Source organism: Hordeum vulgare, chromosome 3H, assembly GCF_904849725.1.
Source record: "Hordeum vulgare subsp. vulgare chromosome 3H, MorexV3_pseudomolecules_assembly, whole genome shotgun sequence".
NCBI classification, from domain to species: Eukaryota; Viridiplantae; Streptophyta; class Magnoliopsida; order Poales; family Poaceae; genus Hordeum; species Hordeum vulgare.
In genome coordinates, this window is record NC_058520.1 from 373275937 (window position 1) to 373348025 (window position 72089).

The window sequence follows — 72089 nt, forward strand, 5'->3', positions numbered from 1 at the left end:
GTGTATTTTGGTGTGAGTGGTTTCGGAAATGAGAATAGATTTATGATGTGTCGACCATCCCAACCTTACATGTGCGACCATGTTACCCCTTTATCATACGGGGCTTTGTTGATTACTCTGGTCGGTGCTAGCAAAGAGCCACATTACTAGTGGCGGGAGTGATGTGTGGTCACTCTCATGACGGGGTCGTGCCAGGTAGGGCGACTATGTCGTTTTTACGTGTTCCGGGCGCACCGTTGGTCCCCGCATGGAAGATACTGTCCAGAGTCGGTGCTCGTAAGACGTACATCATGTGGGTTGGGTAACAATCGAGTGGATCTCTTTGTCTAGTATCGTTAGGGGAAAGGCAAAGATCGGGTACTTACCTCGGGTATGATATACCGCATGTCTTGGTTGACACGGAAGTTTCCCGGATCCCGTGGGTACCGTGTACAACCTCTGCAGAGTGTAAAACTATTCGAGTAGTCGTGTCCACGGTCAAGGACAGTTGGGTGGTGCTTCTTAAACTACGTCTAGTCGTTTCCGCATAAACCAAGTGTGTGTGTGTGTGTGTGTGTGTGTGTTCAAGGAGTTATCTGAGTAAGAGATGATATGACCAAGTTTGTTTACTTGGCATATCAGGTGAACTGGAGTGTTCAACCCTTAACAGATATGTTGATATTTGTAACCTATTCTTCTAAATACCATCTAGCTTATGTTGCACATTCATCTATGATCATGTTTATTTACCATTAAGCTGCGATACATCGATAATGCATATTACTTGTTACCATACCAACTGCATTATCCATATCATGGGCTATTTGCGAGTACATTCAAAGTACTCATTGGCTTGCCACTGGTTATTTCATTGACCAGGTATGAAAAAACAGGATGTGGTGAAGAGTAACTTGGTGACGTTCCTGCAAGCTAGGATGCTTCCCAGTCAAAATGCATGTACGTGAAGGATGATGGCATGGGTTCATGCTTTCGACCAATATTTAAGCTATTGGTCCAGTTCGGAGTGTTGGCCCTCAAGGCCCTATATATGTAAGACTTGACCACAAGGGTCATTTATTGTATCAAACGACATGTATGGATGTAAGACTCTTGTTATTCAGTTTCTGTGTGTTCGGTGAGCATTGATCTCTAGGATCACTGAGCACGTTCATTCGGCGATCTCGACTCGTAAGTCGGGGTCCCCACACAGCTAGTATCAGAGTCATCCTGACTGTAGGAAGCCCTTATTTCGCACGGACGTTAGTAGGACAAAACTGTTTTCTAGACCCTTCAAAAGTACTTGCAAAACCGGTATATTTCTCACCTCTCCTAAATCTTCAAAGAAAGTGAAGGTTATACCTTAGCCTTCCGCCCTTATTCTCTAACACTCCTTGTCTACTTTTTGGAAACTTGCAAACTGTCGCTAGCACGCTATGCCCTCTAACCACAAGATTACTACAAATCCTCATGGGTAACTCAGAAGGAAGCAACCTTTCCAAGCGACCACCCATGTACTGAAGTACAAGAATGACAACGCTATGACCAGATAACATCGACTGAAATACATCCATGAAGAACAAGGACATCGAGGCCCAGAAGATCGGGACACCCTCGACACTGTTCCGGAGTAATGCCACCTTCACCGACGATGATCAGGACATAGTATGTGCAAGACCATGATTTGCATCGCTAATAGAGCAACCCTGTCAACATCAAGGTTGTGTCGATTACCACCGGTGGATGAGGACCTCGCCATTTGGTCCGCCTCACCTTAGTGAGCAGGAAAACGGTTCTATTCATCCCCCACTCTAGGTGTCGATATTGTGATCAACATGACTGATGGGTCAGAACTCTATCATGCCTTGCAAATGTCATTGCATAAAGTTGTCCACTTGGAACTCTCTAAGCCTTAGAAGACAATGACGAGATTATGAAGACAACAGAAGACCCTATCAACGACGGCCATGAAGAACCACCCTCGTCGGCATCTCACCAACTAGGAAGTCATCAAGAATTCTTTGAACTCAACCCGAGGCATTTCGGCGAGCAACAACAAGAGACATAGCAACACCATGAGAAGGTCCAGAAGACTTAGGGACTCCTCTCCGGAACACGGATCAAGCACGACTGTTGAGTCCGAGAACCCTAGGGTAGGATGAGTCGTAAATCCCTTATGCGAAGTCAAGTCCGTGAAATGGTTCGGATAGAACCATGTTGTGTGTTGCTTGTTTTTGTTGTTTGTGCTTTGATATAAGTCGCACTTTATCTCTAGGCAACAAGCATGCATTTATATCACCTGCCTCATCTTGATGTTTGAGTTGACTTTTCCAATACTTGTTTGATTGCGCTTGCACCATAGCACCCCATGGGCACTCCCCTCTGTGTTACTACTCTCTACTCTCTCTCTCTCTCACCCCTCTCGACAACTGAAGACCAGGAAGACAAGATGCACCAAGGGTCCACTTTGTCAGACACCGACACTGATGACACTAACTATACCATGCTTAACCACACGCAACCGTAGGAGTTATGCTTCCCTCAAGATTGGAAACCCTCCCTAGCCTAGACTAGCCTCCACCAGCCTTTACGGCTCAAATTTCTGGTCACGTGTCTAATACACGGATTTGCCAGAACACCCGTCGAGCCCCGATAAAACCCTTGAGTGGCACCGGGTCCTTTATGGAACAAGTGAATCATGGTGAACGACTATCCTTCATTCTTAAGCCAGCACCAAAACCATGATGCCATAAGAAGGACCATTCTTGGATATGAGAGTATTAGACTAAGGTTGTTGTGATGATGATAGGTGTCTTGAGGATGTAGCTAGACTATGTTGGTGGACCATAAGACCCTTATAAAGGTAGGTAAATTTGGTGGAACAAGTTGATATAGTAGCATAACCTATATATTCCTGGAGTACGTTTGGATTCAGTAGGACGATTATGATCGCGAGCAATAATTCTTGGTGGTATAATTGACTTATTCGAGTAGCAGCATGGATTGATGATTTTTACCATAATGACTTGGAATATCGAGTGAGAGTTCTTATTGTACTTGAGTTTTCGGATTTAAATAGACAGTCTCAATAGAGTATCGATGATGTCAGATACCACATGATTCGGAGTAAATTGGATTTAGCCCGATGATCTCGATCATGATACCATGTTTCTCGATGGATAATGAGCACGAATACTTGAAGTTATCACATTGAATTACGAACCTATATAAGCATGGCCTTGGAGATTAGATGGACATGATATTGGAAGTTGATGGATTTATTGTGACGTAATCCTTGCAATAATATTTGAATTATGAGGACTCTAAGCGATTATGTAGAACCCCATAAATATTGGAATTGTAGGAATGATGGGTCCAGTGATGATCGACCGGATTGATAGACCACTTGATCGTATTCGTAGAAAGGAAGCAAGAGCTTGGATTGGTATACTATGTGCTTCCTTAATATAGAAATGCAATACCCTGTCCATTGAATGATCTGGTTGAGTATTGGATTTGTAGCATCCCAATTCAAGCTTAGCAGCTTGTATGCCTCCCCGAGGATCTTGCATAGGAATGCATGCGCATCGTAGCTACACCATACTTGTGGTGTTTGGGTTTAGTTCTTCCCTCAACCCTCGTGTTGACTAGGATGAGCGGTGTGGAGTTGACTTATGTGAGATGGTATTTCCTATGATATAGGGTGATTTTGTCCAGAGTAGGAGGTCAGACTATTGGCATTTAAGGGATGTGCTTAGAGATAAGATGATAACTGTTTACTTATGATGAGATGATGTATATACTTCTCGACCTCGTTGGTTACCCCAAGTGGAAGGTTGAGATGTAGTCAGCAGCAAGGTTTCCCTTACACGGAGACTGTAAGGTTTATCGAACCAAGAGAACTATTAGGATCAACAAGTAGGTGTCTCCTGTCCTGGTCAGCAGAAGACGTGGACATGCACACACAACAATTAACTTTGCTCCCAACGAGTACAGAGAGGTTGTCAATATCTCCGGCCTTGTAGTTTGCAAAGGATCAAAACACAAGCAGGAAAAGTTATACCGATTGCAGCGGGAAAGTAAATTAAAGTGGAGAATGATGGAGGTGTAAACAATGATGATAATATGGACCGGAGTCACATCATGTTAACTAGTGATGTCTATCTCCCAAAAGATGATAAAGAACTATTCTTGGGTAAACAAATCACAGTTGGGCAATTGACAAAATTCTGAACGCACCGCAATGCTAATTATGCTACTTGATAGTTAGAGGTTCAATAGTAATGGGCATTACGCCAAAACAAGTAGACCGTTTATTCATCAGCACCTACTTATTAATCATCCACATTGATATATCTAGCCAGAACATCTCTCTGGTATTAAGTTGTGAGCCCTACCCAAAGTGTAAACTCAAAGCAACGGACAACTACATTAACGAACTATGCGTAAGGTAAACAATCCTTGCAACCGTGGTCACAAGCACCGTTGTTTTCTCCCTAGTGGCAACAACACATCCCCTAGTCTCATGTTTTTGTCACTCAAGCTAGACATCGAGGGGCATGAACCCACAATCATGCATAACGCTCCCTCTTGGAGTTACAATCTACTACTGGCCAAAGAAATAAATAGCAATGGAGAACATGCATGAATCACTAAGGCACATAATATAAAAGGATAATCAAATATATAACTCATAACCATCTGAACATAATCTCATAATCCATTGGATCCCAACAAACCGAGCATAGCAATAGCAAGAGAATTACATAGATGACTTGATCATGTAGGGCAGCTCACAAGGACTAACCATTGAAGCACAAGATTGGAGAGAATACATCACATAGCTACTGGTCATGGACCCATGGTCCAAGGAGGACAACTCACGGCACGTTCGGGAAGCGTCCATGGCAGTGGAGAAGCTCCCGGTGGTCAATCCTCACACCGGGAGGGTGCCGGGAAGAGGTCTCCAGATGCTCCCGATCTCGGAAGCACTGCGGCGGCGGAACGATGGAGAAATTCGTGATTCTAGAAGTTGTGGAAGGGTTTCCTCTCGGAGGACTAAATATAGGCCAAAGGAGGGCAGCGAAGGAGGTGGGGCCCACCCAGGCGGCCTCCTAGCGCGGCCTAGGGCCTGGCCGCGCCATCAGGTCGCCTTGGTAGCCCCTGGCCTCCCTCTGTTCCATCTTCGGTGATCTGGAAGCTTCTGTTTCGCTGATTTTTTATATATTTTTCCTGGAATTTTTCGGGCTTCGGACTATTGGGTAAAAGCCCCTGCAAAATAGACATCAGCAGAGAGAAACTGGCACTGGGTGCACTGAGTTAATAGGTTAGTCCACATATGTGTAAAATTACATAAAAGTATAGCAAAACATATAACAATGTCACCCAAAAGATCATGGAACAAGCAGAAATTATAGATATGTTTGGGACGTATCAACATCCCCAAGCTTAATTTCTGCTCGTCCTCGAGTAGATAAATGATAACACAATAATTTCAGTGGTGACATGCTAACACATACATAAGAACTTCAAAGTAAAGCAAGTAATATATGCAATTCAAATCAAGACAATAACAAGCAAGAGTTTATATCTAGTACTGAGTTTAGCAAAGTAAGAACATAAAGTTGCAAGAGCTCTCGCTGTCTGTGACTCAAATGTCTCCAAATGGTGTTTGCGTGCAAGAAGTGGGAGATGGGTTGAGATCACAAAATATATTTTTTTAATTGAGAACTCAATCTACTAAAATTTCATACTTGGTCTCCTTCGGAATCCTATTTTGACTCATCCCCAGACCACTAGTCAGGCACAAGTCAAAATGATCCTCTCCCTTTCGACTTTGAGCACTCATGCAATGGATGAGCGTAAGTAAGATATGTGGCTACTTAGGATGGCAAATAGAATACTGATGGGAAAGGAAGACAAAAAGGTGTGAAAGGCTCACATCAATGAGGACAATCATAGGCGAGATAAAGCCAAATGATAGATATGATGTGAGGAGTAGGGATTGCCATGTAACAGATGCACATATGAGCTAAGGTAAGCTCTCCAATGGAACTAGTGGGGGTGCATCCAACTTGTTTGCTCATGAAGACCTAGAGCTCATTTGAGGAGGCTCATCATTGGAATATGCAAACCAAGTTCTATAGTGTAAGGATCCCCGCGTAGTTATGCATGAATGATAATCTCTATGAAGTATATAGCAATGGAGTACGAGTGTGGATCTTTCAAAAGGAATAGTAGTGTTGCCCCTTCTCTTTTTTTTCTTTTGCTCTTTTATTTTTATTTTTTGTGGCCTCTTGGGCTCTTTCTTTTTATCTCTCATTTGTCCTCTTTGGGATCTTCTCCTCACTTAAGGGCAACACTCTATGTTTTACATGAATAAAAAGAAGATCATCACACTTTATAAGAAGTACTCAACATAAAGACAAGTGAAAACTATCATGATGTATGCAAATGTATGCCTCTGCCAGTGTAGAAGGATATGCAATGATACTAGCGTTTCATGTAGTAATGATTGGGGCAAGGCCCAACTATCATGCGGCTCTAGGATCAAGTAAAAGCATGTATGACATGAAGATCAAGTCATGAGATGGTGGATGTTGCATGGCAATGTATCTCGGAAAGGCTATGGAAATGCATTAATAGGTTGGTATGGTGACTGTTTGGAGGAAAGATATAATGAGGCTTATGTATCACAGAGTGTATCATGTCATGGGTTTGCATGCACCGGCGGAGTTTGCACCAACTCTCAATGTGAGAAAGGGCGATGCACGGTACCGAAGAGGCTAGCAAAATATGGATGGTGGAAGTGCCAACAATCGAATACTCGCATTAGTCCGAAGAACTCATACACTTATTATCGGGAACTATCTATCTAGTTAGGAAATTCACAAAGAGACAGGTACCCCGAGGAGGAGTGTTTGGGGGTTTGGTTATCCTTGCGCATCCTCGACTCATGGTAAGGTGAGGGTACTCTATATATTCCAACCCCTCCAGAGGTTAGCGATCAATTTAGTAGCTAGAGTTCTTAACTAATTTTTAGTTTTTGAAAAACACACGGATTTCCCAAAATACGACACCTATCACTAATAGGCTCAAGCTCTTGGCACCAATAGTTCAAACATTACTCAAATCAATACCTCAAAACTATTGCAAGTTACTACTATATTTAAATAGCAATCTCAATTACCTACTCATGCAGGAAACACAACTCAGTGCAACGAGCCAACTCTCTAAACAAGATAAGCATGATAAATCAAGACAGTACCAAAATCAACCTAAATAAAAGCTCTTAAAAAGATAAGCATGAAAACTAAGAGCTAAGCATGATAGTAGCTACGGAAAGATAGAGAACACACATAAAAGATAAGCATGAAAACCTATGTTGTGTTCTAGAGTGGAATGGAGCTGGTGTCTCTCCCAAACAAGGTAGGATAGGTTCCGACTTGTTATGAACAGAAAGCAAAACTAAAACAAACTAAAAAGTAAATAGCGGGATGCTCCAAGCATAGCACATAACATATGAAGTGATAAAAATATAGCATGGAGATGGACGCACTGATGATTGTTGATAGAGAAGGGGATGCATGGGGGCATCCCTAAGCTTAGACGCTTGAGTATCCTTGAATATTTCTTGGGGTGTATGGGGGCATCCCCAAGCTTGAGCGCTTGACACTCTTATATATTCTTTCATCATCTCCCATCGCATACTTGAAAACTCCCTTCATACGAAACTCATCATAAGCTGATTAGAGTGGTTGGTATCCTTAATAAAATTATTCATTACCTGCTGGAAATAATGATTTTCATGAAGAGCTACCGCTTCTCATGATTTCCAAAAGGTTTATGCAAAAAAACATAATCTTGGGATTTGTACAATAATGAAAACGCAAAACATGGAAGAATCTGTGAAAAACAGAACAAGAGGTAGTAAATAATGTATTCAGGGCAGTTCTGCAACTCAAATCAAAAACCTCAGAACATATGACAGAAATACAGTTATATATAGTATGCTGTCAAAAACATTCATATCAAAAAGATGATCTGGTTATTTTTGGTGAATTTTCTGTCAAGCAGACAGAATCTGTTTCTGGACAACATGTCACAATTTTTGAACTTTCTTGCAATCGCAGGCTATAACTTGGCACAAAGCTTAAAAATAAAGATACAATGATGTTGCTAAAGTAGTAACAAGCATCAAAACCACTAAAACTGAAAGTAAAAAACAAATTGGGTTGCCTCCCAACAAGCGCTTTCTTTTATGCCTTTGAGCAAGGCATAATGCAAGAAGATCAAGTATTATGAACTCCAAAAGAGTAACTTGCCCGAGTAACGGACTCATAAGGTAACCTAATCTTATTTCTAGGGAAGTGTTACATTCCCTTTTTAAGGTGGAATTGGAATTTAATGATAGCACCAACGGTGCAGAGAAAAGGACGTCCCAAAATAATTGGACATGAAGGATCACATTCAATGTCCATAATAAGAAAATCAATGGGCACATAATTATCATTGACAACAATAAGAACATCATCAATTCTACATAAAGGTATCTTTATGGAAGAACCAACAATACGAACACAAAAAAACATGGATCATAAGGTTTCCAATCAAGCATATCGTACATTCTTTTGGGCATAACGGAGGCACTAGCTCCAACATCACACAAAGAAAAGCAAGAGATATTATTCAATTTAATCTTGACCATAGGATCCGAAGCATCTTCTAGTTTTCTAGGAATAGAAGTCTCTAGCTTGAGCTTCTCCTACCTAGCTTTGATAAGAGCGTTGGTAATATGCTCGGTGAAGGCAATATTGAGTGTACTAGTGTGGGGGTCTTTAGCCATTCTTTGCAAAAAGGTGATAACTTCGGAAAGACTACAATTGGCAAAATCAAGGTTACTACCATTAATTAAAGTTGTATTAATGTCATCTAACCTCATTCTTTTGGTAGTCTCTAAATTCAAAGGACTTTCTTGTCCTATAGTTGAGGTATTAGCATCACCATTAATAGGTCCATTGGGACTAGGACTGTGATGGGTGCTAAAAGTTTTGAGATCCTCAACAAGTTGTATAGTAGCAATGGTAGTGTGTGTAGGAAGACTCTTAATTCTCTATTCCTCTTCTTTTTCGCTTGCCCATCTGTCCTTAAGTTTGGCTAGCATTATTATGTTCTCATTAATTTGTACTTGGATAGAATTCATGGGTGTGGTGTTCGTTTCCTCAAGGGGGAAGTTGTAATTTTAAGCATCTCTACATCATAATCTATGTTGTTCACCTTCAAAGAGAGACTATCTAATTTTTGTAGTTTCTCTTCTACACTCTTGTTGAAGGCTTTTTGAGAAGTGATAAAATCTTTAAGCAAGCTCTCTAATTCAGAAGTGGAGTTTTTGGTGCTAGGATAATTGTTGTTGTTCCAATAGTTGTTGGATGGGAACGGTCTAGGATTACTACCAAAATTACTCCTATAAGCATTGTTATTAAAGTTGTTCCTAGAGATAAAGTTAACATCAACTTGCTCTCTTTCTTGAGCAACCAAAGAATTTAAAGGAACATCATGAGGATCAATAGGAGATTGCTTAGTAAGTAGAGTCATTATCATGACAACCTTATCATTAAGGGAGGAGATCTCCTCAACAAAGTTTACCTTCCTACCTGTTAGAGCTCTCTCGGTGTTCCATTGAGATTAATTTGTCATCATCTCATCCAATAGCTTTGTGGTAGCACCAAGTGTAGTTGACATAAATGTTCCTCCCACGACCGAGTCTAACAGATTCCGCGAGGTAAAGTTCAATCCTGCATAGAAAGTTTGGATAACCATCCAAGTAGTCAAACCATGTGTAGGGCAATTATTAACAAGAGATTTCATACGTTCCCAAGCTTGAGCAACACGTTCATTATCCAATTCTCTAAAATTCATAATGTTACTCCTCAACTGGATAATCTTAGCAGGCGGGTAATACTTCCCAATAAAAGCATCTTTGCACTTATCCCAAGAATCTATGATATTCCTACGCAAAGATTGAAGCCACACTTTGGATCCTCCTGTCAAGGACAAAGGAAAAAAAGCTTAAGTTTAACAATATCACCATCTACTTCTTTATATTTTTGCACATCATACAGCTCAACAAAATTTTTCAAGTGCAAAGCAGCATCATCTCCATCACCGGAGAATTGATCCTTCATAACTAGGTTCAGTAAAGCAGGTTTAATCTCATAGGACGTGGCTCCAGTGGCGGGAGCAGCAATAGGAGTGAAGATAAAGTCATTGTTGTTGTGACTAGTGAAGTCACACAACTTGGTGTTCTCAGTGGAACCCATAGCAACGGCAACAAGCAAGAACAAAGCAACTGATTTTTTTGTGGTTTTTGGTATAAGACTCTAAAGAAAAAAATAAAAGCAAACTAACAAGACTAAAAAGCAAAGGTAAAGGATAGCGTGCAACTCCCCTATCTTGAAGACTGGAGTCCCCGGCAACGGCACCAGAAAACTTTGCTTGATGACGAGATGATGTATGTACTTCTCGCACCTCGTTGGTTACCCCAAGTGGAAGGTTGACATGCAGTCAGCAACAAGTTTTCCCTTACACGGAGACTCTAAGGTTTATCGAACCAAGAGGACTCCTAGGATCAACAAGTAGGTGTCTCATGTCCTGGTCAGCAGAAGACGTGGACGTGCACACACAACAAATAACTTTGCTCCAACGAGTACAGAGAGGTTGTCAATCTCTCCGGCCTTGTAGTTTGCAATGGATCAAAACACAAGCGGGAAAAGTGATACTGATTGGAACGGGAAAGTAAATGAAAGCGGTAAATGATGGAGGTGTAAACAATGATGATCATATGTACCGGACTCACATGATGCTCACTAGTGATGTGTCTCTCCCAAAAGACGATAAACATCTATGCTTGGGTAAAAAAAATCATAGTTGGGCAACTGACTGAATTATGAACGCACCGCAATGCTAATTATGCTACTTGATAGTTAGAGGTTCAATAGTAATGGGCAGTATGCCAAGACAAGTAGACCGTTTATTCATCAACATCTACTTACTAATGATCCTCCTTGAGATATCTATCCAGAACATGTCTCCAGTATTAAGTTGCGAGCCCCACCCAAAGTTTAAACTCAAAGCAACGGACAACTGCATTAAGGAACTATGTGTAAGGTAAACAATCCATGCAACCGTGGTCACAAGCATCGATGGCAACAGCACATCCTCTAGTCTCATGTTTCTTCACTCAAGCTACACATCGAGGGGCATGAACCCACAATCATGCATAACGCTCCCTCTTGGAGTTACAATCTACTACTCCGCCAAAGCAATAAGTTGCAACGGAGAACATGCATAAATCACTAAGGAACTTAATATAAAAGGAAAATCAAATATATAACTCATAAAAATCTGAACATAATCTCATAATCCATCGGATCCCGACAAACCGAGCATAGCAATAGCAAGAGAATTACATAGATGCCTTGATCCTGTAGGGCAGCTCACAAGGACTAACCATTGAAGCACAAGATTGGAGAGAAGACATCACATAGCTACTGGTCATGGACCCATGGTCCAAGGAGGACTACTCACGGCACATCCGGGAAGCGTCCATGGCGGTGGAGAAGCTCCTGGAAGTCAATCCTCCCTCCAGCAGGGTGCCGGGAAGAGGTCTCCTGACGCTCCCGATCTCGGAAGCGCTGTGGCGGCGGAATGATGGAGAAATTTGCGATTCTGGAAGTCGTCGAAGGGTTTCCTCTCGGAGGACTAAATATAGGCCAAACAAGGGCACCGGAGGAGGTGGGGCCTACCCAGGTGCACCAATTATTTTATTTAAAACCCATTATCAAAATGACTTCCCAAAACCACAATATTATTATTTTAAAAGTTATTTTAGTATTTTATTTAAATGCCTTCCTGTGAGGCCAGAAATGGTCTCTTATGAAGGAAAGTTATTTTTATTGCCTTCAAAATATTTAAGAAAATTTAGGGAAACTGAGTGGACATATAGATTGCACATATATGAGTTTCAACACATGGTCATGTTCAAAATATTGGGCAAACCTCTTCAAAACCTTTCCTACCTATTTCAAGCTTTTGGAATATTTAATTCCTGTAAAATTCTAGCATGTCACATATGATATATTTAATGATCTTGCCAAGTTTCATGTCAATCCAAGTTGATTTGATTCCCCAAATTATTCTAAAACCCTATCTGTCCATATCCAAATTTGAGCAACTCTACATTGTCAAGTATCTCGAATTGTGCTCAAATTTGGTAGACATGTTTTGATACTCCAGTAATGCATCCATGCCAAGTGGTGCATCAACAAGAATAGAAGAACTTGTCCCAAGCTCCTCAAAACCCTTTCTATTGATTTATGACTTTGGGAAACTTTACATTATAAAGTTTCTCCATTTGATCCCAAAAGTTTTGTGCATCCCTTAATGCTCAAATAATGCCCCCACACCAAATATTGGATTTCTGGGAATTGATTTGCATAGCTTTCTAAGCACAAGGCCATTTCTGCCCATTTCATGGGTTTTGCAAGTCTACATTGGTAACCTTCTCCACCAAATCCCAAATTTGGTGTCCAAGCTTATTTTCATCTATTATTTGATCATGTTAAGTTTCATAACAATTGAAGTCCATCCGTTAGCTCTGACACTCATCAAGCACCTTGTGTGCACTCACTTTAATGTCTACTTTGGCCCCTTGCACTTTTACCCTTGAGCTCAACTTTCTACCACAGGTTCATATAGTTACATTTTACCTCGAGTAGCATTTCCATGACCTTCGGTAAATTATTGGAGAGAGGCTCCATGTAACTACCTCTCACTTTTACCCATCGATCACCATTTTACCCCTCATGTCCCACTTCCGCTTAAGCCAAAGCCCCCACCTATTTCCAGAGGGTCCCTAGCATCGCAAGGCATCATTTCAAACCAAGATATGGCATTCTCATGTGGGGAAAATGAGCAGCACATCTACAAGTTGTTTTCTGGCTGAGAAGTAGCTTGTACGGCAAGTACTAGCTACCCTCCTCTTCTTGAGCTCAAACTTGGCAGTGTTGTAGTCCTTGCATAGATAACATTGCGAGACATTGTTTTTCGCCAAGACTCTCCATTTGAGATTCACTTTTATTAGCTCTAAGTTTGTTGTTACAAAATTGACCTCAGTCAAGGACCATTCAAACTGACTCCACTAGGGACCAAACTCCTCACTCACCCTCCAGATAGCATGCCCCACATGCGAGACACCTTTGACTGGTGAAGATGCTAGTGTAGGCAGAGGTGGCGATGGTGACCACCACCCTGGCATGCAAAACTGGTGCTCTGCACCTTAACCTCGCCCCACAGCTCGAATCAGGCAGCCACTCCATGTCTCAGCATCTACTTTTAACCGTTCCAAGCCTTCCCCGACGATGGCTAGCCTCCAAAGTGCACAGGGACGCGTGTCTTCCCCTTGTAAGAAAGCTTTGAGGTGCTCCCGAGCTCTCTCTCTCCCTCTCCCTCTCCCTCTCTTATCTCCTCTCCCCAAGCCTCTCTGGCTCCCACCCAGCTTCACCTCCCTCCCAGCAACCTCCTCAGCACCTCCCCTTCTCTCCCAAGCTCTGCTCCTCCTCCTACCCCTCCCATGGCCGAAGCCCATCGGCGACATCCGCTCGAGCCGTACCAACCAGGGGCTCCCCCTCGCCTCTAGCCTCCTTGGTGACCCTCCTAACCAACGCTAGCCCCTCCCCTCTCTCCATTTCTCCTCTGGTGGCCAGGGGCTTGAGCCCTGACCACCAACGCCGGAGCTGCAGAAGCTGCGGGGGAACTCGATCTGGTGCCTCCCAGCAAGGAAGGGCAGCCCAGATCGGAGCGGCACCCCCCCTGAGCCTGCTGGTGGTCGAGGCACTGCCTAGGGTGGCTGTAGCCGCTGGAGGAAGCGCCAGCTCCGGCCGGCTCCTCCCTCCCGTGCTCCCTCTCCGTTCGAGTGGGAGGAGGAAGAAGACCCTGCAGGCGGGGCCCCTTGTCAGTGAGCCAGGGTCGGGCCCAAATGTCTCACGTGGTCGCACCCCCCGTGGGAGTGCGCCACCATATGGCGGAGACGCCCTTGAGGAAATCCGCCTTCAGCGTGGCCCTCTACTGGCGCCTGAGAGATGTTGGGCCGGCCCACCTCCTTCTCCAGCGCCACGGGCGCAGGATAGTCCGTGGAGTTGAACCCCTTTATTCATTTTTCTTTTGGTCAAAACTTCAAAAATCCTTTATAAACCCATCTGAGCTCCAAAATTAATGATTCAAATTTCTGCAGGTCCCTAAATTAATGATTCAAATTTCCGCACGTCTGCAAAATCCATATATGTGCATTGCACATTTTTCCAGAAGTCTTTCTATGGGATTTTATATTCAAATGCACATTTGAATATTTTAAACCCCACTTTGTAAATTCCTACATCTTTCAAATCAACTCAAAATGGAGTGATTCCAAATTCTAGAACCTTCTAATATCATACCCTATTTTGAAGCCTTGGTCAACATTTTTGTATGACATATTTCTGCTGCAATAAATAAATAGCTCCCTTTTTCTATTTGTCCAATGTTAGAAAATCCCTAGTATATTCATATCAACTCCAAATCGAGTGAAACAACTTCGTAAATATTTCTAAAATTATACTCTGTTAAATGAGTGCCTCCACTCATTTTTATCATAATATTTTTTGTAGGCTTCTTTTATGATCACCTATTCCTCCTCTCATCCATTCAAAATTCCATGATGATCCAAATCTCCTATGGCAAGCTTCAGGTATTTTTCTTATGACTAGAGAGGTCCAAGAAAAATAAAACTCCTATTTATTTAGCACTTTTATTTGTGCTTGCTGTTGGCTTATTGTGTTTGTTTCGGACGATAGTTAACGGAGTAGAGGGAATACTCGGAGTTGGATCGGAATACCTCGAAGACCCCGAGGACTTTTGTGAGCAAAGGCAAGCAGCCCTTTGACCATGTTTGAGTAAAATACTATATTGCATGCTAGTAGAGCATATATTTCTGTTGCCTATGATCATAAGTATTTGGTAAATGATCGACATGATGTTACCGATGGCTCCTCCGGAGAACATGCATTTTGAGATGATCCTACCACCTACGAGGGTCACGCTAATATCATGCTGACAAGTAAAGCTAAGCATAGTAGTAGCATGACCATAATGATGGTATATATCAAAGGTTTATGAAAACCCCGTCGGGTGCCACTAATGCCCGAGGGTGATGATGAGATAGGTGGCCAGTTTTGGAGAAGAGGTGCACCGGGTGTATTTTGGTGTGAGTGGTTTCTGAAATGGGAATAGATTTATGATGTGTCGACCGTCCCAACCTTACATTTGCGACCATGTTACCCCTTTATTGGACGGGGCTTTGTTGATTACTCTGGTCGTTGCTAGCTAAGAGCCACATTACTAGTGGAAGGAGTGATGTGTAGTCACTCTCGTGACGGGGTCGTGCCAAGTAGGGCGACTATGTCATTTTTACGTGTTCGGGGCACACCATTGGTCCCGCATGAATGATACTGTCCAGAGTCGATGCTCGTAAGACGTACATCATGTGGGTTGGGTACCAACCGAGTGGATCTCTTTGTCTAGTATCGTCAAGGGAAAGGCAATGATCGGGTACTTACCTCGGGTATGTTATATACCGCAAGTCGTGATTGACATGGAAGTTTCCCGGATCTCATGGCTACAACATACAACCTCTGTAGAGTGTAAAACTATTTGAATATTCATGTCCACGGTCAAGGACAGTTGGGTGGTGCTGCTTAAACTACGTCCAGTCGTTTCCGCATAAACCAAGTGTGTGTGTGTGTTCAAGGAGTTATCTGAGTAAGAGATGATATGACCAAGTTTGTTGACTTGGCATATCGGGTGAACCAGAGTGTTGAACCCTTAGCAGATATGTTGATAGCTTTAACCTGTTCTTCTAAATACCATCTAGCTTATGTTGCACATTGCTACCTCTTGAGCTTGCATTGGTTTTCCCTTGAAGAGGAAAGGGTGATGCAGCACAGTAGCAGTAAGTATTTCCCTTAGTTTGAGAACCAAGGTATCAATCCAGTAAGAATAACTTTGAGGTGGTAATACGACCTACAAAAATTTCATCTTATTTATTCGATACTTATGAACTTTGGAGTGATTCTTTGTTGCATGTTGAGGGATGATCATATGATTCTATTATGTTTGCATTGTTGAGAGATTGCACTAGTGAAAGTGTGAACCTACAACCCAGGGTTACTAAATTTTATAATGTTTTGCTCGCTGTTTACTAATTTTGACCTTGCTGTTTTTATTTATTCATATTATAAAAACCTACATCCACTATCCATACTACACTTGTATCACCATCTCTTCGCCGAACTAGTGCATCTATACTATTTACTATTGTATTGGGTGTGTTGGGGATGTCGGCGTTCTGAGAATGGGGGTACCCAGACCTGCTTGCCTGCGGCCCAGGGTTGGACCACTTCATCGACCAAAAACCAGCAGGCCCGGCACCACTCAATGCAAGGCCCTCGTGAGGGGCCAAGCCTCACGAGGAGGAACAACATCAAGACCCACAGGGGGCCTTCGCAGGACCCCCTCTGGAGCGGCGGATATTCCGAGGCGAGAACCGGACTCAGGAGTCGAGGATGACGCAGGGGAAGGATGGGCGAGGAGCGAACAACATGACGGTGCAGTTCCCCCGTTAGTGCAAAGGGGGCGAGGATGCACACAGGTCTCGAAGGCATCTCCCAAAGGTTTCCATTCTGGTGCAACAAGGCCACCACCGCCCGCCAGCAGGACGGACATCATCCCTGGACCCGTCCCTACTGCGTTGACAGCCACTTTGTAGGCGAAGACTACTTTTGGGCAGGGGAAGCACGTTCCCCTGTTCCCCTTCAAAATCGGTCGTTGTGGGATCCCTTCCTGCCGAAACGATAAGGGAAGTGGACCTCGGCCACCAGAATATATATAGAGAGTAGGTTATTTCATAGGCCCCCAATTCATTCATTCACCCACTAGCACCACACAAAGGCGTCCCAGCCTCCGGAGGCCCTCGAACACTGTACTAGTTCATCCACCACCCTCCGCGAGAGACAATCCACCAAAGGAGGAGTAGGGTATTATGCTTCTTCAGCGGCCTGAACCTGGGTAAACTGCCCTGTTTCATGTCTTCGTCACCATTGAGTGAGTTCTCTGCCATCCCCAGCGAGTAGCGACTCAGGCAAACCAAAGATGCCAAGTGGACTCCGCGCACGCCCCCGAGTTCGAATCTTTAGGGTTTTGCGGAGCCCAAAATCCGACATTTGGTGCGACAGGTTGGGGGTGCGTGTCGGAGCCTCCACGCCAACAGCAAGAGCCAGACCTCGACTCGGCGATTCCATGGCAAACGTGACCCTCGACAGCCGCCGGTCCCCGTCGGTGGACGGCGTCCGGGCGAGTAGGGCCGCCCCTGCAGTCGCGTGCATTCTCAGCGGATCGCGGACGCCGACTTCCGTCCGTTACGTCAAGAATTTCCTACAGCACGAGGGGGCGGTTCATCCAAGGCCCGAGCCCACGGAACACCGCGTATGGCCGGAGGTCAACATCACCTTCGGCCCCGACGATCACCCCAAGGCCACGACGGCCTCCGGGACACTCCCTATGTTGTGCACGCCGACCATATGCGGCGTGGCCGTCTCCAAGACCCTCATCGACGGCGGCGCAGGCCTCAACATCATCTTAGTAGAGGCCTTTGATGCACTGGAGTTGACCCAAGAGCATGTTGCGCCTTCAGAGCCCTTCTCCGGGGTGGTGGCAGGATCTATCATTTGTGTGGGATGGATTCGCCTCCCCATCACTTTCGACACCCGCTCCAACTACCGTAACGAGCAGATCGACTTCGATGTCGCCCGCATCCACCTCCCCTACAACGCAATACTCGGCTACCCTGCCCTCGCGCAGTTCATGGCGGCAACACATCCATGCTACAACGTCGTTAAGACGCCCGGGAGCGGCGGCATGCTCACCATCGTGGGGGACGTGAAGGACTCATCTCGGGTACTCGAGCTCTCCCACAAGGCCGCGACCATGGCACGTGCCCACCTCAAGGGCCCGACGCACGCTGCGGAGGACCCTGGGGACGTCCCCGACGTCGCGCCCGTGAAGAAGAAGCAGTTGTTCTCCCAGGACCGGGCGGATACAAAGCAAGTACTGGTGGATGAAGGAAGCTCGGCTCCCACCTTCACCATCGGCGCAAACCTCCCCCAATACCAAGAGAAGGCATTGGTGGGTTTCCTTAGGGCAAACAAGGACGCATTCCCCTGGAGCGCCTCCAAACTGGTGGGGGTCCCGAGGGACGTCATTGAGAACCACCTCATGGTGTGCCCGAACACGCGCCAGGTGAATCGGAAGGCAAGAAGGCAAGCCCTGGAGAAGCAGGCGTTCATCGCTCAGGAGGTGCGCAAACTGAAGGAAGCAGGGGTCATTCGAGAGGTGCGCTGATAACCCACAAGTATAGGGGATCGCAACAGTTTTCGAGGGTAGAGTATTCAACCCAAATTTGTTGATTCGAGACAAGAGGAAGCAAAAGAATATTCTCGGGTATTAGCAGTTGAGTTGTCAATTCAACCACACCTGAAAGACTTAGTATCTGTAGCAAAGTTTCAGTAGCAAAGTAGTGTGATAACAACGGTAACAGTAGCAACAGTGACAGCAGTAGCAGTAACAGTAACGTAGCAAGGACCAGTAGGAAAAGCTCGTACGCATTGGATCGGTGATGGATAATTATGCCTGATGACATTCATCATGTAACAGTTATAACATCGGGAGATATGTAACTAGCTCCAGTTCGTCAATGTAATGGAGGCATGCATTCCGTATATAGTCATACATGATTATGGAAAAGAACTTGCAAGACATCTATTTTCCATCCCTCCCGTGGCAGCGGGGTCCTAATGGAAACTAAGGGATATTAAGGTCTCCTTTTTAGTAGAGAACCAGAACAAAGCATTAGCACATAGTGAATACATGAACTCCTCATAATATGGTCATCTCCGGGAGTTGTACCGGCTATTGTCACTCCGGGGTTGCCGGGTCATAACACATAGTAGGTGACTACAACTTGCAAGATAGGATCTAGACCACACAAATATTGATGAAAACATAATAGGTTCAGATCTGAAATCATGGCACTCGGGCCCTAGTGACAAGCATTAAGCATAGCAAAGTAGTAACAACATAAAATCTCACAACATAGTGTATACATGATAGATCTCATCCAAACTAGGGATCAATCCCCATTAAAACTAACTCGATTACATGATAGATCTCATCCAACCCATCACCGTCCAGCAAGCCTACGATGAGATTACTCACGAACGATGAAGAGCATCATGGAATTGGCGATGAAGGATGGTTGGTGATGACGAAGGCGTCGATTCCCCCTCCCCGGAGCCCAGAACGGACTCCAGATCTGCCCTCCGGAGGAAGAACAGGTGGTGGCGGTGGCTCCGTATCGTAAAACGCGATGAACTCTTCTCTCTAATTTTTTTCGGGCGAGAGAGAATATATAGAGCTGGAATTAGAGGCGGCGGAGCCCCGAGGGGCTCACAAGCCTGCCTGGCGCGGCCAAGGGGGCCGTGCCTCCTGGGCTTGTGGGCTCCTGCCTCCGCGTCTCCAGGTGATTCCTGCGCCAGTATTTTTTATATATTCCACAAAAAATCCTCGTAAATTTCCAGGTCATTGCGAGAACTTTTATTTCTGCGCAAAAATAACACCATGGCAATTCTGCTGAAAATAGCGTCAGTCCGGGTTACTTCCATTCAAATCATGCAAATTAGAGTCCAAAACAAGGGCAAAAGAGTTTGGAAAAGTAGATACGATGGAGACGTATCAACTCCCCCAAGCTTAAAGCCTTGCTTGTCCTCAAGCAATTCAGTTGACAAACTGAAAAAGACAAACGAAAAACTTTTACGAACTCTGTTTGTTCTTGTTGTTGTAATTATGTCTAACTCATATTCAGATTTTCAGCAAGATCAAAAGCTAACCACGTAAGCAATGACATTTAGGTCTCATGGTAAACTCTTATCAATGGCATAATCAACTAATGAGCAATAATAAAAAGTTTCAAACGTCAACACTTTAATCAAAACAATCATGAAGCAATATGAACAGATGGTATCTCGCTAGCCCTTTCTAAGACCGCAAAACATAAATGCAGAGCACCTTCAATGACTAAGGGCTGACTGAACATTGTAATTCATGGCAAAGAAGATCCAGTCACAGTCATACTCAATATCAATTAATAGCTAAGCATAAAAATGACGGAGGTGCTCTCTAATTGGTGCCTTTTATAAGAAGAGGATGACACAACAGAAACATAAATAGATAGGCCCTTCACAGAGGGAAGCACTGATTTGTAGAGGTGCCAGAGCTCAAGCTTTTAAAACAGAGATAAATAATTTTGGGTGGCATGCTTTCATTGTCAACGTGATGACCAAGCGTTCTCACCATCTTCCATGCTACACATACTATAGGCGGTTCCCAAACAGAAAAGTAAAGTTTTGACTCCCCCACCACCGATCAATCACACTCCACGACTAGCTGAATCCTCAGGTTCCGTTTATACCAACAACAATCCAGGGGGAGTTTTGTTTGCAATTATCTTTTCGATTTGAGCATGGAACTGGGCATTCCAATTACCGGCCCCTTTCTCGTGAGTGATAGTGAATAAACACGTATCAATGATAACATGCCTAGCATGGAAGATATTGATCGCCCCTTGTCACCACATGGGCGGTTCGGGCATGCAAAATAGATTATTACTTGAAGATTTAGAGAGTGACACATGCAAATTTACTTGGAATGGTAGGTAGATACCGCATATAGGTAGGTATGGTGGACTCATATGGAACAACTTTGGGTTTATGGAAGTGGATGCACAAGCAGTATTCCCGCTTAGTACAAGTGAAGGCTAGCAAAAGCGTGGGAAGCGACCAACTAGAGAGCGACAACAATCATCAATATGCATTGAAATTAACCAACATTGAGTGCAAGCATGAGTAGGACATAAATCACCATAAACATGAATATCATAGAGGCTATATTGATTTTGTTACAACTACATGCGTAAACATGTGCCAAGTCAAGCCACTTGAATCATTCAAAGGAGGATACCATCCTATCATACTACATCATAATCATCTTGAAATTTATGTTGGCATCCAAGACAAACCATTATAAGCTCCTAGCTAATTAAGCATGGCATCAGAAACTATGATGTCTAAGTTGTCATTGCAAACATGTTTCTCTCATAACAAAGCTGAATTAGGAACGATGAGCTAGTCATATTTACAAAAAACAAAATAGATCGAGTTCATACCAGCTTTTCCAGGCTCAGTCACTTAATCATATATCGTCATTATTTCCTTTCACTTGCACGACCGAATGATGTGAATCATAATGAGAGTGTCCGTGCATTGGACTAGCTGGAATCTGCAAGCAAACTCAAAGGAGAAAACAAAGTAATATGGCTCTTTGACGGATAAACAGATATGCATGTGAGAGCCACTAAACATTTTAATTATGGTCTTCTACCTTGACCCAAAGAAAAAGAAAACTATTTACACGGGAAAGCTCCCAACAAGCAAAAGAAGAACGGGAAATCTTTTTGGGTTTTCCTTTTAAACACCACTAAGCAAGCTGGAAAACAAACTTACAACTATTTTTTTTGTTTTTCTCAAACTAAACAAACACACGAGAAGAAAGCGAGAAAATAAATAAACTAGCATGGATGATACAGTGGCAAGGTGTGAACACCGACTATCAAAGTGAAAGTGTGAGCATGAATATAAAGTCGGTGAGAAACACGTAGTCCCCCAAGCTTAGGCTTTTGGCCTAAGTTGGTCTACTCCCATGGAGGGAAATAATAGTCTCTGGGGTACTCAGGAGTGTACTGAGGTGCCACTGCTAGGTGAGCTCTTCTGGCTCCCACTGATAAATTGGTGTCTGGTACTCGACTGGTAGCTCGGACATGAGCGCTTGTGGTGGCGCTATGCCCCAATATGCGTAGATGTTCGAGGGCATAATAATGTACCTGCCTAGATGAAGATTGAACAAAGAAGGAGCAGGCAAAGTAATAGTCTCACGAGTACCCTAACTAAATACCAAGTTATAAATCATCCTCTTATTTATATCTTTATCAAGAAAGACATGGCGAACCATGCTATCATAATCTAGATATCTCTCCGGAAGAAGCATCTCTTCTTCCTCGTGTAGTCTAATAGGTATATCAAAATGTCTAGCAAGACTGGTAGCATAGACACCTCCATAAGCAGTGCCTTTAGTACGGTTCGTGTTCAACCGTTGAGACACTATATCGCCCAAGCTGTAAGTTTTATCATTATAAAGAGCTTCGCACAAGACCGCAAGATCTGGGGAGCTAAGGGCGCCAGCTTTCCCACGCCAATCAAACATTTTCCCACAAATAAAGAGAGATATTGAAGCACGGGAAAATGTCCACTAGCAACTCTGGCGCAAGACACTCCTCTCTCCTCTCCTACAGCAATAGTATCAATGAAAGCATCCAAGTCCCGTGGACGAGGTTCATGAATATCCCCAACATAAGGTAATTTGCAAACATTGCAAAAATCCTGAAGCGACATGCGCTGGGGGATATCATATAACTTGAACTCAACCATAGGAGGGTTCTTCCTTGGATAGAAATTAAAGCTTTGCACGAAAATATTAGTGAGGAGGAGGTATTGTGGACACTTATCTTCAACAAATGCGGTAAGGCCTGCGTTCTCCACCAAGTAATAAAAATCCTCATAAAGACCGGCGGCATGTAAGAACACATCGCTTGGCCACTCGCACGCTTGAACTTCTGCAACTCGGGGGACCGGATACTTGGGTTTATTTTTCTCATTTTCATCTTCCTTGGGGTCACGACTTGAAGAGCCTCTTAGGAACCTCCTCATCTTTTCCCTTTTCTTTCTCAAGGAACAATTCCCCCAAAACAGTTTGGTGAATGGGGCTTTGCACAAGTAGATCGAAAAATGCAGCAAGAAGAACAAGAACACGGGTTTGAGCTGTGGAATGATTTTTTCTCGAGGTAGGAGAAGGAGATGCGAGCTGGAATAAGTGGAGGGGGGCCACGTGGGGGCCACGTGGGTCCCACAAGCCTGCCAGGCGCGGCCAGGGGGTGTCCGCGCCTCCTGGGCTTGTGGCCGACTCGTGCATCCCCCTGACTAGCTCTATGTCTCGGAATTTTTCAAAAATTCCAGAAAAAATCATACTTGATTTTCAGGGCATTTGAAGAACTTTTATTTTCGGGACACTTTTCAAAGGGACAGAAAAAGCAGAAAACGGGAAAATAAAGCTAAATTTATCATTTTTCTTCTAAACAACAGAAAGTAAAAGTTCGGAAGAGAAGGTTGTGACTCCTAGATTTGTCCATCTCATGGTCATCAAAATAAATCCGTCAATGAGGTTGATCAAGTCTCCTTGACAAACTTTTTTCGAATCGCATAAAACGGAGAATTTTCGAATAATCACTAGGTTACCTCAATGGGGATGTGCATATCCCCAACAAGTAAATCATACTTCATCTTGGCAGTAGGTATAGGGCATTCAAAGCTCCCAATAAGAATCGATGAAGTTTTTTCAATAGCATTGAAGCAATGTACTCGATATTGTTTCTTTGGAAAGTGCACCGTGTGCTCATTACCATTAACATGGAAAGTGACATTGCCTTTTGTTGCAATCAATAACAGCCCCCGCAGTGTTTAAAAAGGGTCTTCCAAGGATGACCGCCATGGCATCATCCTCGGGAATATCCAGAATAACAAAGTCCATTAAGATAGTAACGTTAGCAACCACAACAGGCACATCCTTGAAATGCCGATAGGGAAAGTAGTTGATTTGTAGGCCATTTGCAAGGAGATTTCAGTGGGTGTCAACTTATCCAATTCAAGTTTACGATAAAGAGAGAGAGGCATAACACTAACACCAGCTCCAAGATCGCATAAAGCGGTCCTAACATAATTTCCTTTAATGGAGCAAGGTATATAGGCACTCCGGGATCACCTAGTTTCTTTGGAGTTCCACCCTTGAAGGTGTAATTGGCAAGCATGGTGGAAATCTCAACCTCAGGTATCTTCCTTCTGTTAGTCACAATATCATTCATGTACTTAGCATAAGGAGACATTTTGAGCATATCTGTCAAACACATTTGCAGAAAGACAGGTCTAATCATTTCAACAAAGCGCTCAAGATCCTCATCATTCTTTTTCTTGGATGGTTTGGGAGGAAAGGGCATGGGTTTCTGAACCCATGGTTCTCTTTCTTTACCATGCTTCCTAGCAATAAAGTCGTTCTTATCGTATCTCTTGTTCTTAGGTTGTGGGTTATCAAGATCAACACTAGGTTCAAACTCCACATCCTTATCATTACTAGGTTGAGCATCATCATGAACATCACTATCGATATTATCATTAGGCTGATGTTCATCACCAGATTGTGTTTCGGCATCAAAAATAGAGATATCATTTGGATTCTCAGGTGTAACAGCAGCAGGTTTGCTAGCATGCAAGTTCCTATCATCTTTCTTCTTCTTCCTATTACTAGGATGACTAGGTGCCTCAGTGCTAACTCCATTGAATCTTGTTCAATTCTCTTAGAATGGCCCTCAGGATACAAAGGTTCCTGAGTCATTCTACCACCTCTAGTGGTGACGCTAACAGAATTGTCATTCCACTCATTGAGCAAGTCATTTTGAGCCTTAAGTACTAGTTCTGCTTGAGTAGTGACCATAGAGGCATGTTTACTCAAAAGCTTAAGATCATTGACATTTCTATCCACACACGCACTTAAATGACTAAGCATACGACCATTCTGTTCCAATTGTTTACTAACATAATAATTGAAACTTTGTTGTTTGACAACAAAGTTATCAAATTCATCTAAGCATAAGCTAGTAGGTTTATCAAAAGGAATATCACTCTCATTGAATCTACGAAGAGAATTTACCTCTACTACCTGTGTCGGGTTATCAAGACCATGGATCTCTTCGATAGGTGGTAGATTCTTAACATCTTCAAATTTAATGCCTTTCTCTTGCATAGATTTCTTGGCTTCTTGCATATCTTCAGGACCGAGGAATAGAATACCTCTTTTCTTCAGAGTTGGCTTCGCAAGTGGTTCGGGAATAGTCCAAGCATTATCATTGCTCAAGATATTATTCAATAGAATTTCAGCTTGTTCCACAGTTCTTTCCCTGAAAACACAACCAGCACAACTATCTAGGTTGTCCCTAGAAGCATCGGTTAGTCCATTATAAAAGTTATCAAGTATTTCATTCTTCTCAAGAGGGTGATCAGGCAAAGCACTTAGTTGTTGGACAAGCCTCCCCCAAACTTGTGGGAGACTCTCTTCTTCAACCTGCATGAATTTATATATATCCTACAAGGAAACATGTTTCTTATGGGCAGGAAAATATTTCTCGCAGAAGTAGTAGATCATATCCTGGGGACTACGCACACAACCAGGAGCAAGAGAAGTGAACCAAGTCTTAGCGTCATCCTTTAGTGAGAAAGGAAACAACTTAAGGATATAGTAATGGCGAATCTTTTCCTCACTCGTGAATAGGGTGGCTGTATCATTCAGCTTGGTAAGATGTGCTACAACCATTTCAGACTCATAACCATGAAAAGGATCAAATTCGACCAAAGTGATTAAGTCAGGATCGACAGAGAATTCATAATCCTTATCAGTCACAAAGATGGGTGAAGTAGCAAACTTAGGATTGTATTTCATCCTAGCATTCAGAGATTTCTCTTTCCACTTGCACAATAAATTCTCAAGATCATAGCTATACTTACAAGCAAGAAAGTCATCAGCTACCTCTCCCTCCATAACATAACCCTCAGGTATATCAGGCATTTCATATCTAGGAGACCTGGTTCTAACACGTGAAACAGCAGGTTCTACTTCAATAATATCAGCAGTTTCAGAAGTATCATCACATTCAGCAGCAACTCTAGCAATTTGTGCATCAAGGAATGCACCTAGTGGCAAAGTAGTATCAAGCAAAGCATCATCACAAGCATCATGGATAGCAGAAGTAGCATCATCACAAGCATCATCAAGCATAGGAAACATAACAGAATATCTAGCAGGAGGTGGTGTCGCAAACTTACTCATAACTGAAGGTGAATCAAGTGCAGAGCTAGATGGCAGTTCCTTACCTGTACTCGTAGTTGAGGGCAAGACTTTAGTTTTTGGATCTCTCAGATTCCTCATTGTGATCAACAGACGTAAATCCCAAGTGACTCAGAGAATAGAGCTAAGCCTCCCCAGCAACGGTGCCAGAAAATAGTCTTGATAACCCACAAGTATAGGGGATCGCAACAGTTTTCGAGGGTAGAGTATTCAACCCAAATTTGTTGATTCGACACAAGGGGAAGCGAAAGAATATTCTCGAGTATTAGCAGTTGAGTTGTCAATTCAACCATGCCTGAAAGACTTAGTATCTGCATCAAAGTTTCAGTAGCAAAGTAGTGTGATAGCAACGGTAGCAACGGTAACAGTAGCAGCAGTGACAGCAGTAGCGGTAACTGTAACGTAGAAAGGACCAGTAGGAAAAGCTCTTGGGATTGGATCGGTGATGGACAATTATGTCGGATGACATTCATCATGTAACAGTTATAACATGGGGAGATATGTAACTAGCTCCAGTTCATCAATGTAATGTAGGCATGCATTTCGTGTATAGTCATATATGCTTATGGAAAAGAACTTGCATGACATCTATTATCCATCCCTCCCGTGGCAGCGGGGTCCTAATGGAAACTAAGGGATATTAAGGTCTCATTTTAATAGAGAACCGGAACAAAGCATTAGCACATAGTGAATACATGAACTCCTCATACTATGGTCATCTCCGGGAGTGGTACCGGCTATTGTCACTCCGGGGTTGCCGGGTCATAACACATAGTAGGTGACTACAACTTGCAAGATAGAATCAAGAACACACAAATATTGATGAAAACATAATAGGTTCAGATCTGAAATCATGGCACTCGGGCCCTAGTGACAAGCATTAAGCATAGCAAAGTAGTAGCAACATCAATCTTAGAACATAGTGGATACTAGGGATCAATCCCCATCAAAACTAACTCGACTACATGATAGATCTCATCAAACACATCACCATCTAGCAAGCCTACGATGAGATTACTCACGAACGATGAAGAGCATCATGGAATTGGCGATGAAGATTGGTTGGTGATGACGAAGGCGTCGATTCCCCCTCTTCGGAGCCCAAAACGGACTCCAGATCTGCCCTCCGGAGGAAGAACAGGTGGTGGCGGCGGCTCCGTATCGTAAAACGCGATGAACTCTTCTCTTCTATTTTTTTCAGGGCGAGAGAGAATATATAGAGCTGGGATTGGAGGCGGCGGAGAACCGAGGGGCTCAAAAACCTGCCAGGCGCGGCTAGGGGGGACGCGCCTCCTGGGCTTGTGGGCTCCTGGCTCCACGTCTCGAGGTGATTCTTGCGCCAGTATTTTTTATATATTCCACAAAAATCCTTGTAAATTTCCTGTTCATTTCGAGAACTTTTATTTCTGCGCAAAAACAACACCATGGCAATTCTGCTGAAAACAGCGTCACTCTAGGTTAGTTCCATTCAAATCATGCAAATTAGAGTCCAAAACAAGGGCAAAAGTGTTTGGAAAAGTAGATATGATGGAGACTTACCATGCGCTACCAGGAATGGTTGGCCAACCCGTTGGTTGTCCTGAAGAAGTGCGGGAAGGAGCGTATCTGCGTCGACTTCACGAGCCTTAACAAGGCTTACCCTCAGGACCCTTTCCCGCTACCACGCATTGACCGGATCGTGGATTCCACCACGGAGTGCGATCTCCTGTGCTTCCTAGACGCATCCGGGCTACCACCAGATCAAGATGGCGGTGGAGGACGTTGAGAAGACAGCCTTCCTCTCTCCGTGTGGGGTATACTGCTACGAGTGCATGCCCTTCAGGCTGCGTAACATCGGGGCAACCTTCCATTGGTTGATGCATATTGCTCTGGGACCGCAACTCGGGAGGAACGGAGAGGCCTACGTAGACGACATCATGGTCAAGTCAAGGCAGGCTAAAACCCTGGTGGAGGACCTGGAGGAGAACTTTGTCAGCCTAAGAGAGGTGAACATGAAGCTCAACCCCGAGAAGTGCGTCTTCGAGGTCCCATCAGGCAAACTACTCAGTTTCCTGGTGTCGCACCGGGGGATCGAGGCAAACCAGGTAAAGGTCAATGCCATAAACAAGATGAGCGCGCCTACAACCCTCAAGGAGATGCAGAAGTTGGCAGGGTCTGTTCCCTCCTTGGGTCGTTTCATCTCCAAGCTCGGCGAGCGGGAACTGCCTTTCTTCAAGATCATGAAAAGAAAGGGGCCTTTCGAATGGACCCCGGAGGCCGACGCAGCCTTCGATGAACTCAAGCAAAACCTCACGAGCCCGTCGGTCATGGTGGCGCCTCGCCCATGGGAGCCTCTGCTTCTATACCTTGCTTCCACCCCCCACTCCCCTTGTGCCGCGTTGGTGGCAGTAAGGGAGGAGCGAACCAGCAAGGGCGCCACTCCGGGGAACCCCAACAGGCCCCCACCCACGGAGTCTGGGGCTCGCATGACTTGCGAGCTCCGATTCCCCCGTAGGCAGAGGGATCTGAGGCTCAGATCATAGGGTCGGGCCATGAGATGCTCTGCCCTCATGAGGCCCCAAACCCTCCTCCGGATCGCGAGTCGCCCGAACCTCCTGACCTCGCCGAGGAGCATGACGCCCCGGGGGGCCGCATCCTCATCGAGCACCCTGTGTACTTTGTCAGCACGGTGTTGTGGGATGCGCGCTCGCGCTATCCCATGCAGCATAAACTCCTTCTAGTGCTCCTTGTTGATTCGCGCAAGCTGCACCACTACTTTCAGGGGCACCCAATCAGGGTCGTCTCCGCCTACCCCTTGGAGAAGATCCTGCATAACCCAAACATGGTGGGAAGGGTTGCCGAATGGAACATCAAGCTTCAGGCCTTCGACATCGAATTCAGCACGACAAGGGTCATCAAGGGAGCGGCCTTGGCTGACTTCGTGGCGGAGTGGACGGACGCACCGGACCAGGGGCTGGAAGGGAGCCAATCCCTTGTCCCCGGTGTGGAGGCACCCGAGGGATGGACCATGCACTTCGATGGAGCCTTCACACACAAAGGAGCAGGGGCTGGAGTCGTGCTCATTTCCCCGACGGGAGACAAGCTCTGCTTCCAGCGTGGGGAGAAGGTCTCCAATAACATAGCGGAGTACGAGGGCCTCATCGCCGGCCTCAAAGTGGCAGTGGCCTTGGGAATCCGGTGCCTCGCCGTGATGGGCGACTCCCTCCTTATCGTCAACTTCTCCAAGAAAGAGTACAAGCCCAAGGATGAGCACATGGAAGCGTATCTACAAGAGGTACGTAAGATTGAGAAATGTCTTCAGGGCCTGGAACTGCAACACGTCCCGCATGGCGAGAACAAGGAGGCGAACGATATCGCCAAAAGAGCTTCGCGTCACGAGGCTCAAGAGCCAGGTGTCACCCGAGGGCCCGGCACCATGCGGAGATGAGCTCCCCCCAGCACCGCCCTCGGGGGCTCCGGATTGCAGCCAGGCCTCAGGGGCTCGAGTGCTGCTGGCCCTGGAGGCGCAGACTGATGATTGGATGCAGGAACTCGGGGCATACCTACTCCATGAAACATTGCCGGAGAGGGAGGAAGACGCGGAGCATGTAGCACGACAAGCCTTGCCCTACTGCTTACGGGACGGCGACTTGTACCACAGGCGCCCGAACGACATCGCGCTGGGGTGCATTTCCAGGGAGTAGGGACGTGAACTACTGGCTGACATCCATGGAGGGGACTGAGGGCATCACTTCTCTTCGCGCACGCTAGCAGGTAAGGCGTTCAGGTCAGGTTTCTAGTGGCCTACAGCGTTGGACGACGCCACCGAGTTGGTCCGGTCTTGTGAGGCCTGCTAGTTCGATGCCAAGCAGATCCACCAGCCCGCGCAGGGCCTCCAGAACATTTCGCTTTCCTGGTCCTTCGTTGTTTGGGGGCTGGACATACTGGGGCCCTTCCCGCGGGCGGAGGTCTGCTTCCGCTAGCTCTACGTCACCATCGACAAATACACCAAGTGGGCGGAGGTGGAGCCCGTGCGCACCATCCCTACCGGGTCATCCGTCAAATTCATCAAGGGCCTCGTGAGCTGCTTTGGCATCCCCAACCGCATCATCACCGACAATGGTTCGCAGTTCACCAGTCAACTCTTCAAGGTGTGCTAACCTAGGGACGCGGGTATGCTACACATTGATGGTCCACCCGGGGAGCAATGGCCAGGCGGAGCACGCCAACGCAGAGGTCCTGCGAGGCCTCAAGGTGAGGAGCTTCAAGAAGAAGCTCGAAGCTTGCGGCCGGTTTGGGTCGACGAGCTCCCGTCGATGCTATGGTCCATTCGCACCACCACAACTAAGCCCACCAACGAAACACCGTTCTTCCTCGTCTACGGAGCCGAGGCGGTCCTTCCCCACGAGATCAAGCACCGGTCCCCATGGGTCATGGCTTTCGATGAGGAGCGACAGGAGGCTGCGCGGGGGACGGGCCTCATACTTGGAGAGGAGTCCCGCTGTCGGGCCTCACTACGAGCCGTGAGGTACCAGCAGCCCTTAGGGTGCTATCACTGCCGCAACATCCGCTCCAGGACCCTTGAAGTTGGCGACCTCGTCCTAAGGCGGGTTCAATCTAGGGAGGTCTTGCATAAGCTCTCCCCGTGTGTGTGGGGGGGGGCGTTCAAGGTCGTTCATGTCTCCAGGCATGGGGTCATGCGCCTGGAGACTCAAGACGGAGTTCCCATCCAGAACGCGTGGAACATCCAATATCTACGGAAGTTCTACCCGTAACGCCTCTGCATCGTCCTTCAATTCTTCCGGAACCTACTTCATCCTGTGACAGTCACGTAACAACGAGCTGCGGCTGTATACGCTCGGGGTCCCCCGAGGACGCGGAGGGGCCCATCCCACGCCTAGTGGAAGCCCTATGCTCCGCGCTGGGGGGAAGACCGTGACACTCTGCCTTACTCCCGAAGAAGAAGAATTCAGCCGGGTTTACCAATGACCCAAAAGGAATCAGTCGCCTATGCCTCGGGGGTAGGGAGGCTCGCGAGTCCAAAGCGTCCTCGCGACCTCCCAGATTCACCCCCCGTGACACTCTCACATAATAACGAGTTTCGGCTGTATAGGCCTGGGCCCCCCGAGGAAGCGGAGGGGTCCCTCCCACGCCTAGTGGAAGCCCTATGCTCCGCGCTAGGGGAGACGGAGGCGGTGAATAGATTAGGCGCCGAATGAGGCTTTCATTTGCTTTTCTGTGACATGGATTTTCTTATATTTACGAAATCAAACTCGGGACTTTTCCAAATAAAGTCTTTACGAAAACTTGTTTTCTTTGTTGTTCTTCGTAGCGCACTCTCTTCCTCTGAGTTGGGCATTCGCCTGCCCCCCTCCCCCCGCTCGTACCCCGCGAGCGGGGGCTGGGGGCACTGTGCCATCACCTCGCCAAGGCCTTGGTGCCCAGACCCTTGCGTGGCACTCACAGACGAGTCGGCATACTCATGCCATCTGATCCTCGCTCAAGAGTCCCATTCACGGCTCGGCGCGCCATCCTGGAGAGGAAACAAAATTTGGTCTTTTCTTACAACAACAATTTCTCTTGGGACAGCTTGAGCATCTAAGGGGGCTCCTGAGCATCGATCCTCAGGAGCCTCACCAGTCACAAAGCCACTTGGCCACCCTGGTGCTGTCCACGCACATTCGGTCGGCATCGAGGGTGTCAAGGCCTTGCCCCGTCAGGAATGACCTTGGTAACGGGTCGCGCCTCATGACGGCAGGGAAATGTGTGGGACCGGGACCTACTGACGCAGAGCTTCCTGAATGCAGACTAGGTATCTCCAGAAACCAGACCCTTCACAAGCAGGAAGCAGAACCCCCGGGGGCCTCTTGGACATCTAAGGGGGCCCCTGAGCATCGCGCCTCATGAGCCTTACCGGTCACAAATCCACATGGCCACCCTAGTGTCGTCCAGGCACATTCGGTCGGCATCAGGGGTGTCAGGGCCTTGCCCCATGAGGAACAACCTTGGTAACGGGTTGCGCCTCACGACGGCAGGGAAATGTGCTGGACTGGGACGTGTCAACATACATCCACTTGAGTGTCTGAAGGGGCTCCTGAGCATCGCGCCTCGGGAGATTTTCATAAAGCCAGTTGGCCACCCTGGTGACGTCCAGGCACATTCGGTCGGTATGAGGGGTGTCAGGGCCTTGCCCCATGAGGAACGACCTTGGTAACGGGTCGCACCTCCCGACGGCTGGGAAATGTGCGGGACTGGGGCCTGCTGACATAGAGCATCGACCCACTTCACCCGCAACAAGGAGAGGCTAACCAAGCAACAAGCCCCTCGAATGCCATAACCCCGCCTCACAACCCAAGAGGTTCACCGCAAGCACACCGAGCTAAGTATCCAAACCGACCAAACGCAACAGTACTAACAAAAGCGGCGGTCGCCAAAATCCATTACATGACCGAAGGGCCCTTCCTTGTTTTCATGGACGCAGGGTCAGAAGTTAGGAGGAGACAGATGACGACGGAGGTCCCAAGGGGGCTGCCGCCGCACGCATCCGACACCAGTGTGCCGGCACTTAGTCCGTGCCCTCCTCCTCCCTCGCAGGCGCCACAGGAGCAGATGAGCGGCACCGCGCGTGGGGGCCTCCGACCATGGTCCAGGCGCGGTGGCGAGGCGGCTCGTCGTAGCTTCTATCGCTCGGGCTCCCTCTAGAGGGGGTCGCGCTGCTGTCGGAGGCGGGGCGCCCACCGCCGGAGGCAGGCTCATCTACAAGATCATCGCGGCCGGTGTCCTCCGGGCAGCAGTCTAGACGCTCGCGCTCGTCCCCAAAGATCCTGACAAAGAGCGTTGCCTCCCCGTCCTACTTGATGTGGAGGTAGCACCTCCCCTTCAGGCCTCGACCGTGGGCGAACGTCTGCCACCCGCGGTGCAGGTACACGTAGTCGTGGGGGGTGACCTCGACCTCCACCAAGGACACCCCACCACAGCAGCCGTCGGCCTACAACCAGAGGCCTGGGAGCCCGTCGGGCGGCAGCACCGTCGCGAATAAGTTTGGAGTTGGAACCATGCAATTTTCGGCCTATCCACCCACATCACGAACTCCATAGTCGTGTCAGCTAAATGAAGCCACGGGTGCTACTTCTTGAGCTTGCGTTGTTTTTTCCCTTGAAAAGGAAAGGGTGATGCAGCAAAGTAGAAATAAGTATTTCCCTCAGTTTGAGAACCAAGGTATCAATCCAGTAGGAGTATCAAGATGAGGCACCAGTGAACCTGCACAAAAACAAAAAACTTGCACCCAACGCGATAAAGGGGTTGTCAATCCCTTACGATTATTTGCAAGGTGAGATCTGAAGGTGATAAAAGGTAAAAAGAAATAAAATTGCAGCAAAGTATTTTTGGTGTTTTTGTAGATCTGAAAGTATGATGTGAAGTAGACCTGGGGGCCATAGTGTTCACTAGAAGCTTCTCTCATGATAGCAAGTATTACTGTGGATGAACGAATTACTGTCGAGCAATTGATAGAATCGCGCAAAGTCATGACGATATCTAAGGCAATGATCATACGTATAGGCATCACGTCCGAGACAAGTAGACCGATACTTTCTGCATCTACTATTATTACTCCACACATCGACCGCTATCCAGCATGCATCTAGTGTATTAAGTTCATAACAAACGGAGTAATGCCTTAAATAAGATGACATGATGTAGAGGGATAAATTCATGCAATATGATATAAACCCCATATTTTTACCCTTGATGGCGAAAACACGATGCGTGCCTCGCTACCCCTTCTGTGACTAGGTGAGGACACCGCACGGCATGAACCCAAAACCAAGCACTTCTCCCATTGCAAGAATTATAGATCAAGTTGGCCAAACGAAACCCATAACTCGAAGAGAATTAAAAGGATATGAAATCATGCATATAACAAATCAGAGGAGACTCAAATAATATTCATAGATAATCTGATCATAAATCCACAATTCATCGGATCTCGACAAACACACCGCAAAAGAAGGTTACATCAGATAGATCTCCATGAAGATCATGGAGAACTTTGTATTGAAGATCCATGAGAGAGAAGAAGCCATCTAGATACTAGCTATTGACCCGAAGGTCTATGCTGAACTACTCACGCATCATCGGAGAGGCAATGGTGTTGATGAAGAAGCCCTCCGTGTCCGAATCCCCCTCCGGCAGGGCACCTGAATAGTCCCCAGATGGGATCTCGCGGAGACAGAAGCTTGCGGCGGCGGAGAAGTATTTTCGTGGCTCTCTTCTTTGGTTTTGGGATTTTAGAGAATTTATAGGCAAAATAGGTAGGGCAGAGGAGGCACAGGGGGCCCACGAGCCTGCTAGGCACGCCCCCCCTAGGGCGCGCCTAGGGTGCTCGTGACCTCCCACGAGGCATCCTGCCTTGGTTCTCAAGTCCCGTGCGTATCTTCTGTTATGGAAAATATCATCCCGCAGGTTTTATTCCATTTGGACTCCGTTTAATATTATTTTCTGAAAAAGGTCAAAAACACGGAAAAAACAGAAACTGGCATGAGGCACTGGGTTAATAGGTTAGTCCCAAAAATGATATAGAATAGCATATTCCTGCATACAAAACATCCAAAGTTGATAACATAATAGCATGAAACCATCAAAAATTATAGATACATTGGAAACATATCAGCGAGCGTGACGGCCGCGTGGCCACCACCGACCTCTCACCTCGGCCACTACGGACGCTCGCGCCAATCGACGCCCCCACTGACACTGTTGATGGTGATTCCAGGGCGGGCGGAACCACGGCTGCGCCCGCCGGAGACCGCTGTCGACACCACCGCGTACTTCTGAGGGCGGTCGTGGCCCCTATTGGGTGGCGGGGCGGCGAAACCTTCGCCGAAATCCTTCCCCTTCTCGGCAGTGGAATACTTCCTCACTGGCGCCATGCTGAGGGGGTGGAGGGCTCGAGGTGGAAGATGAAGAAGTCCGAGGCAACGTTGACCTCATCACCCTCGCTAGGTCAAATACATGGCCGAGGGCGGACTAGCGTCCCTCCGCGTTCCTGCCCCCACGTGGCTCAGGAAGGGCACCCGCGTGGCATGCGTAGAGGTGACGGCCCCGAGGAGCGACGATGGCTGGCGCAGTGCCCGAGCGCCGCGTTAGTTTGACCAGGCATGTCCCCGAGCGCCTCGGGAACTGGGAGTGTTACCACTTGGCTATGCGGCCTCGGGAACTGGGAGTGTTACTACTTGGCTATGCGGCGCACGTGAAGCTTGGTCCACAGACTTTTAGGGCCCGTGACGCTTGAAACCGCAAACAAGGGATCGCCAGGAAGCCAGCCCAGGCGTGCCTTGGGGCTGAGGGCTACTGTCGGTGTTCTGGGAATGGGGGTACCCGGACCTGCCTACTTGTGGCAAAGGGTTGGCCCACTTCATCGACCAAAAACCACTAGGCCCGACACCACTCAAGGAATGGCCCTCGCGAGGAGGTTCAGCATCAAGACCCACAGGGCGCCTCCGCAGCACCCCTCTGGAGCAGCGGATATTCCAAGGCGAGACCCGGCCTCACGAGTCGAGGATGACATAGGGGAAGGACATGGGAGTAGCGAACAGCAGGACGGTGGAGTTTCCCCTTTAGTGCAAAGGGGGCGAGGACGCACGCAGGTCTTGAAGGCATCTCCCAAAGGTTTCCATTCTGGTGCAACAAGGCCACCACCGCCCGCCAGCGGGATGGACGTTATCCCTGGACCCGTCCGTGCTGCGTTGACAGCCACTTTGCACGCGCAGACTACTTTTGGGCAGGGGAAGCACGTCCCCCTTTTCCCCTTCAAAATCGGTCGTTGTGGGATCCCTTCATGCCGAAACGATAAGGGAAGAGGACCCAGGCCGCCACTATATATATAGAGAGTAGGTTACTTCATAGGCCCGTGATTCATTCATTCGCCCACTAGCACCACACAAAGGTGACCCAGCCTCCGGAGGCTCTCGAACACTGTAGTAGTTCATCCACCAACCTCCGCGAGAGGCAATCCACGAAAACAGGAGTAGGGTATTACGCTTCTTAGCGGCCCGAACCTGGGTAAACTACCGTGTTCCGTTTCTTCCTCACCATCGAGTGAGTTCTCTACCATCCCCAGCTAGTAGTGAGTCAGGCGAACCAAAGATGCCAAGTGGCATGTGCACGCGCCCCCGAGTTCAAATATTTAGGGTTTTGCGAAGCCCGAAATCCGACAGGGGACACGAGATATTTCTTGTATTTGACTGCGGGGTTGTTTGAGAGAGACCATCTTCATCCTACACCTCTCACAGATTGATAAACCATTGGTCATCCACTTGAGGGAAATTTGATGCTCTCCTATAAAACTCTGCACTTGGAGGTCCAAAAACATCTACAAGGATAAAGTTAGGTAGTAGATATCATGTACCGATGCACCACAAATCTTCCTACCACCAACGACCACTCCCCGAACTGCGCCCACCATCACCTATCGAGAGCGGAAGCTCTGACTTGTCTGGTGCCTCAATCCGGTACGCCTGAGTACGAGCCCGAGGTCTTGGCCCTCTCCACGCGAAAGCCTGTCCCTTTGTCCTGAACCCAGGAGAAGAGAGGAGCCACCACCACTCGCACCCCACCTTCGCCAAAGTTGCCACCACCATGCTCACGACCGATGCACCCACCTATATCCCACCATAACCCCGACAAATCTGTAGCAGAGCAAAGCCCAAACGAGGGGCAACCATGACAACCAGTGACAGGCCCCGGGCCAACAACAACGTCGGGCGCTAGATCTTGCCGATCTTGATCGGGCATCCATGGCCACCCCGGGCGCGAGCTTCCAGCTAAGCTAGCCCAGAAGCTCGCACGTGCGAGCAGCCCACACACGGCCCCACCGTTGTCACCATATGACCCATGCGCGCTCCAACCAAGCAGCATCTGCCACCACCTATCCACCTGCCTCCACATCTTAGCGTCTGACCAAGCGCGCGTAGCCCTACCACCCTGCATTGGGCCGATTCCTCAAATCCGCCACAACAACGCACATGTCTGTGTCGCTGACACAACCGTCCATTATGATGTCTCCGCACCCTGCACGAGCACCACATCCTGAGATGAGCGTCGCATCCCGCGCTGCCAGCGACCACCTAGGAGGAAGAAGGCCCTGTCGTCGCCTTTGTCGATCGAGCTTCGCCTGGCGGCGACGAGGGAAGGAGGGAGGTGAGGGTTGGGGTGGCAGTGGCGCATGCTAGGGTTTCGCTCGCCGCACACGGGAGCGAGTCTGGCAAGGGGCAGTGAGGGCCGTGTTGGGGAACGTAGCATGGGAAACAAAAAGTTTCCTACGCACACGCAATACCTATCCATGGTGGTCATCATCTACGAGAGGGGAGAGTGAGTCTACATACCCTTGTAAATCGCCAAGCGGAGGCGTATATAACGTTGTCGATGTAGTGGAACATCTTAGCGATTCGAATCGCAGCCCGTCCCGCGATCTCATCACGATCTGTCCCGCGATCCATCCCGATCTAGTGCCGAATGGACGACACCTTTGCGTTCAGCACACGTACAGCTCGATGATGACCCCCGCCTTCTCAATCCAGCAAGAGAGATGGGGAAGTAGATCAGTTCTCCGGCAACATCATGGCGCACCAGTGATGGTGGTGGTCTATTCCTGTAGGGCTTCGCCTAAGCACCGCAGAAATCCGATCTAGAGGAAGAACTACAAACTAGAGGAGAGGGTACCATGTGGCTGAAATTGTGTATCTCAATAAACCCTCAATGCCTCTAGTATATATAGGAGGGGGAGGGGAGGAGGCATCCTCCAACCCTCAAGGTTTGGCCGAAAATGGAGGTGGAGGAGTCCTACTCCAATCCTACTACGAGTAGGATTCATCCTTTCCACTTGGAAACCCTTTCCACCTTTTCCACCTTTGGGTTTTTGCCTCTCAAACCTCATGGGCCTTAGTGGGAGCTTATGTCAGCCTACTAGGGGCTTGTTTGTATCCTCCCACAGACCATAAGGCCCCTCGGGGCGAGACACCCCTCCCGATGGTCCCCGGTACCCTTCCGGCACTCCCGGTACACTACCGATGAGCCCTTAACTTTTCAAGTGAGCAAAACAGGACTTCCTATATATCAATCTTTACCTCCCGACCATTCCAGAGCTCCTCATGACGTCTGGGATCTCATACGGGACTCCGAACAACTTTCAGTTACGAACACCTATAACTCAACTATACCGAAACGTCATCGAACCTTAAGTGTGCAGACCCTGCGGGTTCGAGAACTATGCAGACATGACCTGAGACATTCTCGAGTCAATAACCAATAGCGGGACCTAGATCTCCATATTGGCTCCTACATATTCTACGAATATCTCTATCAGTTGATCCTCTATGTCAAGGATTAAGTTACTCCAGTATGTTGTTCCCTTTGTCCTTCGGTATGTTACTTGCCCGAGATTTTATCGTCGGTATCTCCATACCTAATTCAATCTAATTACCAGCAAGTCTCTTTACTCGTTCCTTAATACAAGATCCCGTAACTAACTCCTAAGTCACATTGCTTGCAAGGCTTGTTGTAATGTTGTATTACCGAGTGGGCCCCGACATACCTCTCCGTCACACGAAGTGACAAATCCTAGTCTTGATCCATGCCAACCCAACAGACACCTTTGGAGATACCTGTAGAGCACCTTTATAGTCACCCAGTAACGTTACGATGTTTGATACACACAAGGTATTCCTCCGGTGTCCGGGAGTTGCATGATCTCATGGTCATAGGAACAGATACATTGACATGCAAAAAAAACAGTAGCAATAAACCGACACGATCATATGCTACGTTTATAGTTTGGGTCTTGTCCATCACATCATTCTCCTAATGATGTGATCCCGTTATCAAGTGACAACACTTGCCTATGGCCAGGAAACCTTGACCATCTTTGATCAACGAGTTAGTCAACTAGAGGCTCACTATGGACATTGTGTTGTCTATGTATCCACACATGTATTTGAGTTTCCAATCAATACAATTCTAGCATGGATAATAAACGATTATCATGAACAAGGAAATATAACAATAACCAATTTATTATTTCCTCTAGGGCATATTTCCAACAGTCTCCCACTTGCACTAGAGTCAATAATCTAGTTCACATGACTGTGTGATTGTAATGAATCTAACACCCATACAGTTCTGGGGTTCGATCATGTCTTGCTTGTGAGAGAGATTTTCAGTCAATGGATTTGAACCTTTCAGATCCATGTGTGCTTTACAAATCTCTATGTCGTCCTATAGATGCTGCTACTACGTGCCATTTGGAACTATTCCAAATGACTCCTCCACTATATGAATTCGGTTTACTTCTCAGAGATATTCGGATTAGTGTCAAAGCTTGTATCGACGTAACCATTTACGAGGAACTCTTTAATCACCTCCATAATTGAGAAAAATTCCTTCGTCCACTAGTTACTAAGGATAACTTTGACCGTTGTTCAGTGATTCAATCCAGGATCACTCTTTGTACCCCTTGACAGACTTATGGCAAGGCACACATCAGGTGCGGTACACAGCATGGCATACTTTAGAGGGTATGGCTAAGGCATAGAAGACGACCTTCGTCCTTTATCTTTCTTCTGCCGTGATCGGGCTTTGAGTCTTACTCAAATTCACACCTTACAACACAACCAAGAACTCCTTCTTTGCTGATCTATCTTGAACTCCTTCCAAAACTTGTCAAGCCATGCATTTCATTGAAATTTCTATTTAGCATTTTGAACTATCTCTATAGATCTTGATGCTCAATGTTCAAGTAGCCCTATCTAGGTTTTCCTTTGAAAAACTCCTTTCAAACAACCCTTTATGCTTTCCAGAAATTCTACATTACTTCTGATCAAAAATATGTCAACCACATATACTTATGAGAATTTCTATAGTGCTCCCACTCACTTCTTTGGAAATACAAGTTTCTTATACACCTTGTATAAACCCAAAAGCTTTGATCATCTCATCAAAGCGTATATTCCAACTCCGAGATGCTTGCACGAGTCCATAGAAGGATCGTTGGAGCTTGCATAATTGTTTGCATCCTTAGGATCAACAAAACCTTCTGGTTGTATCACATACAACCTTTCCTCAAGGAAATCGTCGAGGAAACAATGTTTTGACATCCTGTGTGCAATATTTCATAAATAATGCAACAACTGCTAACATAATTCCAACAGACTTTTAGCATCGCTACGAGTGAGAAAGTCTCATCATAGTCAGCTCTTTGAACTTGTTGGAATTATCTTTACGACAAATCGAGCTTTTCTTAATGGTGACTTTTCACCATCATCGTCTGTCTTCTTTTTAAAGATCCATATGTACTTAATAGTCTTACGACCATCAAGTAGTTCTTCCAAAGTCTACACTTTGTTTTCATATACGGATCCTCTCTTGGATTTCATGTCCTCCAGCCATCTGCCGGAATCTGGGCCCACCATCGCTTCTCCATAGCTCGTAGGTTCATTGTTGTTCAACAACATGACCTCCAAGACAGGGTTACCGTACCACTCTGTAGAAGCACGTGACCTTGTTGACCTACGAGGTTTGTAGTAACTTGATCCGAAGCTTAATGATCACTATCACGAGTTTCCACTTCAATTGGCATAGGCGCCATAGCAACAACTTCCTGCGCCCTGCTACACACTGGTTGAAGTGACGGTTCAATAACCTCATCAAGTTCCACCACCCTCCCATTCAATTCTTTCGAGAGAAACTTTTCCTTGAGAAAGGACCCGTTTCTAGAAACAAACACTTTGCTTCTGTATCTGACATAGGAGGTATACCCAACTGTTTTGGGTGTTGTATGAAGATGCATTTATCCGCTTTGGGTTCGATCTTATCATGCTGAAACTTTTCCACATAAGCATCGCAGCCCCAAACTTTTAAGAAATGACAGCTTAGGTTTCTCCAAACCATAGTTCATACGGTGTCATCTCAACGGAAATACATGGTGCCCTATTTAAAGTGAATGTGGTTTTCTCTACTGCATAACCCATAAATGATAGTGGTAATTCGATAAGAGACATCATAGTATGCACCATGTCAAATAGGGTGCGACTATGACGTTCGGACACAGCATCACACTATGGTGTTCTAAGTGGCATGAGATGTGAAACAATTTTCACATTTGTCTTAATTGTGTACCAAACTCGCAACTCAGATATTCATCTCTGTGATCATATCATAGACATGTTACCCTCTTGTCACGACGATCTTCCACTTCACTCTAAAACTACTTGAACCTTTCAATAATTCAGACGTGTGTTTCATCAAGCAAATACATGAGTATCTACTCAAATCATCTGTGAAGTAAGAACATAACGATATCCACTATGTGCCTCAACACTCACTGGACTGCATACATCCAAATGTATTACTTCCAATAAGTTACTTTCTAGTTCCATCAAACTTGAAAACGAGGCCTTCAGTCGTCTTGCCCATGTGGTATGATTTGCATGTCTCAAGTGATTCAAAATCAAGTGAGTCCAAACGATCCATCTACATAGAGTTTCTTCATGCGTTTTTACGAATAGGTATGGTTTGCATGTCTCAGAAGTTTCAAAAAATGAGTGGGTACAAAGATCCATCAGCATGGAGCTTCTTCGTGCATTTTATACCAACATGACTCAAGCGGCAGTGCCACAAGTAAGTGGTACTATCATTACTACTTTGTATCTTTTGGCATCAATATTATGAACATGTGTAGCACTACGATCGAGATTCAATAAACCATTGAAGGTATTTATTCAAGCAAATAGAATAACAATTATTCTCTTTAAATGAATAACCATATTGCAATAAACATGATCTAATCATGTTCATACTCAACGCAAACACCAAATAACAATTATTTAGGTTTAACACTAATCCCGATGGTAGAGGGAGCGTGCCATGTTTGATCACATCAACCTTAAATTACTTCCAACACACATCGTCACCTCACCCTTGCTAGTATCCATTTAATACATAGCTATAATTTCGAGTTACTAACACTTAGCAACTGAACCGATATCTAATACTCTCGTGCTACTAGGAGTACTAGTAAGGTACACATCAATATCAGGTATATCCAATATACTTTTGTCAACTTTGCCAGCCTTCTCATCTACCAAGTATCTAGGGTAGTTCTGCCTCAGTGACCGTTCCCCTCATAACAAAAACACCAAGTATCTAGGGTTTCTTCACTAGAGCAGCAACTAGTTTGCCATTTCATGAAGTATCCCTTCTTGCCCTTTCCCTTCTTGAAACTAGTGGTTTTACTAACCATCAACAATTGATGCTCCTATTGGATTTCTACTTTCACAATGTCAAACATCGTGAATAGCTTAAGGATCATCATATCTATCCTTGATATGTTATAGTTCATCACGAAGCTCTAGTAGCTTGGTGGCAGTGACTTTGGAGAACCATCACTATCTCATCTGGAAGATTAACTCCCACTCCATTCAAGTGATTGTAGCACTCACACAATCTGATCACATGCTCAACGATTGAGCTTTTCTCCCTTACTTTGTAGACAAAGAATCTTGTCGGAGGTCTCATACCTCTCAACAAGAGCACGAGCAAGAAATCCCAATTTCATCTCTTGGAACATCTCACATGTTCCGTGACGTTCAAAACGTCTGCGGTGCCTCAATTCTAAGTCGTTTAAGCATTACGCACTGAACTATCATGTAGTCATCAAAAAACATGTATGTCAGATGTTCGCAACATCCACAGACGACGCTCGAGGTTCAGCACAACGAGCAGTGCATTAAGGACATAAGCCTTCTGTACAGCAATAATGATAATCCTCAGTTTATAGACCCAGTCCACATAATTGCTACTACCATCTTTCAACTAAATTTTCTCTAGGAACATATCAAAAACAGTAGAGCTACAACGCAAGCTACAACATAATTTGCGAAGACCTTTTGACTACGATCATGATAATTGAGTTTAGCTAATCATATTACTAATAAATCCCACACAAAACAGACATCCCTCTAGTCATTCGAGTGGCGCATGATCCAAATCCACTAACTCAAGTCCGATCATCACGTGAGTTGAGTATAGTTTCAGTGGTGAACATCACCATGTTGATCATATCAACTATATGATTCATGCTCGACCTTTCGGTCTATTGTGTTCCGAGGCCATGTATGTACATGCTAGGCTCGTCAAGTTTAACCCGAGTGTTCTGCGTGTGCAACTATTTTGCACCCGTTGTATGTGAACGTTGAGTCTATCACACCCGATCATCACGTGGTGTCTCAAAATGACGAACTATCGCAACGGTGCATAGTCGGGGAGAACACAATTTTATCTTGAAATTTTAGTGAGGGGTCACCTTATAATGCTACTTTAGTTCTAAGAAAAATAAGGTGCATAAAACGATTAACATCACATGCAAATCATAAGTGATATGATATGGCCATGATCTTGTGTTTCTTGATCTCCATCACCAAAGCACCGGCATGATCTTCATTATCACTAGCGCCACATCATGATCTCCATCATCATGATATCCATCATTGTGCCGCCATCGAGGTTGTCGTGCTATCTATGCTATTACTACTAAAGCTACTACCTAGCGATATAGTAAACGCATCTGCAAGCACAAACGTTAGTTTAAAGACAACCCTATGGCTCCTGTCGGTTGCCGTAGCATTGACGTGCAAGTCGATATTTAACTATTACAACATGATCATCTCATACATCCAATATATCATATCATGTCTTTGGCCATATCACATCACATCCATACCTTGCAAAAACATGTTAGACGTCCTCTAATTTGTTGTTGCATGTTTTACGTGGCTGCTATGGGTATCTAGTATGATCGCATCTTACTTACGCAAAGCCACAACGGTGATATGAAATTTGCTATTTAACCTTCTCCAAGGACCACCTCGGTCAAATCCGATTAAACTAAAGTTGAATAAACAGACACCTGCCAATCATCTTTATGCAACAAGTTTCATGTTAGTCGATGAAATCGGTCTCTCATAAGCGTACGAGTAAGGTTGGTCCGGGTCGCTTCAATCCAACAATACCGCCGAATCGAGAAAAGAATAAGGAGGGCAACAAATCGAACATCAACACCCAAAAACTCTTTTGTGTTCTACTCGAGATATCATCTATGCATGAACCTAGCTCAAGATGCCACTGTTGGGGAATGTAGCATCGGAAACAAAAAATTTCCTACGCACACGCAATACCTATCCATGGTGATGATCATCTACGAGAGGGGAGAGTGAATCTACATACCCTTGTAGATCGATAAGCGGAAGCATATATAACACGGTTGATGTATTGGAACATCTTCGCGATTCAAATCGCAGCCCATCCCACGATCTCATCACGATCCGTCCCGCGATCCCATCACGATCCATCCCGATCTAGTACCGAACGGACGGCACCTCCGCATTAAACACACGTACAGCTCGATGACGACCCCCGCCTTCTCGATCCAGCAAGAGAGACGGGGAAGTAGATGAGTTCTCCGGCAGCGTGATGGCGCGCCGATGATGGGGGTGATCTATTCCTGCAGGGCTTCGCCTAAGCACCGCAGAAATCCGATCTAGAGGAAGAACTACGAACTAGAGGAGAAGGTAGCACGTGGCTGAAATTGTGTGTCTCAAAAAACCCTCAACACCTCTAGTATATATAGGAGGGAGGGAGGGGAGGAGGCAGCCTCAAACCCTCAAGGATTTGCCCGAAATTGGAGGTGGAGGAGTCCTACTCCAATCCTACTAGGAGTAGGATTCCTCCTTTCCACTTGGAAACATTTTCCACCTTTGGGTTTTTGCCTCTCAAACCTCATGGTCCTTAGTGGGAGCTTATGTCAGCCCACTAGGGGCTGGTTTGTATCCTCCCACATCCCATAAGGCCTCTCGGGGCAGGACATGATACGTCTCCAACGTATCTACTTTTCCGAACTCTTTTGCCCTTGTTTTGGACTCTAATTTGCATGATTTGAATGAAACTAACCCGGACTGACGATGTTTTCAGCAGAGCTGCCATGGTTTTTTTTTTGTGCAGAAATAAAAGTTCTCAGAATGACCTAGAAACTTACGTGGATTTTTTATAGAATATATAAAAAATATCAGTGAAAGAATCAACTAAAGATACGCTGCCAGTGGGCCACGAGCCCTGCAGGCGTCCCCCCATAGGGCGCGCCTAGCAGGCTCATGGGGCCCACGTGGCTCCTCCGACTTCATCTCCAACTCTATATAACCTCTCTTGCCTAGAAAAAATAGGAGAAAAGAGTTCATCGCGTTTTACGATATGGAGCCACCGCCACCGCCTGTTCTTCCTTGGGAGGGCAGATCTAGAGTCCGTTCTGGGCTCCGGAGAGGGGAAGTCGACACCGTTGTCATCATCAACCATCCTCCATCACCAATTCCATGATGCTCTCCATCGTTCGTGAGTAATATTATCATAGGCTTGCAGGACGGTGATGGGTTGGATGAGATCTATCATGTAATCGAGTTAGTTTTGATGGGGTTTGATCCCTAGTATCCACTATGTTCTAAGATTGATGTTGCTACTACTTTGGTATGCTTAATGCTTGTCACTAGGGTCCGAGTGCCATGACTTAAGATCTGAACCTATTATGTTTTCATCAATATATGTTTGTTCTTGATCCTATCTTGCAAGTTGTACTCACCTACTATGTGTTATGACCTGGCAACCCCGGAGTGACAATAGCCGGAACCACTCCCGGAGATGACCATAGTATGAGGATCCCATGTATTCACCATGTGCTAATGCTTTGTTCCAGTTCTCTATTAAAAGGAGACCTTAATATCCCTTAGTTTCCATTAGGACCCCGCTGCCACGAGAGGGTAGGACAAAAGATGTCATGCAAGTTCTTTTACATAACCACGTATGACTAAATACGGAATACATGCCTACATTAAATTGACGAACTAGAGCTAGTTACATATCACCCTATGTTATAACTGTTACATGATGAATGCCATCCGACAGAATTATCCATCACCGATCCAATGCTTAAAAGCTTTTCCTATACTGGTCCTTGCTAAGTTACTTTACCTCTACTGCTGTCACACTTTCTATACAAATTACTACTGCTACTGTTACCACCGCTACCATTACTATCATACTACTTTGCTACTAAAACTTTGCTGCACATACTAAGTCTTTCAGGTGTGGTTGAATTGACAACTCAACTACTAATACTCGAGAGTATTCTTTGGCTCCCCTTGTGTCGAATCAATAAATTTGGGTTGAATACTCTACCCTCGAAAACTGTTGCTATCCCCTATACTTGTGGGTTATCAAGACCTTTTTCTGGCGCCATTGCCGGGGAGCATAGCTCCATTCTCTGAGTCACTTGGGATTTATATCTGTTGATCACTATGAGGAATCCGAGAGATCCAAAAACTAAAGTCTTGCACTCAACTACAAGGACAGGTAAGGAACTACCATCTAGCTCTGCACTTGATTCAACTTCTGTTATGAGTAAATTTGCGACACCACCACCTACTAGTAATTCTGATATGTCGCCTGTGCTTGATGATGCTACTTCTGCTATCCATGATGCTTATGATCATGCTTTGCTTGATAATGATATGCCACTAGGTGAATTTCTTGATGCACAAATTGCTAGAGTTACTGCTGAATCTGATGATACTTCTGAGACTGATGAAATTATTGAAGTTGAACCTGCTATGACACCTGTTAGACCTAGCTCTCCTAGATATGAATTGCCTAATATACCTAAGGGTTATGTTACGGAGGGAGAGGTAGCTGAATACTTTCTTGCTTGTAAGGATAGCTATGATCTTGAGAATTTATTACGCAAGTCAAAAGTAAAATCTCTGAATGCTAGAATGAAATATGATCCTAAGTTTGCTACTTCACCCATATTTGTTACTGATAAGGATTATGAATTCTCTGTCGATCCTGAGTTAATCACTTTGGTTGAATCTGATCCTTTTCATGGTTATGAATCTGAAACTATTGTAGCACATCTTACTAAACTGAATGATATAGCCACCCTATTCACTAATGAGGAAAAAATTCTCTATTACTATATCCTTAAGTTGTTTCCTTTCTCACTAAAGGGTGATGCTAAAACTTGGTTTACTTCTCTTTCTCCTCGTTGTGTGCGTAGTCCCCAGGATATGATATACTACTTCTCTGAGAAATATTTTCCTGCGCATAAGAAACAAGCTGCCTTGCAGGATATATATAACTTTGTGCAAATTGCAGAACAGAGTCTCCCACAAGCTTGGGGGAGGCTTGTCCAGTTACTTAATGCTTTGCCTGATCACCCTCTTAAGAAAAATGAAATACTTGATATCTTTTATAATGGACTAACCGATGCTTCTAGGGACCACCTAGATAGTTGTGTTGGTTATGTTTTCATGGAACGAACTGTGGAACAAGCTGAAATTCTATTGAATAATATCTTGAGCAATGATAATGCTTGAACAATTCCCGAACCACCTCCGAAGACAACTCCGAAGAAAAGTGGTATTCTATTCCTCGGTCCCGAAGATATGCAAGAAGCCAAGAAATCTATCCAAGAGAAAGGTATTAAATCTAAAGATGTTAAGAATCTACCACCTATTGAAGAAATACATGGTCTTGATAACACGAGACAGGTAGTAGAGGTAAATTCTCTTCGTAGATTCAATGAGAGTGGTATTCCTTATGATAAACTAGCTAGCTTATGCTTAGATGAATTTGATAACTTTGTTGCCAAACAAGAAAGCTTTGATGATTATGTTAGTAGACAACTGAAAAAAAATGCTCATATGATTAATCATATAAGTGCTTGTGTGGATAGAAATGTTAATGATCTTAAGCTTATTGGTAAACATGCTTCTATGGTCACTACTCAAGTAGAACAAGTACTTAAGGCTCAAAATGACTTGCTTAATGAATTGAATGATAATTCTGTTAGAGTTGTTACTAGAGGTGGTAGAATGACTCAGGAACCTTTGTATCCTGAGGGCCATCCTAAGAGAATTGAACAAGATTCTCAAGGAGTTAATACTGATGCACCTAGTCATCCTGGTAATAGGAAGAAAAAGAAATATGATAGGAACTTGCATGCTAGTAAACCTGTTGCTGTTACACCTGAGAATCCAAATGATGTTTCTATTTCTGATGCCGAAACATAATCTCATGATGAACATGAGCCTAGTGATAATATTGATAATGGTGTTCATGTTGATGCTCAACCTAGTAATGATAAAGATGGGGATATTGAACCTGCTGTTGATCTTGATAACCCACAACCTAAGAACAAGAGATATGATAAGAATGATTTTATTGCTAGGAAGCATGGTAAAGAAAGAGAACCATGGGTTCAGAAACCCATGCCCTTTCCTCGCAAACCATCCAAGAAAAAGGATGATGAGGATTTTGAGCGCTTTGTTGAAATGATTTGACCTATCTTTTTGCAAATGCGTTTGACTGATATGCTTAAAATGTCTCCTTATGCTAAGTACATGAAAGATATTGTGACTAATAAAAGAAAGATACCTGATTTTAATATTTCCACCATGCTTGCTAATTACACTTTTAAGGGTGGGACTCCTAAGAAACCAGGTGATCCCAGAGTGCCCACTATACCTTGCTCCATTAAATAAAATTATGTTAGAAATGCTTTATGTGATCTTGGAGCCGGTGTTAGTGTTATGCCTCTCTCTTTATATCATAGACTTGAATTGGATAAGTTGACACCTACTGAAATTTCTTTGCAAATGGCTGACAAGTCAACTGCTTTACCTATCGGCATTTGCGAGGATGTGCCTGTTGTGGTTGCGAATGTTACTATCTTAACGTACTTTGTTATTCTTGATATTCCCGGGGATGATGCCATGGCGATCATCCTTGGAAGACCCTTTTTAAACACTACAGGGGCTGTTATTGATTGCAACAAAGGCAATGTCACTTTCCATGTTAATGGTAATTAGCACACGGTGCACTTTCCAAAGAAACAATATCGAGTTCATTGCATCAATGCTATTGAAAAATCTTCATCAATTATTATTGGAAGCTTTGAATTCCCTATACCTACTGTCAAGATTAAATATGATATACTTGTTATTGGGGATATGCACACCCCCGTTGAGGTAACCTAGTGATTATTCGAAAATTCTCCGGTTTTATGTGATTCGAAAAAAAAGTTTGTCAAGGAGACTTCATCAACCTCATTGACAGATTTCTTTTGATGACCATGAGATGGATGAATCTAGAAGTCACAACCTTCTGTTCCCAACTTTTACTTTTTGTTATTTAGTAGAAAAATAATAAATATAGCATTATTTTCCTGTTATCTGCATTATCCATTCAATAAAAAATGACCTGAAAATAAAAGTTCTCCAAATGCCCTGAAATTCAAGTATGATTTTTTCTGGAATATTTAAGAATTTCTGAGTAGATAACTAGTCAGGGGGATGCACCAGTAGGCCACGAGCCCAAGAGGCGCACCCACCCCCCTGGGAGCACCTGGCAGGCTCGTGGGTCCCACCTGTCCCCCCTCCATTTATTCCATCACCCATCTTCTTTGTCTACCACCAGAAAAAATCATTCCACATCTCAAACCCATGTTCTTGCTCACTTTGCTGCATTTTTCGATCTCCTTGTGCAAAGCCCCATTCACCAAACTGTTTTGGGGAATTGTTCCTTGGTATGTGACCCCTCCATTGGTCCAATTAGTTTTTATTCTAGTGCTTTATTCATTGCATATTATTGCTGCCTTGGTGACCCAGTTCTTGAGCTTTGCATGTTAATTTTAGTTGGTCCCAAGTAGTTTTGATGCATGACATGACCTCTAGGCACTTGTAGGAGTAGTTTCTATGAGTTTTGTTAAGCTTTGTTCACTTTTATTTTGAGTCACTAAAAATTTCAGAAATTTTCAGGGAAAGAAAAAGTCAAAGATGAGGAGGTTTCTAAGAGGCTCTTCGAGCCGTGACCCCAAAGAAGATGAAAATGAGAAGAAGAAACCCAAGTATCCGGTCCCCCGAGTTGCAGAAGTTCGAGCATGCGAGTGGCCAAGCGATGTGTTCTTACACGCCACCGGTCTTTATGAGGATTTTTATTACTTGGTGGAGAACATAGGCCATACTGCATTTGTCGAAGATAAGTGTGCACAATACCTCCTCCTCACTAATACTTTCGTGTAAAGCTTCAATTTTTATCCGAGCAAGAGTCCTCCTATTGTTGAGTTCAAGTTATATGATATCCCCCAGCGCATGTCACTTCAGGATTTCTACAATGTTTGCAAGTTACCTTATGGTGGGGATATTCATGAACCTCGTCCACGGGACTTGGAGGCTTTCATTGATACTGTTGTTGTAGGAGAGGAGAGAGGGGTGTCTGGCGCTAGAGTTGCTAGTGTACATTTTCCCGTGCTTCTGTATTTCTCATTATTCGTGGGAAAATGTTTGATTGGCCGTGGGAAAAATGGGGCTCTTAGCTCCCCAGATCTTGCGGTTTGGCGCAAAGCTCTTTATAATGATAGAACTTATAGCTTGGGCGCTATAGTGGCTCAACGATTGAACACGAATCGTACCAAGGGTGTTGTTTATGGAGGTATCTATGCTATCCGTCTTGCTAAACATTTTGAGATACCTATTAGACTGTACGAGGAAGAAGAGATGCTTCTTCCTGAGAGATATTTAGATTATGATAGCATGGTTCGCCATGATTTTCTTGATAAAGATAATGATAAGAGGGTGATTTATAACTTGGTATTTAGCCAGGGTACTCGTGAGACTATTATTTTGCCTGCTTCTTCTTTGTTCAACCTTCATCTAGGCAGGTACATTATTATGCCCTCGGACATCCACGCATACTGTGGCATGGCGCCACCACAGGTGCCCGTGCCCGAGCCACCAGTCGAGTGTCAGATGCCAGTTTATCAATGGGAGCCAGGGGAGCTCACCGAGCAGTGGCACCCTCAGTACACTCCGGAGTACCCCGGAGACGGTTACTTCCCTCCTTGGGAGTAGACCAACTTAGGCCAAAATCCTAAGCTTGGGGGAGTACGTGTTTCTCACCGACTTCATATTCATGCTCACACATTCACTTTCATAGTCGGTGTTCACACTCTGCCATTGTATCATCCAGGTTAGTTTACTTATTTTTCTTGCATTCTTCTCGTGTGTTTGTTTAAAAAATGAGAAAACCAAAAAAAATTAGTTTTAAGTTTACTTTCTAGCATGCTTAGTGGTAATTAAAAAGAAAACACAAAAATATTTCCCGTTTTTCTTTTGCTTGTTGGGAGCTTTCCCGTGTAAATAGTTTTCTTTTTCTTTGGGTCGAGGTAGAAGACCATGATTAAAATGATTATTGGCTCTCATATGCATTATTGTTTATGCGTCAAAGAGCCACATTACTTTGTATTCTCCTCTGAATTTGCTAGCAGATTCCAGCTTAGTCCAATGCACGAATACTCGTATAATTATTCACATCATCCGGTTGTGCAAGTGAAAGGCAATAATGACGATATATGATGAAGTGACTGAGCTTGGAAAAGCTGGTATGAGCTCGACCTATTTTGTTTTTGTAAATATGACTGGCTCATCGTTCCTAATTCAGCATTGTTATGAGAGAAATATGTTTGCAATGACAACTTAGAGATCGTAGTTTCTGATGCCATGCTTAATTAGCTAGGAGCTTATAATGGTTTGTCTTGGATGCCAACATGAATTTCAAGATGATTATGATGTATTATGATAGGATGGTATCCTCCTGTGAATGATTCAAGTGGCTTGACTTGGCCCATGTTCACGCATGTAGTTGAAACAAAATCAACATAGCCTCTACGATATTCATGTTTATGGTGATTTATATCCTACTCGTGCTTGCACTCAACATTGGTTAATTTCAATGCATATTGATGACTCTTGTCGCTCTCTAGTTGGTCGCTTCCCAGTCTTTTGCTAGCCTTTACTTGTACTAAGCGGGAATACTGCTTGTGCATCCACTTCCATAAACCCAAAGTTGTTCCATACAAGTCCACCATACCTACCTATATGCGGTATCTACCTGTCGTTCCAAGTAAATTTGCATGTGCCACTCTCTAAATCTTCAAATAATAATATGTTTTGTATGCCCTAATTGCTCATGTGGTGACAAGGGGCGGTCAGTATCTTCCATGCTAGGCGTGTTATCCTCGATACGTGTTTATTCACTATCACTCACGAGAAAGGGGCCGGTAATCGGAATGCCCAGTTCCATGCTCAAATAAAATCAAAAATATAATTGCAAACAAAACTCCCCCTGGATTGTTGTTGGTATGGACGGCACCCGAGGATTCGGCTAGTCGTGGAGTGTGATTGATCGGTGGTGGGGGAGTCAAAAATTTACTATTGTGTTTGGAAACCGCCTATAATATGTGTAGCATGGAAGATGGTGAAAACTCTTGGTCATCGCGTTGACAATGAAAGCATACAACCCAAAATTATTTATCTGTGTTTTAAAAAGCTTGAGCTCTGGCACCTCTACAAATCAATGCTTCCCTCTGCGAAGGGCCTATCTATTTACGTTTCTGTTGACTCATCCTCTTCTTATTAAAAAGCACCAGTTAGAGAGCACATCCATCATTTATATGCATTGCTATTGATTGATATTGAGTATGACTATGACTGGATCTTCTTTGCCATGAATTACAATTTCCAATCGGCCTTTGGTCATTGAAGGTGCTCTGCAATTATGTTTGCGGTCTCAGAAAGGGCCAGTGAGATACCATTTATTCATATTGTATCATGATTACTTTGATTGAAGTGTTTACGTTTGAAACTTTTTATTATTGTTTGCTAGTTAATTACGCCATTGATATGAGTATACCATGAGACCTAAATGTCATTACTTATGTGGTTAGCTTATGATCTTGCTGAAAATCTGAATATGAGTTAGACATAATTACAACAACAAGATCAAATAGAGTCCGTAAAAGTTTTCTTTTGTCTCTTTCAGTTTATCAACTGAATTGCTTGAAGACAAGCAAGGCTTTAAGCTTGGGGGAGTTGATACGTCTCCAATGTATCTACTTTTCCAAACTCTTTTGCCCTTGTTTTGCACTCTAATTTGCATTATTTGAATGAAACTAACCCGGAGTGACCTGCCATGGTGTTGTTTTGTGCAGAAATAAAAGTTCTCAAAATGACCTGGAAACTTACGAGGATTTTTTATGGAATATATAAAAAATATCAGAGAAAGAATCAACTGAAGATACGCTGCCAGTGGGCCACGATCCCTGCAGCCCCCCCCCCCTAGGGCGCGCCTAGCAGGCTCGTGGGGCCCACATAGCACCTCCGACTTCATGTCCAACTCTATATAACCTCTCTCGCCTAGAAAAAATAGGAGAGAAGAGTTTCAGGATACGGAGCCACCGCCACCGCATGTTCTTCCTCGATAGGGCACATCTAGAGTCTGTTCTGGGCTCCGGAGAGGGGAAATCAACGTCGTCGTCATCATCAACCACCCTCCATCGCCAATTCCATGATGCTCTCCATCGTTCGTGAGTAATCTTATCGTAGGCTTGCTGGACGGTGATGGGTTGGATGAGATCTATCATGTAATCGAGTTAGTTTTGATAGGGTTTGATCCCCCACTATGTTCTAAGATTGATGTTGCTACTACTTTGCTATGCTCAATGCTTGTCACTAGGGCCTGAGTGTCATGATTTTAGATCTAAACCTATTATGTTTTCATCAATATATGTGTGTTCTTGATCCTATCTTGCAAGTTGTAGTCACCTACTATGTGTTATGACTCGGCAACCTCGGAGTGACAATAGCCGGACCCACTCCCGGAGATGACCATAGTATGAGGATCCCATGTATTCACCATGTGCTAATGCTTTGTTCCGGTTCTCTATTAAAAGGAGACCTTAATATCCCTTAGTTTCCATTAGGACCCCGCTGCCACGGGAGCGTAGGACAAAAGATTTCATGCAAGTTCTTTTCCATAAGCACGTATGACTAAATACGGAATACATGCCTACATTACATTGACGAACTGGAGCTAGTTACATATCACCCTATGTTATAACTGTTACATGATGAATGCCATCCGACATAATTATCCATCACCGATCCAATGCCTACGAGCTTTGCCTATACTGGTCCTTGCTAAGTTACTTTACCGCTACTGCTGTCACACTTGCTATACAAATTACTACTCCTACTGTTACCGCCACTACCTTTACTATCATACTACTTTGCTACTAAAACTTTGCTGTAGATACTAAGTTTTTCTGGTGTGTTTGAATTCACAACTCAACTGCTAATACTCAAGAATATTCTTTGGCTCCCCTTGTGTCAAATCAATAAATTTGGGTTGAATACTCTACCCTCGAAAACTGTTGCGATCCCCTATACTTGTGGGTTATAATGACACCCCTCCCGATGGTCCCCGATACCCTCCCAGCACTCCCGGTACACTACCGATGAGCCCAAAAATTTTCCGGTGACAAAAACATGAGTTCCTATATATCAATCTTTACCTTCAGACCATTTGCGAACTCCTCGTGACGTCCAGGATCTCATCCAGGACTCCGAGCAACTTTTGGTTACAAACACATATAACTCAACTATACCGAAACGTCACTGAACCTTAAGTGTGCAGACCCTGCGGGTTCGAGAACTATGCAGACATGACCTGAGACATTCTCCGGTCAATAACCAATATCGGGACCTGGATCTCCATATTGGCTCCTGCATATTCTATGAAGATATCTATCGGTTGAACCTCTATGTCAAGGATTCAGATAATCCCGTATGTTGTTCCCTTTGTCCTTCGGTATGTTACTTGCCCGAGATTCGATCGTTGGTATCTCCATACCTAGTTCAATCTCGTTACCGGCAAGTCTCTTTACTCGTTCCGTAATACAAGACCCCGTAACTAACTTCTTAGTCACATTGCTTGCAAGGCTTGTTATGATGTTGTATTACCGAGTGGGCCCCGAGATACCTCTCCATCACACGGAATGACAAATCCCAGTCTTGATCCATGCCAACCCAACACACACCTTTGGAGATACGGATACCTGTAGAGCACCTTTATAGTCACCCAGTAATGTTGTGACGTTTTATACACACAAGGTATTTCTCCTGTGTCCGGGAGTTGCATGATCTCATGGTCATAGCAACAGATACATTGACATGCAGAAAAATAGTAGCAATAAACTGACACGATCATATGCTACAGTTATAGTTTGGGTATTGTCCATCAAATCATTCTCCTAATGATGTGATCCCGTTATCAAGTGACAACACTTGCCTATAGCCAGGAAACCTTGACCATCTTTGATCAACGAGCTAGTCAACTAGAGGCTCACTAGGGATAGTGTGTTGTCTATGTATCCACACATGTATTTGAGTTTCCAATCAATACAATTCTAGCATGGATAATAAACGATTATCATGAACAAGGAAATATAATAATAACCAATTTATTATTGCCTCTAGGGCATATTTCCAACAGGATGATCGACTCGACCACATTTATAACTCTCTTAGGATCCTGAATACCAGTCTTCGAACTAGCTGGAACCAACCCAGAACTATTTCAAATTTGAATCAAACATGAACAAAAGTCAGAACACCTTTTTTGGATCCAAGGGAGCACTAGTATAATACCCGTGTGTTTCCACGGTTCATGAATATATTTTTACCAGTTGCAAACATATTCAAAATTCATGTCAAAATTGGCATGCATAGAAATTATAGCATGTAACAATGAGAAGTAATTGAAATCCACTTCAATGATCCAACTAATTATCTCTTACAAAGTAAAATATACTTGATGTGTTTAAGATATTTTTGTACAATGTGAGGAATGTTGTCTTCAGCTTCATTGCATGGCACAATGTGAGCCACATCGCAATTTTGGTGATTTTAAATTGTAGGCTATCTATGGATCATTTGGTTGGTATTTTCTCTAGAAATGACTTGTTATGCTACGTGGCATTGATGTCTATGTATAGAAGTTCCCCCTTTCTACTTTTTGACCAGAAAAAACCAGCCACTCCTCTCACTAACACACCACACATCTGCCTTCTACTCTGCCAGCACAACCAACCAGCCACCTATTGTCACCGCATCTCATCTCCCCACCACAGCGTTCTCACCCCATCTCTCCCAGGCACCTCCCCTCCATGCCATGGCAAAGCCCGCCCATTTATCTACCCACCACGTCCCCTGTCATTCAGACTTGCTGAGTACCTTTGTACTCACGGTTGCTTTATTTATGTTTTGCAGAGAAGATTTAGTCTCTTTAAAGGTTCTACGCGATGTGTTCGATGTTGACCGGGATAGCTTGGGAATCCTAGACAGAGGTCTCGCTCCTTTGCTAGGGTCGTAGTAGCTTTTCAGGCTCTTCCAGCCACTTTTAGTACATGTCCGTACCCAGACATGTTGTGCTTCCGCTTGATGTTTGTTTGACTCGAGTGACGGGTCACGGGACCCCTGTTTGTAATAACACACTATGTTGATTCTTATGAGTCCTTAATAAAAGCTTGAGTCATAGAGTTATGTTGTGATGCCATGTTATATCTACACATATCGTGCATATTGTGTGTATGTTATGAAATGCATTATATGTATGGGATTCGACACCTAGTTGTGTGCCTTTAGTAGTACTCTTTACAGGGAAATGCCTCTTTGTGCTTCTATCGAGCCTTGGTAGCTTGCTACTGCCCTAGACACATTGATTGACCGGCGTGTATCATTCTTTGTTGTTTTGTGTGTCGCCTCGGGGAAATGTCACGCGGTGTAATGGAGTCCTTGTAGCTTGCTACGACTCGTCTACACACGCTGTTGATCGACACCTGCTTTGCTGGGTTATGTATGCTTGTCCCTGTACGGATGTACCGCTTGGGTTTATAACTAGTCATGTCGACCCGGGTTCTTTGTCGTTTGAACACTAGCAACATATTCATGTACGCGAGCCAAAAGACGCAAACGGTCCCGGCCAAGGTAAGGTGGCAGCCGTGGAGTTTACCGTGCGTGAGGCTGCAAAGTGATGTGATGTGTTACAGGCTGGGTTCTTATGACTTAGAATCGGGTTCCCGACAGCTTTGCTATCAGAGCTTGACTGCCTGTAGGATAACCAAGCCAAACTGGTCGATGTTGAATCTAGCAGCTCTTTAGTTATATAAGGGAATTGTTTGTGGAAGGGAACGTAAGGCTCTTTTTACTCCTTTCCTTGTGTCATTCTTATTCTGAGTCACCCTCTTCTTTATTCTACGGGATTTAAGAATTAGGCTTTCTCATCTATTCATTAGGATGACGAGTTACTATGCTAGAGACTTATAGAAAAGTTGTTGTCTTCCTGGATCAGTGTCTCCATAAGAATTCAATTGTTATGTTGTTAGTTTTCTTGCAGGTTGCCTCATATTGCATGCCCGTACAGCCGTTATGTTGTCCGAGTTTTCCAAAGTTCCCAAATAGTATGATGCGATTGCAAATTCCTTCCTCTTTTCCCAATGCCTTTTGGCCGGACAAAGCACACTAATAATTGTGTTGAGGTACTCTATTACCTCGACGTTTTGTTGAAGTATTAGGAAAACATGTTACTTCGAAAACTACCCAATAGTCTAGATGTGTGCTATGTCTTCCAGTGCGATAGTTCTGGCCATCATTTTCGGAAACATCTTGTGATGTTATTTAGTTTTTAGGTATTCTATTTTGGGGTCTTTGAATCCAAGGATCATTCTGCTCATCTTTGTTGATAGTGTCGCTAGTTCCTTTAGAATGATTAGTAACCATTTTGTAGTTCCCAAGGTTCATGGTATATCATTCTTCCAACACCATGAATCATCTTTGGAAGAAGTTCTCCGTGAATTAAAGATCATAACAAGAGTGCTCGTGATGAGTTCTCTACTCCATATTGTGATTCTGCCTACTCCGCCCTTCTTCATGGGTTATCTGGAAGAATTATGTTGAACTCGTTCGACATTCTAATCCATGCATCCATAACTCAAGAAATCATGTGCTCTTGAGTTGGCCCTATCTAGTTGTATTTGACCTTCATCATTGAGAGGTTAGTCAAGAGTAGTTGTGCATTCTTGTTATCAATGTCTTCTATTCCTGTGGTTTGTCAAGTTGTGCTATTTCCAATTGACTGGGAGAAGTAAACTCCAGTACCTCATCCTTTTCTTGGATTGGGTCGAAATAGTTGCAATTCGGAGATCAAAATGCCAATCTAGGTTTTGTTCTGTTCTATCTTGGAGTATTATCTTATTTTGTCAAGAATATTATGAGAATTGCACCATCTCTTATGAGCTCTTCATGTAGTGATATTTCTCGCTATCATTATTCATCCCTCGGTTTCCGTGTTGGTTGTACCCGGAATATCGACAAGTGAACCATGATGTGTGAAATCAATACTCCTAGCAATGCCATTGTTTAGTAGTTAATGGACAATAAATTCACTCTTATGGTGATGATGATTGAATCGTCATCCTAAGATTGACCGTGCTACCTAGTCCCTGTTTCATGGTGCACTTTTTGATCAATGAGTTAGGATTTTGTCAATCCCTCGTTCTATCCATCACATCATCTTGCCCTAAAAAGCAAGATTGATCCCGAGCTTAATAACATATCGGTGGTTTGTGATTTTCCGAGTATCTTCTCGGAAGTATTACCAGGTTGTTTCCTGACTGTTATGATAGAGCTCGTGATCAAGTTGGTTTCTCTATAAGCCATCTTCTCCAAGAATCTGTGTTGGATACCCCGAGCTAGTTGGTTAAGCTAAACAACAACTTGGGGAGTTGGAAGATAAAAGCTTCGCCTAAACTTAGCTTGTTTAAAAAGGATATTTTTCCTGTTGTGTGAGTCTGAAGAAAGATGATATTTTCATCGGTTGATTCGTGTGATCAATTGTTGCATATATTATCTTGTTCAATTTTCATTTGAGTATGGGCTATTATCAAATCAAACTCAGAACCAGAGATTGTAGTAACGGTGTCTTACTCATGGATTTCCTTGAGCCTACACTATTGTATTCTTTGATCTGACCAATGCTATTATCTTCCTCACATAGTTGTGGAAATCCATTTATATGGGTATCTCGATGAATTGTTGTTGAGCCCATTGGCAACATTCTCATTTGTTCCATGATCTATGTTGGACATTGAGATTGTGCTGGAAACTTTGTAGACATTGTCTTCGTGTCTCGAGCACGAGGTATATGTTAGGTGTAAGAAGTGACTTCCTCTAATTCATGTGCATCTGATGCAAGTTGCCGCCGCGAATTCGAGAAAAGTTAATTTGTTTCTTCGGAATCATCCCAAGTCAATCATGCACGTGCGAAGTATTCTATGGTTTTATAGACTGATCATCTTCACTCCATATGTATCTCCTAGAACACCAAGCCACTGATTGATTTGTTCAAGGAAACGAAGTTAAGTGCCATTCCTGAAGGTACCAGACGGACTTGCCCATGGCTTCGTCATCCGCAATGATGGTTCCCATCCAGAACTCGGTAGTGTTTTGATTGTAAGATTCTTCATGTGCTCATCATTGTCTTGGGCAGTGTGTTCACGTGGGTTTTGCAATCCAACTCATGTTTTGGAGTTGTCTCCCGTAGTTCATTTCCTGAGAATCACGCAACGTTATCTCGTCGATTTGTGTTGCAAACTTTCTTTTCGGACATGCTGAGTCTGAAGCATCGTGTCACCAACCGGAGCTGAATCTCAGGCAGTTATAATGGTTGGAACTTTCCCCAAGAATTATAATAGTGGTCTCTATGTAACCCGGTAAAGTGATGTAACGGCTAACACACCTAGTCGGAAGACTTGATATTATAATATCTTGTATCAACAATCTTAGCCATCTCCCCATGAGATTTTGTATGACTTCTTTTGGAAGTTGTTCCTCATGGACTCCCTTTGATGCCCCGAATTCCGACCTATACTACATGTGCTAGATATCAAGCATGATCCATAATTGGGTTGTGCTAGTACATCAAGGAGAACATTAGAAGCGGAGTGCTAAATGTCTCTCGGTCGATCAACCAAATTTCGTTCCCTTGGCAAAGCTAAGGTGAAATCTGAGGAAGTGTTGTCTTCCTTTGCATCTGCATCCTCCATCACTTTTCATCATGGTAGTATGTTGTGTGACCAGGATCCTTGGCACGGATGTTAGTAAACCTTGATGAATATGGAAATGCTCAAGTTCTTGAGAGCACGCTCAGACACTAGGTTATAACCTCGGTAGTAACTCGAATGTGCCTTCCATTCGTCGAGTTGTTCTATAACCCTAGTTTCTTTCCAACCTGGGTATGCCCTTCTTTCAAATTCCTTCAAACAATCATTTGTGAATTGCCTTCCTTGGTATGAAGAGTTTCATTGATCTCTGTATCAAAAGTAATTCTTTTTGCCACTTAAGTGAATAACTCTACGAGTCACCCTCCTACGGTGCCCCGTTATGGTATGATGGTTAACTTAATCCTCGCTACTTTGAACCCTCGTCTCCATCTAATTTAAGCGTGGGATTGTTGCCTACCAATTGAACCTTTGTCATATGTCTCACTTCCTCATTTCTGTCATGAGTCTTGTGTCACAGCTCAAGGGACGTTTCCACGTCTCATTCTAAAAGTTGATCTTGAGTTGCTCGATCCTGAGGAGATTAATTCTTGTAGAGTCTATCTATTTCCTTGTTGACGTGTTAGATGAAGACCTCGAAGACAAAGATGTCAAGATCAACATGGTACGATGAATCAACATCCTCGAGAGAAGCAAATGGATCGTGAAGATTGTGATACTTTAGTGTCCCCTCTTCCTCTTCCCGACTACGCTTGAATCTCGGGACGAGATTCTTGTTTAGTGGGGGTGAGTTGTCACAACCCTAGCATAGCTCTGTTTGCCAGGCATTCATGCATGCATTCAAATCAACTCATTGGAATGGGGATGATCTACAAAAGGGAAGTGATCAAGCCCAAATGAATTGAAATTTGACAAAAGGGCAATCAAAATATTACCTTAAAAGGGACTAGGAAAATGTTCCAAATAATTGGGAAAATAGCGACAGGGAATAAATTTGTCAAACCAAAATTTTAAGTCACAGAAACATTTTGAAATGGATTTTTGATTTGATCAAATAACTGTTTGGAATGGAGTCATTTTGTTTTCTTTCAAAATAAAAGTTTCAAAAATGTTGAAACTATTTTGTGGCATTGATTATTTTATCTATGTCACATAACACTATTTTAGGGTTTTATAAAATAGTTAAACATTTTATTTAAAACCTAAATCTAAATGCTAGAAAGAAATAAAAACAGAAAAAGGAAAAGAGAGAGAGAGAGACTTACCTGTCGCTTACCTCCAGGCCCAGCCCACCAGGGGGGTCCCCTGTCGTCTCCCTCCTCATGCCAGAAGGCAGGGGCGAAGATGAGCACGACGCCGTGGCCAGGGGCGCCACCTCCTCCTTGCCTGCCTGGACCTCCTAGCCAGCGCGACGCCTCGCCCCCGTGCCCCTCTTCTCTTCCTCCCCCGGACCCCTCTTCCTTATCCTCTTCCTTCCTCTCTTCCTCTCTTTTTCCCCTCTGCCTCTCTCTGCCAGGAGGACGGGCAGAGCTGTGGCGATCTTGCCGTCGTGCCTTGCCACCTCCTGCTTCCAGCACGACATCGGGAGCTGGCTAAGGATGCCACGCGCTCCTTGACCTCTCTCTCTTCCTCATTCCTTCCCCGGATCTTTCTCTCCCGTCTGTCTCCCCATGCCGAGACCACCGAAGGCCGCCGGAAGTCGACGTCGATTCGCCGGCCACAGGTCATCCTCGAGCCAGCCTCCTATCTCCCTGGATCCACCGTGAGCTCTTCTTCTTTTTCCCCCTCTTTCCGTCGAGCCCCCCTTCCTCTAGCCTCCTCCTGCCATGGAGCCCGAGCTCCTGCCGCCGGCCATGGCGCCCCCCCCCCCCCCGAGTGTCGCTGCTGAGCACATCAGCGTGCTTAGGGAGCTCACAGGAACCCGTAGCCACCCCCAATTCTTCCTCCCACATCCCTGGCCTCGACCCCATCTTGCCGAGCACGGGCCGCCGCTCCGTCGCTTCTCCTGTCGTCTCTGGCGACCCCCTCGCCCTCAAACCCACGGGAATGGATGCGGCCCAACGCGGGCTACCTCCTGGTGGTCTCCGCGCGTCCAACCGTCGCCGTTTGTCGATTCCGGCAAGATGCTGCCGTCGGATGTGGTCGTTGCCGGCAGCTCTCCGGCAGGATGAAGTGGCCGTCATTAGCGCTAACCCCCGTGTCTAACTAGCCTAATGAGGCACTGACATGAGGCCCCACGCATTTAATTAGTAAGATTTAAATCTGAAACAAAATCAGTAACCCAGAGTCACTTACATGTGGGGCCCAGCCGCCAGGTTTGACCTTGGCTGGCGCCTTTGACCTGCTGAGGTCATGCTGACGTATGGCTGATGTAGTAACTGCATTTCTGGATTTTAAATAATTCCAGAAAATGCCTAAAACTTCTAAAAATCATAGAAAATAATCTGTAAGTCCAATGAAAATAATTTATATATGAAAAAGGATCATAAAAATCCAAAGAATCTGATCATGGCATTTTCATGCTGGTTTGAGAAAGTTAAGAACACCAAATAGGCAAAATGATGAATAGGGTAAATTTAATAAATAGTTTGGAGTTGGACTTTGATTCCTATTTGAATTCCACTTCAATTACTATGACCAAACAATGATCCAGGAAACTGAGCACCCCAATATGCCATCTCCATGCATGTTAAAACAAGTTTACCTGATCATCAGGTCGAATCAATTAAAAGGGTATCCGGAAAATACCTTGTTGAAGTGATGTTGGAATCCTGATTCAAACCCAGCTTCAACCTAAGAAATGGTAGCTATATTGGCCCTGTCACATTCCATTTCCATTTCTTGATCATGCATCATAGTGTTGCATTTCTGTGAAGTAACTTTTGTTCTTTCCTGTTTGCCGGTACTGTTCCCTCTCGGTATACGATGGTTCCGACGATGTGATCGTTGACATTGATGAAGACTCATTGCTATCTTCAGACGTGTCAGGAAAGCAAACCCCCTTGAGCATATTGATATAAACCCACTCTCTCGCTCCTGCTCTCTTTACTGCATTAGGACAAACACGATTCAAGTGTACATGTTATCGGTAGTTGAACCCATTCCTCTGCATGACCTGATTTTGTCATAGTAAATAGTCGAAACCACTTAGCATGATTAGTAACTGCTTGAGCCTTGTTGTGCTTACTCATCCATGCTTGCTTACAATGCCTGCTATGCTTAGAGTCGTGTCGGGGTCTGATCCATCTGGATGATGAATCGGAATGGTTGTGTTCATGTCCTACAGTGTGAGAGTAAAAGTGTGAATTCGATTTGGTAAAGGTAGCGATGAGAGGCCATGTAGGAGTACATGGTGGGTTGTCTCATTGGGACCGTCCTTAAGAACTGAGTTCTGTGTATGTTATCCAAGACAAGATACTACCATGCATTGGGCCCTGAAATATGACCCCGCTCGGCTTATTAATTCCCTAGAGTTGCAATTAGTTTCTGGTGTTTGCAGGAAAAGTGTTGGCAGCCGTGTTTAGCTCTGCCCGACGGGGTAGGCTTCTCTGCGGTAGATACACAGTGGCACGGTGTACCAAATGGCACCCGAATGGTGGGCTTGGGAACCCTGCACACATCGTTTGGGGTCGTAGAGGAAACCTCGGCCGGACTTCCTTGCGGGTTCAATGTCAAATAGGCGATAAACCTGGACTAGGGTCTTGTGTGGTTAACGGTCGTGGCCGACACCCACGCCAGTGCTTCCGCTTGAAGGTTGCCGAGATGCATGACATGCACATGGTGATGAGTGGTCGGAGCGTGTGTGAAGAAGTATACCCCTGCATGGTGAATCAATCTGTTCGAATAGTCGCGTCCTCGGATATGGACTACTTGGAAGCATTACGTGGTACATAGACAATTTACATGGATACTCTAAAACATGCAAAATAAGTGTAAGTGCTATGGAAGGCCTTCTCGTAGGGAGACGAGAGTGGATCCATAGTGGTTTATTGAATTTGTGAATATGCGGACTCGTGTGCGCTATCCCACCTCAAAGAAAGAACTTGTAGTCGTAGTACAGGTTAGCCAAGTGTCAAAGCTGGCTTGCTGCAATCAAACCCCACAATTCTTTCATGGAAACATGATGCATATGTAGATAGTTCTTATGTAAGACTTGCTGAGTACCTTTGTACTCACGGTTGCTTTATTTATGTTTTGCAGAGAAGATTTAGTATATTTAAAGGTTCTACGCGATGTGTTCAATGTTGACCGGAATAGCTTGGGAATCCCACACAGAGGTCTGGGTCCTTTGGTAGGATCGTAGTAGCTTTTCAGGCTCTTCCAGCCACTTTTAGTACATGTCTGTACCCAGACATGTTGTGCTTCCGCTTGATGTTTGTATGACTCGAGTGACGGGTCATGGGACCCCTATTTGTAATAACACGCTATGTTGATTCTTACGAGTCCTTAATAAAAGCTTGAGTCATAGAGTTATGTTGTGATGCCATGTTGTATCTACACATATCGTGCATATTGTGTGTATGTTATGAAATGCATTATATGTGTGGAATTCGACACCTAGTTGTGTGCCTTGAGTAGTACTCTTTACAGGGAAATGCCTCTTTGTGCTTCTATCGAGCCTTGGTAGCTTGCTACTTCCCTAGACACATTGATTGACCAGCGTGTATCCTTCTTTGCTGTTGTGTCTGTCCCCTCAGGGAAATGTCACGCGGTGTAATAGAGTCCTTGTAGCTTGCTACGACTCGTCTACACACAGTGTTGATCGACACCTGCTTTGCTGGGTTATGTATGCCTGTACCTGTACAAATGTACCGCTTGGGTTTATAACTAGTCATGTCGACCCGAGTTCTTTGTCGTTTGAACGCTAGCAACATATTCATATACGCAAGCCAAAAGACGCAAACAGCCCCGACCAAGGTAAGGTGGCAGCCGTGGAGTTTACCGTGCGTGAGGACGCAAAGTGATGTGATGTGTTACAGGCTGGGTTCTTATGACTCAGGATTGGGGTCCCGACAATCCGCTCGGGAGGTGCAAAAGGGACTAGAAACGTGTGTTAATGCTGTTAACGTAGATGACTTGTTCGTATGTGGGTTGGACAACCTAATGCACAGTGGTGTGGCACTTCGAGGAGGGATACACCTTCACCTTCGAGGCTGCTCACTCCAGGACAATTTTTCATGCCAAGGACTGCACATTGTCACACCAGGGCGGCCACCAAGGCGATGAGATCTTCTACTCATTTTCCCTGCCCATCCCATTCAAGTGTGATGTACCTGACAACTTGTCTACCCTTGATATTGATTAGATTTATGGATTATATGAAAATACTTTTACGCATGCGCGCGTCACAACATGCAATAGGCTTGTGAGCGCAATCCAAATCTTCCCCCCTGATTTTAGTTGCGGGGCCTAGTATCTAATCTCATTAATTCATCTTCCTTGATTTTAAGGGTGCGGATGGTTGTGTGCCTCTCTAATCTCTTGCCCCCTGATTTTCAAGGGTGTGTGGGTCAGTGGCATGTGCTTTCCGTTGCATGCAAAGAAAATAAAAGGAGATGGTAAGAAATGAAGCACACAAGTGCATTGCCTAATTCAGTCTAAGTGCGTTATCGAAAACTGCATGCTCCATCGCGCATGAATTAGCATCTCTGTGGATTATATTTCATTCCTTGTGGCCATAGAATCAGAGCGACCAAGTGATGCAAAGTCTGAAACCACGCCTTCACCATTTAGACCTTTCTTTTCATTTCTTTTCTTTGGATATGCATCACAACCTTGTGTTACTAACCTCTTTGGATGAAATGGGATCTTGCTATAAGTTGATAAAATATATTACAGTCCAAGAAGGTGTTTACTTTTTTAATATTATTCCACCATACCAAAGAATCACCCTCTTAGGTTGTAACACATGACCATGTTGGGACCAATGAGATATATACCTGATATATTAGAACCATCAGCCGCACAAAATCAGGTTTCATGATCCTTGTTTATGCTATTCGTAGTGAATACATTTGGTTAAAAACGTAGACTTGGTATAATAAAAAATACCAACTTTGGATGAAACATATTTTTATTTCCTTGTGTAGTTTTTAGTGCGATATGGTGGTGGTGACGCAAAATAGGCAAAAAAATCAAGGTGAAGGGAGGGAGGGAGGTGAGACAAAAAAATCATGGAAACCAAGCTACCAAGTAGAGATTTGGTAGGATGTGTCATCCGACATTAATGTGATTAGACGACATATGGTAATATTAATTTTTTTTTGACATATGAAAGACTAATTAAGATGTCTGAGCGACTTATGGTAAGGATAATTAATTCATATTTGATCTTTAAGGATTCATTAAAGATTTACCGTGGTTGATTCTTTCACATAAAGACATTACTAAATAACTTATGACCGCATGGAAACTTCACATTTGTTTTCCATTGTGTGTGAGGTAAATCAAGAAACCTAGAGAAATGGTCTGGTGGAAGGTGATGCGAAAAAAATCCAAACAAAATAGATGACGATGGAAGGAGAGACGAAAAACCCTGACAAAGGTGGGAGGAGAGACAAAAAAACCATGGAATGCCGACTACAAAGTCCCCAAGTAGGAGTAGAGATTTTTTTTTCATGATTTAGAGCATCTCTAGCAGGCCCCTCATATAGCCAACCTGCAAAAGGCATTTACAGTTCGCGTAAAAGGGGTTTTGCGGGCTCGCATGGGTGCGGATAGAGTCAGATCCCGCGAATGGGACCCCTTAAAAGGATATTCGGAGAAGGTGCTTTTTTACGGGTCAGCAATGCGGGATCTACTCTGGTGGCACCGCGTTGACCCCGCAAACCAAACACCCCGTAAATAAGAATTGCTCATCATGTGCAATATAAGTAAAATGTCAATAGTACAAATATAGTAATCATCCAAAGTATAATAATTATTCAAATCACTGTAGCAAACTAAATGAATGTCACACATGAATACAAAATTTGTCCCGTATACAAATCACACATGAATGAAATGAAAATGAATGAAAAAATGGAATGTGTTACTGCCCATCCGTTTTCCAATGTTGCTTAATGAGATCCTTCTGAAGTCGACAGTGGGTGTTTGCATTTTCAATCTCCCTATAAGTCTGAAGAAAAGCTCTAATTCGGTTAGGGTCTCCAGCTGGTTTGACATGGCTGCCCACATTGTAATAGAAGAACTCCAAGTTCATGCCTCTCTCATCTTCGAGAATAATATTGTGAAGAATAACACAGCATGTCATGATGTTTTTTAATGATCACTTGTCCCAAAACCAAGGAGGACCACGAACAATGGCAAACCTAGATTGCAAAACCCCAAATTCTCTTGTAATGTCTTTTCGGGCTGCCTCTTATGCCCTTTCCAATTCAGACTCTTTCCTACTTTGGGGGTATTTGATTCTCTTCACAAATGTGCACCAAGAAGGGTATATACCACAGGCAAGATAGTATCCTTTTGTGTATTCATGCCAATTGATAGTTGTCAACGTTCTAGGAATGGGGGTACCCAGACCTGCCTGCCTGCAGCCCAGGGTCACCCCACCTCATTGACCAAGAACCAACAGGCCCGGCACCGCTCGAGGCAAGGCCCTCGCGAGGGGCCAAGTCTCGTGAGGAGGAACAGCTTCAAGACCCGCAGGGGGCCTCCTCAGTACTCCTCCGGAGCGGCGGATATTCCGAGGCAAGACCGAGCCTCGGGAGTCAAGGATGATGCGGGAAAGGATAGGCGAGCAGCGGACAGCAGGATGGAACAGTTTCCCCTTTAGTGCAAAGGGGGGCAAGGACGTACGCGGGTTCCCTAGGCATCTCCCAAAGGTTTCCATTCTGGTGCAACAAAGCCATCGCTGCCCGACAGCAGGACGGACGCCATCCCTGGACCCGTCCCAACCGCGCTGACAACCACTTTTGCAGTCGAAGACCACTTTTGGGCAGGGGAGCATGTTCCCGTGTTCCCCTTCAAATATTGGCTGTTGTGGGATGCATTCCCGCCCTTGAGATAAGGGAAGAGGACCCGGGCCGCCGCTATATATAGAGGATATGTTACTTCGTAGAAGGGGATCCGATCTCATCCACCCCGATCCAATCCATTCATTCACACACCCACACCACACAAAGGCCACTAGCCTCCAGAGGCCCTCGAACACTGTACTAGTTCATCCGCCAACCTCCACAAAAGCCAATCCACAAAAGCAGGAGTAGGGTATTACGCTTCTCAGCGGCCCGAACCTGGGTAACTGTCGTGTTCTGTGTCTTCCTCACCATCGAGTGAGTTCTTTGCCATCCATAGCGAGTAGCGAGTTAGGTGAGGCGAGCCCGAGAAAGATCGCCGGCGGCGGACTAGGGAACCAATGGCGGCGTGGCGGTAGAAGGGGTGGGGAAAGAGCGCGGGCTGAAATGTCCGTCCCACCAACCGCTCCCCTCGGATACTGGGCACCGTATAGGCGAGGCAGAAACCTGTGTTTTCGCGGGTCGGGGAGGGGATTTTGCCGGGGCCCTCAAAAAATTTACGGGCCGGACGCATTTGAGGGGTCTGGTCTGGCAACATTTTGTGGATCCAGGGGAGCCAGTGCAGCGGCTCGGTAGCGGCGACCCAGCGGCGTGAATCACCCCACAGATTCGACGGCAACCGCCGGCGGCGGACTGGGGAACCAATGGCGGCGCGGCAGCGGAAGGGGTGGGGAATAGGTGAGGTAGAAACTTGTGTTTTTGCTGGTCGGGGAGGGGATTTTGTCGCACCCCTCAAAAATATTTATGGGCCGGACGTGTTTGAGGGGTATGGTCTCGCAGCATTTTCCGCGTAGACCCTTATTTTGGCGGCTATTTTGCAGGCCGGGGCATTATGTGGGGTCTGCTAGAGATACTCATAGATGTTAATTTTCTAAAAATCCACTATTTATTTCCTAAAACAAATTACACTAATGAGAGGAATCGGTTGATTTAGATAAGTTACGAAAGTTAGATTAAAATATATTATTTGTTTCCTGGAAATTTGTTATTTGTTTCCTAAAACTAATTGCACTAATACGAGGAATTGATTGATTTGGATAACTTAAGAAAGTTAGATTCGTGATTTGTTATATGTTAGAAAAGTCCTCATTTGTAATAAAGAATGGAAATAAAAATAAACCTATTGACCATGGTGGGATGCGGTGGTAGGAGAAGAGAAGAAAAAAAACCATGCAAAAGTGGAAAGCAAAAGAACATACGAAAACTAATCGTGAAGGCTGCCCTACTAACTAAGACATTAGGAGTATAGATAACATTGTTGTAATGAAATTAATAGCAAATGACAATCCAATCTTCTTACATCCTCATACCAATGTATATTATTATAATGTCATGCTACAAATTTTGGCAAAATCTCCTTAAGTGGTATAATCCATTAGACATGCTCAATTATACACGTATCTTCTATTTACCATAAAATATATATACCTTACAGAAATATATATATATATATATATATATATATATATATATATGTGTGTGTGTGTGTGTGTGTGTGTAGGGATTTTCATGAGCATGGGTGAAGAATAATTGTTCTTCACCCCCTCTATTTCACATCAATGCACCGTAATTTTATGTTTCATAATTTTTTTCTTATTTCATACGTAAAAAGAGACCATAAGAGAATATATAGTCACCATAAAAAATATTTTATGTCACGTAAAATTACAAACATAAAAATATAGTGTAAAATATACATGAAATGCCATCTTTCTTGTCTTATGATCCATATTTTTAAATTCTTACATCAAGTTTTTGGTAATGAATCAATATAAATATAACTATTGGTATTCCAAATGTAATTTATTTATGAAACGATCGTAAGATTACTTGGGTGAAGAATAACTTATTTTACACGCTTGGGTGATGAATAGAATTTCTATATACATGTTTTAGAGTAGAATTGTGTCTAATTATAATGCGAGGAAAACACACACACACCCAAACAAGTTTTTTTATTTTCCTCGCATTATAATTAGACACAATTCTACTCTAAAACATGTCATGTAATGTACCATGGCTATATTACACTCAAGCAGTAGGATGCTTGTTTCATCTAGCTGATTACACATAGACAAACCTATAACTACTTTTCGATCCTCCAATACAATCAAGACTGGCGGGTTCATTGTATGATTCTATTTTGCATCGATGTTGATAGAAATTGTGTGCTGCATCGATTCAAATTTGCATGAAGGTACCTTATCAGTTTTTTTACGATGGCTTCTTCCGCCTGTCCGGAGTTGTCGAGTACTGGGTGATTGATGTAGTCACTACATCATCCATCCTCTCCAGTCCATGGACACAAAAACAAGTCACCATAAACTTAAGTCAATTATGGAGACAACATAGACAAATAAATATAGAGGTTAACTCCATCACTCCTTATGCTGGCCTTGGCTCACTTCACCGCTTCAGTACCTCTGGATCCGCATGTTATAGGCACTTGGAAAAATAACCCCAAGTTTCTCGCCTCCATTTATTTTGGTTAGAAAATTCAAATGAAGGAGCACTACATGTATAGTAGTAAATTGTAGATACAATGTGAACAAAGGGGAATTTTTGAGGTTTCTACATACAATCTCCCAAATTAATTTGTCACCGAGCTTGAAGAGGACAAACAAGCCGAAATTAGTGTCCTTGAGCGGCGAGTCACACAGTTGTTCAAGAACAAGAAGTTCTGTGAGGGCTTTGAGCAACTCGCGTGCATCAGCGATGGACAAAGCTCGGGGCGACGGTTTGGCATTCGGGCTACATCCACCACATCAATGAGGTGGGCATCCTTGTACACGACGGGCAAGGCTGGGTTCCGGGCACCTCATGAGCAAGAGTAGTTGTGAGCCCTTTACAAATTGGATACGTCGATTTATTTTTTCCTTTTTAAGGGAGAATATGTCAATTTATCCGTAGATATATGCACATCGAATGAAAACGAACGCATAACTTTCTTAGAGAAAGAAAAGAAAATATAAAATATTCACACAAATCTTCGCCTAAGATCAATGTCATTAGATTTAGATGTGCAATACTTATAACACATCTACATGTGCTTTAACAAAACTGTTTATTAAATATTAGAGTAGGACAAAAAGGGAAAGCATTCCTTCAAGCTATGCATGTAGAACATAATATATCATAATGTCTTTTTTCACTCTTTGCTCTAAATATTTAAGGAACACAACACTTTGAAAATCTATAAAAATAAATGCACATAGTAGATTGTGAAGCAAAGACGAGGTTTCTTTTACAACTTGAATGAGCATGAGTTGCATATATAAAAAGATGTAAATCTATACAATCCATGAATTCTGACAAATTTCCATTTGAACACAAGGATTGAGGACTAAGTATTACAACAGACAACCGAAAATACGAGCGAACAAAATAATGAAAAAATTAAGTACTTACAACGATAACAACACCATGTCGTACATCTGCAGCCACACGGGCATTCAGCTAGAAGCACACAAGCAAAGCATGCACGCTAGCCTTGTGGGGTGATGATGCAACGAATAGAAAGATGCATTGGTTCTCGTGGAGAAAGATGTGTATACCAAAAAAAGTTTGGAGGTATGGTTTTAGAGATATCCACTATTTCAACCTTTCTCTCCTAGCAAAACAGGCATGGCGTCTTATTGACGCGCCAGAATCGCTATGTGCGACCATTCTCAAAGCGAAATACTACCCAAATGGAGGTCTGCTGGCCGCGACTCTTAAACCAAGATCATCCTATACGTGGCAGAGTATTCTTGCAGGGGTAGAAACACTCAAAAGGGTATATATCTGGAGGATTGGTGATGGAAAAAAAGTTAATATATGGGAGGATTCATGGATCCCACAATCGCCGAACAAAAAAGTGATAACGA